General features: G+C 44.0%; 3 protein-coding genes across 3 annotated transcripts; 2 read left to right on the forward strand and 1 right to left on the reverse strand.

Moving 5' to 3' along the window:
* Positions 1 to 1,815: 1,815 nt before the first annotated feature.
* LOC138954371 (D(2) dopamine receptor A-like) lies at positions 1,816 to 4,029 on the reverse strand. Its single transcript, XM_070326237.1, has 2 exons — positions 2,587 to 4,029; positions 1,816 to 2,007 (listed from the first exon to the last, which is right to left on the reverse strand). The coding sequence occupies exons 1-2, from the start codon at positions 4,027 to 4,029 to the stop codon at positions 1,816 to 1,818; spliced, it is 1,635 nt and encodes a 544-aa protein (XP_070182338.1).
* Positions 4,030 to 11,016: 6,987 nt separating this feature from the next.
* Positions 11,017 to 19,263, forward strand: LOC138954379 (uro-adherence factor A-like). Its single transcript, XM_070326244.1, has 4 exons — positions 11,017 to 11,141; positions 11,551 to 11,776; positions 13,279 to 17,413; positions 19,160 to 19,263. Exons 1-4 carry the CDS (start codon positions 11,017 to 11,019, stop codon positions 19,261 to 19,263), a joined length of 4,590 nt encoding a protein of 1,529 aa, XP_070182345.1.
* A 6,553-nt stretch (positions 19,264 to 25,816) lies between these two features.
* LOC138954389 (uncharacterized) lies at positions 25,817 to 58,420 on the forward strand. The gene is made up of 25 exons (XM_070326256.1): positions 25,817 to 25,852; positions 26,187 to 26,241; positions 26,554 to 28,565; positions 29,123 to 29,267; positions 29,798 to 29,881; positions 30,226 to 30,377; positions 30,463 to 30,558; positions 31,234 to 31,431; positions 33,166 to 33,259; positions 34,204 to 34,350; positions 35,046 to 35,163; positions 40,492 to 40,588; positions 41,072 to 41,198; positions 41,398 to 41,557; positions 41,849 to 41,926; positions 43,307 to 43,393; positions 43,775 to 43,823; positions 44,497 to 44,574; positions 45,158 to 45,259; positions 46,366 to 46,449; positions 49,357 to 49,485; positions 49,979 to 50,190; positions 50,380 to 50,508; positions 50,871 to 50,980; positions 55,989 to 58,420. Exons 1-25 carry the CDS (start codon positions 25,817 to 25,819, stop codon positions 56,465 to 56,467), a joined length of 5,058 nt encoding a protein of 1,685 aa, XP_070182357.1. The 3' UTR covers positions 56,468 to 58,420.
* Positions 58,421 to 72,089: the final 13,669 nt, after the last annotated feature.

A 72,089-nucleotide genomic window follows, 5' to 3' on the forward strand; every position in this document is an offset into this window, starting at 1 on the left:
GGGTAGTAGTTGCGCTGAGAAGGATAGCACGCTTTTCTGTACCTCTCTTCGTTTTAACTTTCTGAGCGTGTTTTCAATCCAAACATATCATATCTATATGTTTTTGGAATCAGGAACCGACAAGGAATAAGATGAAAGTGTTTTTAAATTGATTTCGAAAATTTAATTTTGATAATAATTTTTATATATTTAATTTTCAGAGCTTGTTTTTAATCCAAATATAGAATCAGCAAATGATGGAAAATAAGATGAACATAAATTTGGATAGTTTTATAAAAAAAAAATTTTGTTTACAATTTTCAGATTTTTAATGACCAAAGTCATTAATTAAATTTTAAGCCACCAAGCTGAAATGCAATACCGAAGTCCGGGCTTCGTCGAACATTACTTGACCAAAATTTCAACCAATTTGGTTAAAAAATGAGGGCGTGACAGTGCCGCCTCAACTTTCACGAAAAGCCGGATATGACGTCATCAAAGACATTTATCAAAAAAATGAAAAAAACGTATGGGGATATCATACCCAGGAACTCTCATGTCAAATTTCATAAAGATCGGTCCAGTAGTTTGGTCTGAATCGCTCTACACGCACGCACGCACACACACACACACATACACCACGACCCTCGTCTCGATTCCCCCCTCTATGTTAAAACATTTAGTCATAACTTGACTAAATGTAACAAAAAGCAACAGCAACACTGTGCTGTCCTTCTGTTGGTGAGTACAGAATTTTTTTGTTTTTCAACTTTACACGCTGATGATGACAAGTTCTGTATACATACAAGATTGTAATGCAAAATTACAAAGAGTTCTCGTTGTTCAGGGAGATTCTGGAAGTGACATGTACACACCATTACATGTAATAGTTATTACTATAAAAACTACAGACCAGCTGATCCTTTATGTTACTATTGTGACAATAAGTGTAGTGCAAAGCTAGTGTTAAAACACAGAAAGCCTTGGTATGGTGTCGGAACATGTACTTTTGAGGAACTGATGTGAATTTTGTTTGGGAGTGACATTGTTTCTCTGTTGGTAGAGCTTGTAATAGTTCTAAATACATGTAATTAACCTTCACCGGATCACGCTTTGGACTGCACAGTCCGGATGAATTGGCTGTGTATACGACCCATACTCTCCAAAGAAGGATTCAATGTAAAATTAAAAAGTATGGGTCGTACACGACCCACGCCATCTGAATAGGGATAAACATTTTTCCGCCTCTTTGCAGAGTATGGGTCGTACATGACCCACGCCATCCAAATAAGGATAAACAACGTATAATTCCTTACGTAATTCCTTATGGGTCCACCACGACCCACATCATCCGGACTGTATAGTTCAAATTACGTCATCGTTTATTTGTTTGTTTACAAAGATAATCTTTTAAAATTTGAGCAATGGGACTGTCGTGTGATGATTAGAGATTACATGAAGTCTCAATCAAAAAATCCAAATAGTTTCAGAGGTAAAGATGATTTTGTGAGGCTCTGGGTCGTCCACGACCCATGAAGCACGGTGAAGGTTAAGGAGCTGATCTGAATGTTTGGAGCCGCACTGTTTTTTTTGTGGGCAGAGTTTGTAACAGTTCTAAGTACTTAAGGAGCTGATGTGAATGTTTGGAGCGACACTTAATTTCTCTGTCAAGAGAGCTTGTAACAGTTCTAAGTACTTAATAAGCTGATGTGAATGTTTGAAGCAACACTTAATTTCTCTGTCAAGAGAGCTTTAACAGTTCTAAGTACTTAATAAGCTGAATGTGAATGTTTGAAGCAACACTTAATTTCTCTGTCAAGAGAGCTTGTAACAGTTCTAAGTACTTAAGGAGCTGATGTGAATGTTTGGAGTGACACTGTTTCTCCGCCTGTTGCGGCGGCAGGGCGACTTTGCCCAGAGGTGCCTGATGGCCTTCTTGTAGCGGCGGTCAGTGGCCATGTAGATGTAGGGGTTGACCAGGGAGTGCATGTAGTAGAAGGGGGCCAGGTAGTCCTCGAACACCAGGGGCTGGATGCAGGTGCACCCCAGGTTGACCAATTCAAATTACGTCATCGTTTATTTGTTTGTTTACAAAGATAATCTTTTAAAATTTGAGCAATGGGACTGTCGTGTGATGATTAGAGATTACATGAAGTCTCAATCAAAAAATCCAAATAGTTTCAGAGGTAAAGATGATTTTGTGAGGCTCTGGGTCGTCCACGACCCATGAAGCACGGTGAAGGTTAAGGAGCTGATCTGAATGTTTGGAGCCGCACTGTTTTTTTTGTGGGCAGAGTTTGTAACAGTTCTAAGTACTTAAGGAGCTGATGTGAATGTTTGGAGCGACACTTAATTTCTCTGTCAAGAGAGCTTGTAACAGTTCTAAGTACTTAATAAGCTGATGTGAATGTTTGAAGCAACACTTAATTTCTCTGTCAAGAGAGCTTTAACAGTTCTAAGTACTTAATAAGCTGATGTGAATGTTTGAAGCAACACTTAATTTCTCTGTCAAGAGAGCTTGTAACAGTTCTAAGTACTTAAGGAGCTGATGTGAATGTTTGGAGTGACACTGTTTCTCCGCCTGTTGCGGCGGCAGGGCGACTTTGCCCAGAGGTGCCTGATGGCCTTCTTGTAGCGGCGGTCAGTGGCCATGTAGATGTAGGGGTTGACCAGGGAGTGCATGTAGTAGAAGGGGGCCAGGTAGTCCTCGAACACCAGGGGCTGGATGCAGGTGCACCCCAGGTTGACCACAGACGCGATCCAGTATGGGGCGAACATCACGATGAAGGCCAGTACCACCAGAGTCACCGTGCCCAACGCTCGGAACGAGCTGGCGGTCGGCCGCTTGCTGGCCGAAGCTTGGTGTCTCTTGCTGGTTTTGTCACACGCTGGAAGCGAGTTACCCGTAGGGCTCTTGCTGGCTGGAGCTTGTAGTGTGTTGCTGTTAGTGGTTTTACTATTTACAGGTACACCAGCAGAACTGTCACTGTCTTTGTTTGCTGTTGATGTGGGGGATAGCAATTGAAAGACTGTTGCAGTGGTGATGTCTAAATACCTCCTGGCACCAAAAGTTCTTTCGCTGTCTCTCACTGTATTTGTGGTAGAATTTGGAGCAGCTGTGGAATTGTTCTCATAGGCGGCTTCAGTATGGACAGGTGATGGTGTGTTTGGGGCAGGTGTGGTAATACTGCCCACAGATGCAGAAGCGTTACTGTTATGCACAGACACAGAAGTATTGTTGACAGATGTAAAAGTAGTTTGTGCAGGCATGGAAGCGTTCTGGGCAATAGTTCTTGTGAACATGGAAACATCGGGGCTGACAGCGGCTGCCTCAGAAGCGCGATGGTTGGTGTTGATTTTCCTGATGTGGGTTCTGGCCACGAAGAGAATGCGTGAACTGGTGAAGATGAGGATGATGAGGGGGATGAAGAAGACGAGGATGAAGGAGGTGATGGCGAAGGCGTGTCTGAGCACAAAGTTACAGTTGTCCAGAGGGAAGTCATACTTGTACTCCTTGGTGCTGCGCGCCAGTTTTCCGAACACTGACGCCGCGGAGTAGGTAATCCACACCAACCAGGTGAGCAGGATGCTGACCAGCGTGGACCGCGGCCCTACATGGCTGTGGTAGAAGAAGGGCTTGGTGATGTACAGGTACTTGTCTAGCGACAGCAGCACCGTGCTATAGGCTGCCACTGTGCTGAAGCCAAGGTCGCAGAAGATCTCCAGGTCGCAGAGCGTCTGGCTGAAGGGCCAGTAGCCGTAGAACTCCCACACGATGTTGATGGGCACCACGAAGAGCGAGTTCATCAGGTCCAGCACCGCCAGATTCAGCACCAGCCAGTAGTACGTGTGTTGCCGTAGCGACGGGCTCTTGGCGATGATGTAGATGGAAGCTGCGTTGCCTAGCAACATGAAGACGTTGCTGGCGGACAGGATGCATAGCAAGATGATTTTTTGCGGTGTCATCACCGTGTCGGTGGGGTCGTGGAATATGAGGGAGTCGATGTCCCCTGTTGGGGCTGCTGCCTCCACTCTGGCCCCCAGTGCCATGATGTTGATTTTCTCTGCCTGTCTCTTTCAGCACAAAGTGTCCAGTTAGCTGCCACCTCTCACATTATTTGCCTGCAATGAAACAAACAAGTTTGGTAACGTTTGATGGTGAAGAAGAAGATCGGATTTTCATGTCAATCAGGAATATTGATTACTCCAGGTACATGTATTTGCAAATCTCCGCGATTTCGCGGATTGCCACACACAAAAATTATAGGAAGAACTCCCCGCAAAAAAATGATAGTTTAACCCAGGTGAGAGGGACAAAATAGTGTTTTTCTTTTCATGCAAAATTTATCTTTCACCATACCGGCATACGTATTTACAAGGCCAAAATGATCATTCTTCCTTGAATGGATTTTCGGTTACTCTAAATGTCTGCTTTGCTTTGGCCATGTGAATTAAATGTTTACCACAAAACTATTTTGTATCAGTGAAAAGATCTCCTATAGTTGACTGTAATTTGAGTTAATTAAAAATGGCAATCTTCTGATCAAAGTCAAGAAAAAAATACAAAAAACGTATGAATACAGATTGCTACCTGAGTGGAGCAGTTGGTTAAAAGTGAAATGACTTTGGTCTCATCTGTACTCTTTATTTTTATTTTTGTGCAGACTGGAGGACTCCTCTGAATGACAAGATGGAGACAGTGTACATAGTATGTGCTTTCTACTTTTGTTTGGTCCACCAATATTTGTGTTATTTCATGTTCTTCATACAGGTCTGTCTCTGTGATTGTCGACTTTTCATGTCATGTTTTTTTACTTTTCATTTTTCTCATTCAGTGCGTTGTAATTGATCAAAATCTTGCAATTTAAACAAACATACTGGTACCATTGGTTCTTGGTTTCTTCTCGTCCTTCAGGGATAGTTTTTATTTGTTGAAAACCAGATTTAATTTGTGTGCGGAAACAAAATGTCAGTGTATTTTGCAACTTTCTCCTCCTCCGAAAGCGGCGTATGGTTGCCTAAATGGCGAGGTAAAAACGGTCATACACGTAAAAGCCGTGGGAGTTTCAGCCCATGAACGAACAAACAAAGCAACTTTCTCCTAGGATGATTGCCCTCACGCCCAGTAATCTGACCTACCTACCTTATTTGTTTTATTAACCATGACATTTAAATTGTTTTAGCATAAGAATGGGTATTGATTTTGATTGTCATTCCTTGCTGAGGGACAGTGTACACATATTATAGGCTGACTTTATGTTGTACATCAGATGTTGTTGAGTTGCTTGTAACTGAAACTGTAAAGCTGGTGTGTTGATCTCTGAATTCAAAGACCAACAAGCTGTACGTTATACAGTGGAACCCCCCTTTTAAGACCTTTAAATAAAATCTGAAAAATGGAGGTCTTAAAAAGAAGGGAGTCTTAAAAATTAAATTAACAGAGGATATGAACAGAAAATCTAAAAAAATAACAGGGTCTTAAAAGGGTGGGAGTATTACATTGGGGGGTCTTAAAAGGGGGGTTCCACTGTAAGTAGTGTGACTGTGGTGTACAGGTGCTGTACACTCACCAGAAGACGAAGAAAGCCAAGACCTGGCAAGACGGAACGCTCAAAGTGCTCCCCACCGGCACCAAGGTTGGTCTTTCTCTTCTCTCCCACTTTGCTTTAGTTATGAGGAACCTTCTACATTTGTTGTTCTACTTGTGAATTCACACGGCTCTTGGTGTGTTTGTTTAACTGAAGGTTCAATCAGCCCCATGAAAAGAGTTGGCCTCATCGTCTCACAAATTGTTTTAGGCCTAAAAAAAAAATAGGTGTGGTTACGGTAACCCGACCTACCCTATTTTTAGGGGCCGATCCTATAACTTTTTATTACATTTGTCAAAAAAAAAAAAAAAAAAAAAAACCCGAGTGCCAAAAACGCAATGAAAGCGAAAGCGCCCGTGTCGCACACTTATTTCCCTGTCAAGTATGTTTAATTTGTACACATTAGAAAAAAAAGTTAAAAAAAAAAAAAGTGATTGCCTACCTACCTACCCTATTTTTTTTGGCTATGTTACCGTAACCACACCTATTTTTTTTTTTGGCCTTATCCCATGTGAAAGCCTGGCCCGATCTGAGACAGCTAGTGATGCGAACTGTTTTCACATGGCCAAGTGGGCCTTTCATTTTTAAAATTCTAATCATTGTGATTTGTGCAGTTGTTTGGAGAATAAGCATGCCGTAAGACTGTGGTTCAGGGAAGGTTGACTAACAGATATATGGAACTTACACATGATATAACTGCAGAGGTACTGCAAGATTAAGAACACATCAAAACTTTAGCGTAGGGCTCTGAGCTCTTGTTCTTCCTGTTTTCTCAATGCCAAAAACTTGACAACGTGGCCCGAGCAACGTTTAACAGATATGGAACTAAAAAGTGAGCATTACTGCAGAGGTGTAACTTGTGTAAGTAAAAGGTAAAACTTACCGTGGAGCGTTGAGCTCTCGTTTCTTCTTCCTGTTTTCTCAGTGTCAATGTCTTCACTGTAGAACACAACATCCATGGAGGTTGAGACCGACACACCCTCTCTGCAGTCTCTGCTGTTTAATGTGAAGAGCATCACATGAACATGACTAGCACAAGGAAGGTCAGAACCTGGAGTAGCCACTGACGCAACATTCACAGAACAAGCAGAGTAGAGAAGAGCAAAGACTGTAGTTTTAAATGAGCAGACAGGACGCATACCGTATTAAACTCAGTGCATGACAAAAGAAAGGGTCGTGTCAGTAAGGCAGAAGGGGTCTAAGTCGACCAAAAGTGGGTGCATTCTCTTTAGGTGCACTTCCTGTAGGCACTTTTCTTTTTTGAAAACTAAAGAAAAGGATAGCAATATATAAAATGTTACGGATGTAGCTGAGCATCCCTTGACTTTCAGCGAGATCAGCCCAACGTCCCTGTATGTGCTGCAAGAGCACCTACAGGGAATGCACCCACTTTTGGTGGACTTAGACCCTTTGTGCGTCAGTAAGAGGTGTCAGATGGTCCACATGTTGAGGATCTAGGGGCTGAGAGAGGCCAGCTGTAGCGCAGGGAAGGGAAATGAAAAAACAATCTATCACTATCAGGGGCTCCTGTTCTGTTCCATTTTCAGGCTCCGCTCAGTCTTTAACAGTTTTTAAAAACTTGTAAAACACGATTCTCCCTTTTTAAGCCTCACACAAATTTGTAAAAAATTAACCTGGTTTTGTACAAGTTTGCAAAAGTAATGTTGTGTGAATGAAATTCATTATTTTTCCGAACATGTGTCCTTTAAAAATTCGTTAAAAAGTTCTGACATTTTAGAGGCAAAATGCTGTGCAAACCCTACTATATTTGTGATCATAAGCAAACATTTTCAGAGTAATAACTTCATGCATTAACCATATGATGATTCATATTGTCTTTGCTTGTGTGAGTGAACTTGTGTGTTAGCATACAATGACTATTTTTCACCGCCATTTAGGCAGCCATATTCCATGTTGGGGGGAACAGTAAAGTTACAGCTGTTAGTATCCTTTGCGAATACACGTGACAGGGCAGTTATTGGGTTGACAACGGTAGGCCGGCAGGGTGGACGGAACCCAGCAGAGCAAGGAACAGTACTCATGTCTGTCAAGTGTCCCCCTGGACCAAGTTTCCTCATTGTACCCGCTGTGTGCTGGGTATATTTAGATCTTTATTGCTCTCGTCATTCGCTGCATTGTCTCTCAGTCCTACACAGCTCAAATAAAGCAACAGGAAAGTTTTATGGTTTTATGGTGTGTTTCCGTTTGCCTTGCAGTAGTTACAGATTTTGTATCAGGCTGATTACAGCTACAGCTCACAAGAAAAAACAAGTAATCAAACAAAGAGGAGGATGGGGGGTGGAGTCCAGGCCTCAGTGAGTTATGAGCATTACCAATTACATGTACATGGAAAATGAGAGGAAAAAGTCAATAAAGAACAGAGAAAAAGAGAGTCCAGTAATTTACGGACATGATTACAAGGAAAATTGGAATGCAACAGTTCAACAGTATAATTAACAGGAAGACTGTGTACCAAGTCAATAAGACACACACACACACATGTACGCATGCACACATGCATACGCGCGCATGCTTGCACACACACGCACACACACTCACACAAGTTGCGATTTCACTGCACTGGAACTGTGCCACTGAAAAGTTAATTCTAGCCACCAGATACGCATTTTGTGACACTAGCACTAGAGGTACCCCACTCAGCGGGACAGCCAGGGTGACAGTCAACCACACATCGTAAAATCATCTCTCATGCTGGAGAAGAAATCCTTCAAGCAGTCTTCACAACCCGTTCAAGGGGATTGGGGAATATTCAGTTTCTATTGTTCCGCCTGGTGACACCTCTGACATGTCTGACAATTAGGTCAGAGGAAGATGATGAGAATTGAAGAGTTGAGGGGGGTGGAAGATGTTGGGTTTTGTGGTACTGGTAGGGTAGTAAGAATAGATCATGTTTGAAAATAACTGTCGGGTTTGTATGCATTGTGAAACTGAAAGAGTAAATACTTTTGCTTTTAATGAGGCAAGCTTTCCCACGTGACATTGTAGGCCAGTCAGTAGCGAGGGGTGTGTCTGAAACACGTGAACAAGGAGCACATGTGGAAAGCTTGCCTCACTGAAAGCAAGAGTACTCACTCTTTCAAAACCCATACAAACCCGACAGAGTTATTTCCACAGTTTGTCTATGGTAGTGTGGTGTTGATGTGTCTGCTGCAGTTACTGGCCAACACCTGGTAGGCCTTTAAGATGTTTCACTTCAGGTGAATAGTGACTTAAATCTGACAAGTGGCTGAGGATGCACTGATTTGAACCCCTCCAGTTTGTGGGTGTATTCAAACTGATTATTGCTATTCTGTTCATGACTGCTGATATCAAACTGGTCCCTCCACGCCCTATTTGTAAGCTGGTGTCTCCATGCATGTTGTTCAGACCATGAATTATTATCAGTGACATTTCTGTGGCACAGCCGAACCTTTGATCTTGATACTGATGGTTCATTAACTGCTGTTTGCTGTGATATAAATCCCTGCCGAACACTGAGTGGAATCCTGATCATCTCTGTGCCTGGCACTGAGTCTGTTTGTTCTCAAAGATAAACATACACACACATATTTCCCCACCACTATATGATGTGTATTTGTTAAACTTGAAGAAAGTTAAAGTTAACAAACTGTTGGAATATACAGATCTGTGTGTTGCTTTGGTGAACTTATCTGAATTGGTCTCTGGGATTGTTTGCGTTTTTTGTGCAAAAGAATGTGTGTGTGTCTCTTTCTCTTTCTCTCTCACTCTTTTTGACTGTAGTCTTTACAAGTCTGTACAGTGGAACCCCCCTTTTAAGACCTTCCATAATTGGAGAAAATCAGGTCTTAAAAAGGAGGGAGTCTTAAAATCGGGGTAAATTTACAGAGGTTATGAACAGAGCATCTGAGAATACTGGGTCTTTATAGGGAGGGAGTCTTAAATTGGGGGCACGTCTTAAAACGGGGGTTCCACTGTATAGTGTGCACAAAGTACACACAGTTCATCACGCTGTTCTGATGACAAGATAGATGTATTAATGTAACTGTAGTGTAAGTCACATGTTTTTGTATTTTTTACCCAAATATGATATTCATCACAGATGGAGACAGTCACTGTTCTGTGCTTGCTGTCCAATGTGACATTACAGTGAGAGTTGGGATCTGTGCCAAATGTATTATTTTGGTTTAAAAACCCATTCAGATAGCATTTATTTATTGATCCAGATCTCTGATCTTAGTTACACTTCATTCTCTTCTGTTTTTTTGACGAGTCTCAGCCAGCTGCCTGATTAAGAATTTTAGCCAATCCCTGGCGTCACAATTGGCTCAAAGAAGACAAATGCAATGTTCGATGGATGTATGTCATTTTCAGGCGGTTCTGTACGACGACAAGGGGAGCAAGCTGGACGCGGTCCATGTCCGTGCCAGTGATGTGGTCAGCGGGGAGCAGCTTGAATCTGACCGGTCAGTGGTGTTAGAGAGAGCTGTCCTTGGACTCGCCACATTATCCCCACATCTAGTGCATGCACATAGACTCACAGACACACTCTCGCAACTAAACATGCATACATGCACACACATACAGACATTCGCACACACACTCATTTACATACTTTTTGTTATAACTTTTTTTTTAAATCAACAACTTTATCAATAAACTAACATCGTTTTATTAAAAATGCATACCATACATTTATTAACATACATACACACACATACTCAAAATTGCAAGCACACATTGCCTGTTGAGGTTTGTGTGAATAAAGCCTCTCCCTGGCTGTGCCTGTTACAGTGTGGTGAGATTTACACCCTCCCACTACACTGGGCGGTGATTTAGGGCCGGCTGAGCGACTCCAGTGTTTGTGTGAATCAGGCGGTCAGTGACAGTAGCAACAGTAGCAAGTCCATCTCTCCCTGGCTGTGCCTGTTACAGTGTGGTGAGAGATTTACACCCTCCCACAACACTGGGCAGTGATTTAGGGCCGGCTGAGTGACTACCAGTGTTTGTGTGAATAAGGCGGTCAGTGACAGTAGCAACAGAAGCAACTCCATCTCTCCCTGGCTGTGCCTGTTACAGTGTGGTGAGAGATTTACACCCTCCCACGACACTGGGCGGTGATTTAGGGCCGGCTGAGTGACTCCAGTGTTTGTGTAATCACCTCTTGCCCTTTGATGTGGCTCACCTCATAGCTAGGCTGGAGATGTATACTCAGCCAGGAGGGATGCATGATTTATTGTGTTATAAGCCTTTTTTTTCTCTCTTTTTTTGTGTTGACCTCAGTTACATGCAGGCTGCTTCAACCCTACTTTTTTGCGCCACAGCTCACTACATTGGTCACTAAACTGATCACGAAGTCGTGCTAGTGAAGGCGTGCACAGAGCGATACGCAAACGTGACCTCTCGCCACAGATTTCGCTCACTTATAAGCCATTTCATTTCCTTTACTTTGGTTTAAACCATTAAAAATATGACACTAGGATACCAACTCAAGCAAATGCTTATTTTACATGGCCAAATCCCCTTTTACTGTATTATTGGTGGGTCACTGCCTCCCAGTGGAAAGCTAGCAGCAACAAGAGTCACACTACCCAGGTGTGTGTGTGTGTTTAGGAGTAATCAGCCACCTTCACTTATGACAGAATAACTGAGGTCTTTTACGTGCCACTGTGGTGACAGGGGGGGGGGGGGGGGGGTGGGACATGGATAACACTAAAATGTTCAGAATTATCAACGATCCTCAAACATTCACACAGATGTTACCCTCTGCAGCACACACACACACAAGAGATACGTTGTGCAATTCAAAGATCACTAGGTTACAAGTCAACTCTGCAAAGTTTTTTGTTTTGTTTTTGCATACAGTACAATGTCTTTTTCATAATATTGTACAGTACTGTGTACTAATGTTTCTTGGTGGTGTTGTTGTGTTGTTATACATGTACGTAAAGAGAATTAAAAACTTGTTTGAAAAATGTGTGTGTGATGAACTGGTGGTGTGCAGGTATTTTATCCAGGTTGAGGAGCGTCAGAAACAGTCGTCACACCCGGCCACTCAGCCAAACGACGCCACCTCTGCGTCACGCCTGACTGACTCACAGACTGCGTCACGCCTGACTTACTCTCAGACCTTGCAGCGTCCAGGGGCAGGTCACTCAGTCACGTCGGACACACGCCCGTCACTGAGTGTTGGTGGGCAGGGCGGCCCTGGCTTGAAGAGAAAGCGAACTGTGAGAGTCTGGTTGTTTTGTCTTTTTTCTGTGTTCATGGGCTGAAACTCCCACATACACTCGTTTTTTTTCACGAGAAAGTTTTTACGTGCATGACCGTTTTACCATGCCATTTAGGCAGCAATACACCGCTTTGGGTGAACGGCTGTTTTGTGTAGCAATTCGAGCTTTTCTTCTGGATTGAGAGTACATTGCTTAGCAAGATGCCATGAAATGGTGAAGCACATAGATTTTACTTTTACTGTTTGATGTTTTTCCCTGTTGCCAGCTAGACTGCTAATTACACACCACATGTTTGTTGACCAAGTACTCGTTAATTTTCTTTTTGTTTCGGTTCTTATGGGTTGGCGTACTTTACAAGGGCATTGCTTTGTTGCTACGTTTGAGTGTGTGCAGTAAACTTCTTTTGATAAGATGCTTGATTCACAGACGTTGTTTTATGTTTTCTGGCTGGCGGCAGTCTACTGGTTTAAAGAGAAAGAGAGAAGGCCGTGAAAAGGTCAAGTCAAGAGAAGTGTTTGCTGCTTGCACGGAAAGCAGTAAGCTGTGTCTAAGTCTGCAGACTTAAGCTGCTTGTGACTGTGTTTTAGTATTCTTCCAAGGATGTTGAACTTGCTGTTCTTTGATAATATCTATATATTTGTTCTTAAAAGTAGCTTTTTGGTGACAAAGGCCAAGCCATCTTATTTGCACATTAATTTTTTACACTCCAGGTGTGAAGGGAACATACAGTGGAACCTCCTGTTTAAAACATGTCTTCAAAATCTAGGAAATTCATGTCTTAAGGCAATGTGCGGCACTAAAATTAAACTTGGAGAATACATGGAATAACCTAGTTTTCTTGGCAGTTATTGAAGTGACTTATAAAAATGAATTAAAAATTGTGAATACTAATGGACATAAACTGCCGTTACAATGGAAACAGCCGCCATTTCTAACCACATATTCGTTCATCCTAATTACAAAAATTAATTTAGATTTAACTGTAGTCTTTTGTCAAAACAACGTTCTATATGATTGTAGATATAAGTCATGTGTATCCTTGTGCCAAATATGCATTTCTGATAAATGATGTTGCTGTAAAACCGTTTCCTAGAAATCCAATATGGCGCTGGTTATTATGCCAGTTTCCATAGCAACGGCAGTCTATGTCTTTTAGTATTCACACATTTTTCATTTATTTTTTTAAATCACTTCAATAACTACCCAAAAAACTAAGTTATTCCATGTATTCTCCAAGTTTAATTTTGGTAATTTAAGTGCCTCACATTGCCCTAAAAAGGAGGGAGTCTGAAAATGGAAGTAAATTTACAAAGGTTATGAATAGAAAAATCTGAAAAATCAAGGTCTTAAATTAGGGGGTCTTAAAAGTTTTTTTTCACTGTACTGATATTTGTTCTCAAAAGTAGATTGTCAGTAATTGTCATTTACAAGATCCAATTTACGATTTTGCCCACCCGAATGGTGGAGTGAACATTGAGGTTAGTTGTGGTGTGTTCCAGGGCTTCATTCCACCCAGGGTGGTGAGGGCCCGTGCAGAAGAGGAAGAAACACGCTCCACCGACTGTGGGTACGCAGGATATGGTATCCGTGACTCTGCACCTTCCTTTGCCGCGCCAGAGAGGACACAACAGCACCCACACCCTGTGTACACACCATTCGGTCGCCATGGTAACAGTCAACCAGCTACATCACACAGGGCAGAGAATGGTGCAGCAGGTATCAGAAATGTTGCGGAGCATCACCAGACTGTTGAAGCAGGTAACCAGCACAGACCAGGTTTGTTTGGCACAGGGAGGTCAGTCTCAGCTAGTCCCTCCAGTGGACCAGGTGTTGCAGGCATGCTGGGGAGAGACGTCAGGCCTGGCAGTGGGGACGGCATGGAGACTTCTCTTAGCTCCCCGGTGTCTACTGCTCCCAGACTGGCTCCCCTGACAACCAACAGTCCCTGGAGAACGTTTGGCTCTGTGCTGACCAGGACATCCCCCAGCCTGCAGTCTCAGCCCCTGTCGCGCACTGCAGCAACCCAACAAGGAAATCTAAGTGAGAGAGTTCATTCTTCTCCCAGTTTTCCATCTCACGCCATGTCACACACAGTTACAAGGGCCCAAAGCCATGACAGAGGATTGCATTCATCACGTCTGCTTCAGCCCGAGTCAGCCAGACAAGTTGTGCATGGTACAGGGACCGGGCCTACAAGTGATGTCACATCTTGGAACCAGTTGAGCCCCGGAGTTACAACCTTGGATGATGAGTCTTCTTGCCCCATCGCCAGCAGCCCGACCTTTCCCTCTGCAGTCAGTGGCAGGCCTGCCGGGCAGAAAGCGTACGGTGGGAATCAAGAGGCAAGCAAACACTACAATCCTAACTTAGCTCACTCACATTCAAGCAAACCTGCGGCCAAGAGGTCAGCCAGTCAAATCATGGCGCTTCTGGGAAAAGGTCAGCTACACACAGCGCCTGTGAGATCAAGTAAAACCAAGTTACAAGCAAATAGCATTTCTGTTGGCCATTCTGTGAAGATGATATCTACCAACCCATCACCAGTGAACAGTAACTATCAGAACAGCCTGAAGCCAGCAGACAGTGCAACTACACCCATGGCTTCAACAGGGGTACGGAAGGAGACAATTTCTACAATGTCACCTGGTGGTAGTCATTCGCAGGTTGATGGCATGGCGATAGCTTGTCCTGATGAAATACGTGAATCAATTTCAGAACAAGATCCTCTGTGGCATAGTGCAGCTGATGGCAAGAAGTTGGATGAAAACAGTCAGAAATATTTCCATTCAGATGACAAGAAGTGGGGTGGAAACAGTGAGAACTCTTTCTCTTCAGGTGACTCACAGACAGTAAGAAAGGAGCAGTGCGTATCTAGGACTGGTCCACCATCTCACGTGGCTCCACAAGTTGGAACTGTAGCGTCTCCAAGACTGTCAGCCTACACCCCGTCTCTCTCCAAGCATGACTTCGAGGAGCAATATGACGAAGAGTTTGAACGTGAAAGTGTGGCCGCTACAAGTTGCCAACAAAGTCAAGCAAAGCGTGATGCAGACAATTCACAGTGCTTGTCTGACTGGGACTTTCCAGTATCAGACCTGGGCACACAGAACTCTCAGCAACAACTCTCACAGACCTCACTAACCAGTAGAATCAGCAGCAACTGTGACGTAGCTATAGACAGGAGTGGCGACCCTGCTGTTCAGATGCAGAGGGGAGAGAATTGTGATGACGTCGTAGGCGAGCTCTTCCACGGCAGGAAAGCAGAGCCACTAGAGGACAGTAGAGGAGAGGAGAACACAGAAGAGGGCATGCAACCTTGGCTCACAGTCGGCACACCACTGGCTCCTGAGGCAAACCCAAAGTGTGGTGCTGAAGCAGACGAGGTGGAGACGGCTGAGTGTGTAGATGACGACAACTTTGACGCCTGCTTTGACATGAGTCTCTCCCCCCTCTCGGAGAACCCGGGGTCTGACACAGATGATTTGGAGAGCTCTGAACAGTTACATGTGACACGCCCAGCTAAAACCTTGCCCCTAAGCAGCTTGGTGGGATCAGGACAGGTGTCAGAGAGGTGTGGTGCAGATGATGTACAGAACTGTGAACAGTTACCTGTGACACGCCAAGTTGAGACGCAGGGAGAAACCTTGCCCCCAAGCTGCCAGGTGGAATCAGGACAGGTATCAGAGAGGTGTGGTGCAGGAGATGAGAGTGGGACACTGGGGCCAGGCAAGAGCGAAGAAAGTCAGGATGAGACTGACAAACCTGTAGCAGTACAATCCTCTGATGTGAGAAATGCCTGCCACCAGCAGTCACCGCAGCAGCAGACATCAGAAGATGAGATGGGAGCATTAGCAAGCCACAAAAACAGCAATGGCAACGACAAAGGAACCATCAACAGTTCTCTGTCAGTGCTTAGTTGTGTGGCGCAGAAAGGTGTGGGTGATGAAAGACTAAGAGAAAGTCCCGGTGAGCAACAAGTAACACAGACATTGGACGCTGTTACAGACTCGGTGGGAAGTGTGGTGGCTGTCTCTGTTGTTCTCAATCAAGAGGAGCAAGAGAAAACAGATAATGTCATTCCCCAGGAAGCAACACAAAGAGAGCATGACATGGAAACAGGGGGACAGAAGAAGACAACTCTATCAGACAGCCACACGGAAAGACTTCCAGCGTCACAATCTAGCAGTAACACTAACAGACCAGCTGCACAACAGGCAGACCATGATGACACACAGCAAAGTGAACCTGCGGCAGAAAACACAGCAAACAGTACTACTACTAGTCAAGCTTGGGCTTTGGATTCAAAGAGCTTACACCCACAGGACAATCTCCAAGACATGAGAACCTTGAATGACCTTGAAATCAGTCCAGACTCTGTGGCGCTTTACTGTCCATCTCAGCCGTTCACAGTTCCTAAAAATGATGACCTTGACAACAATGTGTCTAAAAGTCAAAGTTCAAGGGATCTGTCACAATCAGCTGATACTCAGCAAGTCTTGACGTCTCAGTTTCAACAGCAAAGTCTTGGTGAGGCGGAACCAATGGTAGGCAATGAAGATCCGAAGGGTTTGTACAACAGAGAATCTGATGAGAGGAATGATGTGAAGATACGAAGTTCTGGGCATTGTGCCTATCCGGACCCATATATCAGCAGCACCAAGCTTTCTCCTTTCTCACCAACATTGTTAGCCTTGGCTAGTCAGAGCCCTGCCTACAGCAATGCCTCTGAGTCAGACAGAACTCATCTCTCTCAGAGTAGTGTTGTCAGCCAGCCCTACCCACAGAACTTCGACACACAGCATTCAGTCCGCCTTCCTGCTGGCTACTGCGATGCCTCTGAGTCAGACAGAACTCATCTCTCACAGAGCAGTGTTGCCAGCCAGCCCTACGCACAGAACTTCAACACTCACTTTTCAGTCCGCCTTCCTGCTGCCTACAGCAATGCCTCTGAGTCAGACAGAACTTATCTCTCACAGAGCAGTGTTGCCAGCCAGTCCTACCCACAGAACTTCAACACTCAGCATTCAGTCTGCCTTCCCGCTGGCTACAAGAGAAACGCAGGTTTGGAGGATCCCTCAGTCAGCAAAACACCCAGACTTGACGATTCTTACAGCATGGGAGGAAGGCCAAGTGCAAGTCCTCATAGTCACAGTGCCCAGGAAAACACTGACCCATACTACCGGCTGACAGGCAACACGCAGCTACAACTGAACGCCTCAGATGACAAGTCTTCTCCCTCTGCGCTGCCTGTTCTGCGAGGATGCCAGACATTGTCAGAAGTGTTGGGGGAGAGGAAAAGAAAAGCGAAGGAGCTGGTACCCAGAAATTGTTATTCTGAAGGACCTGTGAACAGACAGAACTTAGTGTCAGGAATGAGACAGAGAGAGAATTCAAGTCCCGTCGGAAGAAATGGCGGACTGTCGGGAATTGGACAAAGACAGACGTGGAGTCCTGGCAGCAGAAACGGCCCCTCATCAGGAATTGAGCAGAGACAGACCTGGAATGGTGGGGGCAGGGGCAGGGGCAGAGAGGAAGATGAAGAGGATCCCATGTCAGCATTGCAGAAATCCAGGACGGGGAGAGACTGCTGGTCTCCTGACGTGTGTCAACAACAGCAGCTCTGCTTTGACTCAGGTTGGCATAATATCAATGTTACTTTGAACAGTAAAACTGATTTTTTTGTTTTTGTACAAAGCCATGGAATCATGTCTATTTTTGACTCACATGCGAAGCAAAAGTGAGTCTATGTACTCACCCGAGTCGTCCGTCCGTCCGTCCGGACGTCCGGACGTCCGTCCGTCCGTCCGGACGTCCGGAAAACTTTAACGTTGGATATTTCTTGGACACTATTCAGTCTATCAGTACCAAATTTGGCAAGATGGTGTATGATGACAAGGCCCCAAAAAACATACATAGCATCTTGACCTTGCTTCAAGGTCAAGGTCGCAGGGGCCATAAATGTTGCCTAAAAAACAGCTATTTTTCACATTTTTCCCATTTTCTCTGAAGTTTTTGAGATTGAATACCTCACCTACATATGATATATAGGGCAAAGTAAGCCCCATCTTTTGATACCAGTTTGGTTTACCTTGCTTCAAGGTCAAGGTCACAGGAGCTCTTCAAAGTTGGATTGTATACATATTTTGAAGTGACCTTGACCCTGAACTATGGAAGATAACTGTTTCAAACTTAAAAATTATGTGGGGCACATGTTATGCTTTCATCATGAGACACATTTGGTCACATATGATCAAGGTCAAGGTCACTTTGACCCTTATGAAATGTGACCAAAATAAGGTAGTGAACCACTAAAAGTGACCATATCTCATGGTAGAAAGAGCCAATAAGCACCATTGTACTTCCTATGTCTTGAATTAACAGCTTTGTGTTGCATGACCTTGGATGACCTTGACCTTGGGTCAAGGTCACATGTATTTTGGTAGGAAAAATGTGTAAAGCAGTTCTTAGTGTATGATGTCATTGCTAGGTTTAGTTACCCTAAAGGTCGAGGTCAAGCATGTGAGTCGTATGGGCTTTGCCCTTCTTGTTCTTTCTTTATTTTAAATTTGTATAATTATAAAGTTTGTTTTTACACAGCTGTTGCGTCCTGTATACAACAAAGGAGTCAAACAAGGTAAACCTGTAAATATACTCTTAGTGTTAGTGACAACATTATGACGTGGCGGACAGTATTCATCAGTTGACAATATTCAAGCCAGTAACACATTTAAATCAGTGTTCTTAGCATACTGGAGTTTTCCACTTCAGGGTGGATTTATGCATGTTCCAGTGTCCTTAGCGCATTTCAGTTTGGACTTGCACATGCTCAGAATAACCTGGGGAACTATGTAGTTCATCTGCAACGCTGAATCGGAAGCAGATATCCTTCAACTGCTTAATAATTTTTTAAGGCCCCTAAGTGCGGTACTCACAGTTTTTGGCACAGTCTTTAAATCACTATCTAGTCCAGGGACCAAGAATTAAACAGATATTTTGGTTGTCAACTTGACGTAGGTTTTCCTTGTTTTTATAAGGACAATAAAATCTTTGAGTCTTGAGTCTTTACTGCTTCACGTGATTGTGAAGGGAAGTGCAGATCAGCAGATAATTTCCCCACTCACTCCCCCCCCCCCCCCCCCCCCACTAACACAGTGACGCATGTAAACCTAATGGCTTTGTTCTGCTAGCAGGGTCACTGAGTGCTAGCAGCCAGTGGTCAGCTTTGTCCAGCCTGCCCCATAACACAGTGACGCGTGTAAACCTAATGGCTTTGTTCTGCTAGCAGGGTCACTGAGTGCTAGCAGCCAGTGGTCAGCTTTGTCCAGCCTCCCCCATAACACAGTGACGCATGTAAACCTAATGGCTTTGTTCTGCCAGCAGGGTCACTGAGTGCTAGCAGCCAGTGGTCAGCTTTGTCCAGCCTCCCCCATAACACAGTGACGCGTGTAAACCTAATGGCTTTGTTCTGCCAGCAGGGTCACTGAGTGCTAGCAGTCAGCGGTCAGCTTTGTCCAGCCTCCCCAATAACACAGTGACGTGTGTAAACCTAATGGCTTTGTTCTGCCAGCAGGGTCACTGAGTGCTAGCAGTCAGCGGTCAGCTTTGTCCAGCCTGCCCCATCCTGACCAGCTGACCGCCAGACGAGAAGCAGAGCTGACCGCTCACAGGGACCGTCCCGCAGTGGATGCAGACATCACCCAGGCTGTGAGTTTACCTCTGTTGTAAGAAATGTTTTCAGTACAGAGAAACCTCCCTCTTAAGACCGCCAAGAATCGGAGAAAATGAGACGGTTGTGCTGTCAGTGTCATAGTGTGTAGCTTTTCTACCCGTCATAAAAAAAATAGGCAGATTCGTCTGTTAATTGTAAAACCAGTTATTTGAACGAAAAAGCCACCCATTACCCTACTATAAGCAACACAAATATTTGTTTTACTTGAAGCGATGTCTGTACAGCAGAACCTACAAAAGAGACACCGCCCAGAATCAAATTCACAAAAGCAAGGTTCCAGTGTTAAAATTTACTGGCCGATGTGAATGCGTGATATATTGTGTAAAAAATTCCATCTCACACGGCATTAATAGGTAACATGCGCCTTGAGTCGCCTTGTGTGGTGAGATACGTGCGCGATATAAATCCTCGTAAATAAATAAATAATTAATAAAATAAATAAATAAATAAATCGGAACAGCTAAATGGTAGCAGTAGAGATAGGGCAATTTCCCAGTGACAATTAAAGACTTTGAACAGACAGCTTGGGACAATTTTGCTTTTAATCCTGAAGAGAGTGCGTAAAAAAGACATGACGTCAAAGAAAGTGGAAACAACAGTCTGTCCTTGCTTGTAGTCAATGAGAAGTAGTCTTTTCTGGTGTCAGGGAAAGACAAGCGTGCTTTTACGATAGGTGCACCAAGATAATTTTCATTGAACTCTGTTACCTTATCTTTATTGTTACTTTTTGTTAGTCAGGCGTCAATTGAGTCAAGGGTCCTTGCGTGTTCTTCAGCATTCATTGTTTTTCTATTGTTTTATCCATTGTTTGCACTCTTTATGGAGTACTTGTTATTTGTGTCTTTGTGCTTTTAGGTCAAACATGTATTGGTGCAAATGATGCCCTACTGAAGGTCAATACGTGAGTCATTCAGCAGGACGTGTGTTCTGTCAAGACAAAAACAAATAGGGCTTGGAACGCAGAAGTGTCTAAAAAACACCCAAAAAAACACACACAAAAACAAACATTGTCTTTTGATTTGCATCATAACCCTTTCACGTGCATTGAGAAATTTGAAGAACTGCAGCATGCTAGAAGGTTTTACAAAATCGAAACTTTCACACATGATGACAGTGTCTTGTCACCTTGCGCAGACTTAAACTGTTTTACTGGCCACTGTGTGTGTCACGTAATGCATACATACTTCACTTTACCTTTTTTCTCTCCATACCAACAGACTCACCTGATGAAGACTTGTAATGTTTTACCTGTAGGAATTACAGTAACACCTGTGTGTGTCACATAGTCCATGCATACTTCACTTTACCTTTTTCCTCTCCATACCAACAGACCCACCTGATGAAGACTGGTAATGTTTTACCTGTAGGAATTACAGTCACACCTCTGTGTGTGTGTGTGTGTGTGTGTGTGTGTCAAGTAATCCATGCATACTTCACTTTACCTTTTTCCTCTCCATACCAACAGACTCACCTGATGAAGACTGGTAATGTTTTACCTGCAGGAATTACAGTCACACCTCTGTGTGTGTGTGTGTGTCAAGTAATCCATGCATACTTCACTTCAACTTTGTCCTCAACATACCCGGGTAAATGTGGCCACATTCTGCAGGCTAAAAAATCCATTTGGTTTCTCTATGCCGTTAACGATGTGCAGAAAATAGCATTTGAAGGGAGAATCGTGCATTTTGGGGAGGCCAGAGGATGGTCTGCTGTACCTATCTTTGTGCAGCCAGCCAGTCACAGACTGCACAATGTTTAAACCTTGCTCTTATTTCACGGTCAGTTGGGCAGCTGTTTGTGTGCGTGTCCACAGCTGTGGACACATATTAGCATGCTTTACCCCCCTCCCCCCCCCCCCCCCCCCCCCCCCCTGTAAGACACCCACATTTAAGACCTCGATCCCCTTTTAAGACCTTGGTTATTATACTTTTTTTGCGTTTTTAACCAAAATATGACATTTTACACAGATCGAGACAGTCATTGTTCTCCGAGAGGTGAACAATGACTGTCAGGATCTGTGTAAAATGTCATATTTTGGTCAAAAACGCAAATAACATTTATGTATCGATCGAATTCCTTTCAGATACTGACTTTGTTGTTGTTTTGACGATTGAACGAGCACACACACACATGCAATCAAACACATAAGCTTCATATTTAGGCGTTTCAGATTGACCGAAACTTCAAAGGAACTACAAAACACACGTCATGTACTGACTTTGTTGTTGTTTTGACGATTGAACGAGCACACACATATGCAATCAAACACATGACGTGTGTTTTGTAGTTCCTTTGAAGTTTTGGTCAACCTGAAACGCCCAAATATGAAGTTTTGTAGGCCTCTGACGTCACATGGCTCAAAAAAGGGAAATCCAATGTCCAATCGATATGTACATTAAGATTTTCTGTTTATAACCTGTGTAAATGTACTCCTATTTGAAGACATTCTCATTTGTAAGACCTGCATTTCTCAGATTGTTATTGAGGTCTCAAAGGGAAGGTAGCACTGTATTGACATGATTATTGTGACTGACAGATCTCAGTGCGCCTGACTGGTTACCGCATGCAAGGAATGGTGGCTGGCAGCATGGTGGAGCGTCCCACGGTGCGGAGATCTCAGGCATGCCTGTCGCCCACAGCGCTGACACACGCTGACCGGTACAGCACCACCCATCAACACACACAGCCTCCTGACTACTCTCCTAGTGACAGGTATTGGTAGTCTGCCTTCACACACCTGACACACACTGACTGGTACAGCACCACCCATCAACACACACAGCCTCCTGACTACTCTCCTAGTGACAGGTATTGGTAGTCTGCCTTCACACACCTGACACACACTGACTGGTACAGCACCACCCATCAACACACAGCCTCCTGACTACTCTCCTAGTGACAGGTATTGGTAGTCTGCCTTCACACACCTGACACACACTGACTGGTACAGCACCACCCATCAACACACAGCCTCCTGACTACTCTCCTAGTGACAGGTATTGGTAGTCTGCCTTCACACACCTGACACACACTGACTGGTACAGCACCACCCATCAACACACAGCCTCCTGACTACTCTCCTAGTGACAGGTATTGGTAGTCTGCCTTCACACACCTGACACACGCTGACCGGTACAGCACCACCCATCAACACACACAGCCTCCTGACTACTCTCCTAGTGACAGGTATTGGTAGTCTGCCTTCACACACCTGACACACACTGACTGGTACAGCACCACCCATCAACACACAGCCTCCTGACTACTCTCCTAGTGACAGGTATTGGTAGTCTGCCTTCACACACCTGACACACACTGACCGGTACAGCACCACCCATCAACACACACAGCCTCCTGACTACTCTCCTAGTGACAGGTATTGGTAGTCTGCCTTCACACACCTGACACACACTGACTGGTACAGCACCACCCATCAACACACACAGCCTCCTGACTACTCTCCTAGTGACAGGTATTGGTAGTCCGCCTTCACACACCTGACACACACTGACTGGTACAGCACCACCCATCAACACACACAGCCTCCTGACTACTCTCCTAGTGACAGGTATTGGTAGTCTGCCTTCACACACCTGACACACACTGACTGGTACAGCACCACCCATCAACACACAGCCTCCTGACTATTCTCCTAGTGACAGGTATTGGTAGTCTGCCTTCACACACCTGACACACACTGACTGGTACAGCACCACCCATCAACACACACAGCCTCCTGACTACTCTCCTAGTGACAGGTATTGGTAGTCTGCCTTCACACACCTGACACACACTGACTGGTACAGCACCACCCATCAACACACACAGCCTCCTGACTACTCTCCTAGAGACAGGTATTGGTAGTCTGCCTTCACACACCTGACACACACTGACTGGTACAGCACCACCCATCAACACACAGCCTCCTGACTACTCTCCTAGAGACAGGTATTGGTAGTCTGCCTTCACACACCTGACACACACTGACTGGTACAGCACCACCCATCAACACACAGCCTCCTGACTACTCTCCTAGTGACAGGTATTGGTAGTCTGCCTTCACACACCTGACACACACTGACTGGTACAGCACCACCCATCAACACACAGCCTCCTGACTACTCTCCTAGTGACAGGTATTGGTAGTCTGCCTTCACACACCTGACACACACTGACTGGTACAGCACCACCCATCAACACACACAGCCTCCTGACTACTCTCCTAGTGACAGGTATTGGTAGTCTGCCTTCACACACCTGACACACACTGACTGGTACAGCACCACCCATCAACACACACAGCCTCCTGACTACTCTCCTAGTGACAGGTATTGGTAGTCTGCCTTCACACACCTGACACACACTGACTGGTAGAGCACCACCCATCAACACACACAGCCTCCTGACTACTCTCCTAGAGACAGGTATTGGTAGTCTGCCTTCACACACCTGACACACACTGACTGGTACAGCACCACCCATCAACACACAGCCTCCTGACTACTCTCCTAGTGACAGGTATTGGTAGTCTGCCTTCACACACCTGACACACACTGACTGGTACAGCACCACCCATCAACACACACAGCCTCCTGACTATTCTCCTGGTGACAGGTATTGGTAGTCCGCCTTTACATTGCTGCTTTCTGACATTGTGATTAAAATGTGACAGATTCTTTAACATCAAAACTTTATGATTAAAGTCTTGAAAATCAGTTGATCGCAATATCAACTGGCGGCTTTTCAATTTGACAAGGCTGGTTTCCAGAATTATTGATATCCACATCATTACAGACACAGCAAATGTCAGAATGGTGGTGTATCTTTGAGTGATAATAGTGTGGGGGATTTTGTTGAATGTTAGTACTGTACATGTGGTTGTGTTTTCAAGGGCAAGTCCTGTGTGGAGAGGGGAATGGTTGACGCGTGAGGGAGACAGGGGAGGACAACCCCTCACTGGTCACGCTGCATGGACACCTGAAGCCCAGCTGCTGTCCCCCTCAGGTAAGAATTAATACCGGTATACCGTGTGAAATCTGCACACTTTTTTGTGCAGGCTGCTTTTGGATTCATACCTCATTATATGTCTTGTAAAGTACAAAAAGCAGCGTTCGTACACGTCATGGAAAACCTGGAAAGTCATGGAATTTGATTTTTAATTTTCCAGGCCTGGAAAGTCATGGAATTTCAATTCAAGCCATGGAAAGTCATGGAATTTAACAAAAATAAGAAAGAAAAAAAATTAACCTTTAGCACGCTAGCGGCGATTTTCGTCGCCCAGCCATTCCCCCCCCCTTTGCCAGCCAGCGGCGATTTGCGTCGCCAGCACAAGGCTTGTTCGTATGACCAACTTCTCGTTCGTATTTGCATACGAGAATAACAGTATTTTTAACGTCACTTGAGCCAAAGCGAGGCTCACTTCCTTCCGTTATCTCGTCATGTCGTCTGCGCTGCATTTGAGTCGGTTTCGTCGAAGTTTCCTGCTTTTGTTTTTGCATCGATAAAGTACTTTAGCGCTTCGACAAGCAAGATGGAGGATGATGAGTTTGAAACTTTCTTTCGAGTTGTTTCTTGACAACAAAAAGTATGCGGAATTGGAACGAATTACCGAGGAAGATCTTCGCAATGAACTGTGTATCGCGGTGAAAAAAAGGACAGTTTGTCAAGTCACAGTGACGGTTACGAAACGGAATTTACGAAAGTGCAGATGGATACAAACAGTGGCTGGTCCAGTTTAGTGAAATGACAGGACCAGCAAACGTTACCGATAATCTGACTGCGTAGCAAATGCTTGACTTGCTTGTCGAAGAGACACTGCGTAGAAACTGACTCAAATTCAGTGCAAAGCAAGCCAGTGTCAAAACTGGCAGTGACAAGACGTAAAAAGTTTGCGTGTTCGAAAATGGCGACCTGTGGATCTAGTCATGGAAAATGTTATTGAGGCTCATGGAAAGTCATGGAAAAGTCATGGAATTTTGTTTCTAAAAACCAGTGGGGACCCTGAAAAAGACATACTTACAAATCAACCTGACCAACAGAGCAAAACAAAAACCCACAGGTTATTGTTTGATCCAGCAGTTTTTATATAAGCTTGAATCTCTAAATGAGGCATCAAAGTGAAGTGGTATGTGACTGGGTTTAAAGCTGTGGAATGTTGTACATGTATTTCCATTGTGTGTGAAGGTGACGCAGTGGCTAGCAGTGAGTGCAGTTTCTTTGTGGACTGGCATGATGGGAAACCTTGTTTTGTCAACACGCAGCACCATAGACAGGTGTGTGTGTGTGTGTGTGTGTGTGTGTGTATTCATATGTATGTGAGGGTGGATGTAGTAAATTCTAGTTTGGTTAGTGCTACTAGATTGTTTGTTTCTGTAAAGTGTGTGTGTAAATACAATACATACAATGTTATTGTCTGTGAATTACAAACAGTTGTATTTTCCTGTACAATTGAACCCAGCTCCCTTTCTAGACACCCCCTCCCCCCAAAAAAAAAATGTTTTGAAAACTACTCCCTTTTAAGACCTTGCAGTTGCATGTTCAAATGTTCTGTTCATGACCTTGGTAAGTTCACTACCATTTTAAGACTGCTCCTCTTTAAGAGCTGATTGTCTCAGATTTGAGTAGGTCTCCAATGAGAGTTGCACTGTAATAAGTGATGTTTGTCATTTTGTTCAGCAGGAGATGCAGGCAGAGCATTCACCAGGTGTCGCCCAACAGGTGCCACAGTTTGCAGGTAGGGTTTGCCTCCTCTTGCAAGGTTGCTTGTGTACTCTCCCTGTACTTCATGGTCATGATTCAGTAAGGTATGACACAGGCATGCACTTTGTGGAGAATGAATTCACAAACTGTCAGCCATCAACACAAACAGTATGATGTTAGAATCATTATGAGTTGAGTAGGTTTTGCATATATTTGTAGAAGAATTATAGGGATCATTTCATTCAGTAGGATAACTATGTAGGGGTGGTAAACTGGTACATGTGCTGAAAATGTTAAAACAACGTTCTCTTCCATCATTTTCAAATCGTCTAAACTTTTGTTGCAGATGGACTGACGATGTTAACATCATGGCCACCAGCAAGACAGCACAGTGACAGCCGTCTGCTTCAGGTTCACACTCCACCGTCTCTGTCACAAAACTCGCCCGCCACCAACCATTCCTACAACCACAACTTGGAGCCCCAAGATCAGGATTTCTACATGAGTCATCCTGCCAACACTCACCATGAAGAGATGTCTGAGAAAAGAAATGTTGATAGCTACGGGAAAGTCATGAGTCATCCCACACAAATACACAGCCAGAGTGTAGATTTACGTAAAGAAAGAGACGTTAAGGGTTATAGAAAAAACGGTGTGAAGGAAGAGAGCACTGAAGAGGTGGAGCCGGCAGGGAGGGAAGATGTGATTTCTGTCAGCAGTGACTCCCAACCTTCAGTGTCTGCACAGCACGAGGTCTCATTTTCACAGCATGCTCCAAACAGCACCGTGCCCAGTGACTTGCAAGACAATCCGTCTCCTCAGCTGTTTTCACAGGCTCCGTGTTCCTTCAAGCCGGGACAGAGAGATCGACAGCTGAAACCCATGGTGACAGCACCAGAAGACTCCTCACAAGGTGGGTCAGAAGTAAACGCTGCCGAAGACTCGTCACAAGGCGGGGCAGATGTTGAAGCTGAAGAAGATGTACCACAAGGTGTGGGAAACACACAAGTAGCAAGAGAACCTCCCATTGAGACTGACATTAAGCTTAAGACACATGTGGGCTGTGTGTCTGACGCGATGGAGGCTGATCACATTGAGCTCGGTGACTTTGATGACAGCTTCCCCGAGTCGGCCATGCTAGAGGAAAGTCACCTTGAAACTGAACGCACTGCTCCTTCAGACAAAGTTTCCTCCAACTGCATTGCTTGGCAGGCACAGGCTGGGCCTCAGAGTGTCATCACTGGTCAACTGACTGGCTCTTCCACTCAAGTGTTATCCAATTTCTCTCCACGACAAAAGGCTGCACCTAATACCATCATTGAAGACAAACCGGATGTCTCTTTGGATAGTGCTCTGCCAGGACACACAGATGACACAAAGGCTATTGTGGAGAGAGGAAGCCTTCCAGCTAGTGTGGCCAAGGTAGACAGAGACAGACATAGCATGACTGACAGGGATTCTACTGAGTGGTGGGCGGAAGAAGACAGAGACAGACACACCGTGACAAAAAGCAGTTCCTCAGGGAACGCCAGTTGTGCCAGCACGGTGTCTTCACCAGGCGTTGTGGTCAGCAACCAGGCCCTGGACTGTGTGGAGGAGGAGGGTCAAAGGGGGAGGGACAGAGGGGGACAGGGAGAGGCTGACCGCAGGGTGGGTGCTGGACACAAGGGGCAGTGGGATCCCTCCCTCACTGGACCAGCACAGCGGTCACTCCCTGTTGGCAAGTTGCAGGGCAAAGCCAGCAGACTGCTCTCCCAGATCCAGGTTTTACGCCTCCCTGCCAGCTCTCTGGACAAAGAGAGTCACTCCTCACCTCACAGCCAGCAAAGGTTTCCAGCCAGACCATCGCACCCTCACAGACTCTCCGCAACTCTTACCTCTGACCGGCATAATGGATTCCAATCGGGGAAACGTCAACAGAACGTGACAGACACAGTTGACCTCCTGGTTCCCTCGGCTGCAACAGACAGCCCGCCGTTAGACTTCAGTCCTGCCAGCTGTACGGGACAGAGCCCTGTGATGCAGGCAACACTTTGTGAAGATAATCAGGGCACTTCCCAGCACTCTGCTGTGCACAGATTCTTCCCACACACACAGCACTACAGCAGTTCTCCTGCGCCAAGCATAAAACACAATCATGACTTTAGGAGTCCTGCGTTTGAGGGAAACTCGGCGTCCTCCCAATCTGTGACAGAAGAGCAGAAAACTGTGTATGCGGGGTTCTCTCCCCATGATGGGGATGTGGGTTTGAAGAGACCGACTGAGAGCAGAATTCTGATGACAGCGAGGAAAGTGGGACTTGGCAAATTCAAGAAACCAGGTGCTGCTTGCTTCACTGCTAACCTGCCAACCACTCAGGTAACCCGCTGATTTGTTTGTACAAATAAATTAATGTAATGTGTGTGTAAAAGCAATTGTTTGTGTGTGTTGTATAACTCATAACAAAATGTAAGACCCTTGTTTTGAATTTTGGAGGAAGTTTTGTCTCTGTTCTAACCGACAGCACTCATTTCTGGTTTCACTTTCAGAGCAGTTTATTCGAAGAGTCGAGAAAAGTTGCAGTGGTGTGACAGGGAGGTTGCCAAGTTGGATTCAGGGTCAATTTCTCTCTGTTTTTACTTGGCAGGAATGTTATTTCTAACTAACGCTAACGGTTTCAGGGCAGTCTCCATGTAGTGCTTCAGTTTCACAAGTTTTTACCGTGCTTGTTTCACCCGATGCAATGGTTAGACTGACAGTTTCACAGCTGTTCTGTGGCAGAGAGGACGTACATCTAGAGTCACACTACACTGGAGAGACATGTCGTCATTAATGATTAATATTGTCATACCTATTGTAGCTGTGTGACCGACAATTTCAGAGAGACATGTCGTCGCACAATATTGTCATACTTTGTGTAGCTGTGTGACTGACAGTTTCAGACCAGTCTGTGTGGAGAGCTACAATTCTGTGTCAGGGAGGACGTAGAAAGGCATGCGACACCGGAGAGACATGTTGTCATACCGCCGTCCTTTGACTCCGTGGCTTCCTACAGACACGTCCTGACTGCCGCTCTGACTGGTGAGTGTGTGGCTGAAATACTTTTTCTTTTTCACTTTCACTGGTGAGATTTTGAATCTTCTTTAAAGGAAAAAACCGGCGGGGCAAGTGTGAACACAATAGTGGAGGTGGTGAGACCAATATGTGCTAATGCTCTTTCACTTTAGATGCAGAATTGCGTCTCGCGTGAGCACAAACTCTGTACAGCTTTCAAACTTGTACAACTGAAATACTTCTGAGAAACAAAGAGAAGAGAGAATTATATGTTCCTCATTTTCCAAGGCATGCTAACACTTGCGTGCACAGTCATACACAAGAACCAGCTTTTATTCCTGACCTGACATAGTCCTTAGATCAAGATTGATTTTTACAAACACAAACATGGTTGCATTGTTGCCTTGAAAGTTTATGTGAGAATCTGAAACCAATGAGCCAGAGCACTATTTTAAGATCTTTGTTTCTCCGATCTCAAGTGAGATACAGTTGCCATGCTGACTAAATATAGTGTCAGGAATTTTTTGTCCAAGTGAGGTGTGTGATTGTGTTTTCAGAGTTCCTGAACATCCAGCTGTTTGACGTAGCCAAGACGTATCACTCTGCGCTCTCCCAGGTGGATGTGTCTGCATACACTGAAGGTGAGCTTCACACACACACACACTCTCGTCACGCCATACAGCGTCTTAGCGTCATGCAGGCTTGCTTTTTTCACAGGGCAGAGGCGGTAGAATACTTGTCCATCATTTTTCTGATTAACATGCTTGTAATCAATTATGGGTTTATTAGTTGTTGTTTCTGTTTTTTCAGTGAATATTTTATGTTTGCCTGTAGACTTCTGGACAATTTTATAGACTGAAGTCTGCGCATAGCTGTTCGTGTCAAAACATGTAACATGTGTCATTTTGATTCTGTCCTTGTGAACCTTGATTGACAACCATAAATGCTAACTTGTATACCGTATGCTGGTAATTGTGTCAACCAGGAGCCAGTGTGACGGGAAAGCTGGCGTCAGGGAGCAGCAACCCGCCGTGCAAGTGCGGCAACCCCTCCAAGGTGGCCCAAGTGAAGAAGGACGGACCCAACAAGGCACGCTTCTTTTACGCTTGCCCCGGGCCCAGGCACAAACAGTGCAAGGTGAGGCATAGAGATAAGACAGGTGAAGGACGGACCCAACAAGGCACGCTTCTTTTATGCTTGCCCCGGGCCCAGGCACAAACAGTGCAAGGTAGGCATAGAGATAAGACAGGTGAAGGACGGACCCAACAAGGCACGCTTCTTTTATGCTTGCCCCGGGCCCAGGCACAAACAGTGCAAGGTAGGCATAGAGATAAGACAGGCAAAAGCTGGGCCTAGTGTGAACATCATGTAACAAGACAAAAGTTGTGGTGTCTTTGTTTCTTTGTCTGTGTGTGTTGACCAAAACGCTTAGCTGTAATTGTGTGTGATTTTGAGTGTGTGTGCAGTTCAGCTTATTTTGTACTGTTAAATTCATCTCACTTCTTAAGTCTGTCAATCCCACATCTTCACATCACCTTTTCATACCTGTTCATACACATTGAACCATCAGGCTGCAGAATGTGTGATATGTTTTAACTGCTGATGATGATGATGATGATGATGATGATGAGAATGATGAGAATGATGAGAATGATGGTGATGAGGTGGAAAAAACAAGTAGAGCGAGATGTTCCTTTTTCTGTTGCACTGAGGTAAAGCAATGTACATTATTTATATTTTTGACCAAAATATGACATTTTCACAGATTGAGACAGATATTGATTTTGTTTCTGTAACGTTTATGTATGGATCGATTTTAGTTCGGATTTCTTTTATTTTTAACAATCGAAAGCACTCAAAAAAGCACTCTTTTGTAGTCTGTCAGCCCCCCAAATGTTAGTTTTAGTCGGCCTCTGACGTCACATGGCTCAAAGAAGGGAAATCCAATGTTGAATCAATACATTCATGGTGTCTCTCCTTGCCCTGTGTGCAGTTCTTCCAGTGGCTGGACCAGCAGAGCGGCGGCAACAACACCAGCGCTCGAGGCAGGGCGAGTGCGACCCTCGTGAAGCCCAAGCTGACCGACCCAGACAGCATCATGGGATACTATCGCGGCCTCAAGTTACCTCTGTACTGCCAATGTCGCTTTGTGCGTCGCTGTGATGACCAGCGCTTCAAGCAGGGCTTTCCCGTCAGTCTCATTGCCCTTGTCACTGTCTTTGGTGGAGTTGTAGTTCTCATGTACCGTATTTGACGGACTACAAGCCGCGACTTTTTTTCAAAAAAAAATCGCATTGCGGCTTATAAAAAGATGCGGCTAAAACGTTACCTAAACTTGAATAGCATTCACCTTATGGAAGTCACCGCGGATTTTCATTTCGTTCGATTAGCGATTACCGGTACTTTATTAGCTCTCTACTCAAGACTCGGCGCTTTTCTCTTTCTTTCGCGAATCTTCGTTTGTCAACAAGTCGTCGTACAGAGAAACACCGGATGGATCAGGATCGATCTCGCGCCTGCGAGATTTCGTTTTTTTGTGTCTTGCGATAGTTGGAGGAGCGAGAGCCGCCATGTTGTGTTTTCGTCTGCTCGAAATGTGCGCAAAAGTCGTAAATCATCCCAAAAAAGCTTGTTCCGGGCGGGACTACATGTGTGTGTTGGTTACAAATTGTGTGTGTGATATTTTTCTTCAAACTTTTTCACTTTTCTTCTTTAATTCACTTGTTTATTCTCGGAGCCGATTTCGCCAAATACCGTACTTTCGTTTGCCTGGTTGTTTTGATTGATTGAGACGATCTGATTATATTTTTTTCGACGGCGGCTAATATAGTGACGCGGCCTATACGTGGCTCGTCCCAATTTTTTTGTTATAAGTCGGGGGTGCGGCTTATAAAACGGTGCGTCTTGTAATCCGTCAAATACGGTACATTCTGGTTTGACTGTGTACTTTGTTGAATGACGTCGTACAGTCAGACCCCTTCCCCCCCCCCCCCCCCCCTTTAAAGACTCTGTTTTCTCAGATTTTTCTCAGATTTTCTGTTCATAACCTCTGTAAATTTACCCCGATTTTAAGACTCACTTCTTTTTTTTTTTAAACCTATTTTTCTCAGATTTTGAGGTCAAGAGGGGGCTCCACTGTAGTTGGTTGCAAGTTGTGATGTGACCTGTACGTTCTTGTCTGGCTGGACTTTGTTGACTGAAGTGGTATCAGACTGACACTGTGTGTATGGTTTGAGTTGACTTGCTGACTTTATTTTTTCTTTTCTTTGTTATCATTTTTGTCGTGCGCGGTTAAGATTTAATCATGCTGAGTTCTAACTTCATCTACAGGCAGGTTTGTGTGTGTATGTGTGTGTGCATTCGTGTGTGTGTGTATGTGTGTGTGCATTCGTGTGTGTGTGTATGTTTGCGTGTGTGTATGCATGTGTGTGTAGGGGCGGGAATATAGCTCAGTTGGTAGCGCGCTGGATTTGTATTCAGTTGGCCGCTGTCAGCGTGAGTTCGTCCCCACGTTCGGCGGAAATTTATTTCTCAGAGTCAACTTTGTGTGCAGACTCTCTTCGGTGTCCGAACACCCCCCGTGTACACTACATTGGGGTGTGCACGTTAAAGATCCCACGATTGACAAAAGGGTCTTTCCTGGCAAAATTGCTTAGGCACAGTTAATAATTGTCTACCTATACCCGTGTGACTGGGAATAATAGGCCGTGAAAGGTAAATATGCGCCGAAATGGCTGCAATCTACTGGCCGTATAAAATTTCATCTCACACGGCATCATTGCAGAGCGCCTAGAACTGTACCCACGGAATATGCGCGATATAAGCCTCCTATTGATTGATTGATTGATTGGTTATGTGTCAAATGAAATAGGTATCGCATTCACACTGCGGATGATAACACTAAGTTTGACATGTCTATTTGTAGGCGTGGGTCCGGCCACGACAAAACGACGGTGTGCAGAAGAAAAGTATTTTTATCAGGCTGCCTAAGAAGGACTCAGCTACCACGCATGCAAAAGGTAATGGGCGTGTATATATGATATGTCAATTAAAGTCTATGCATACCTACAGTAGAGAATTGGTTGCACTAGTAGACAATAAATATTACTTTCTGTCTGTATTATGTTAGTACAGTCAAACCTGTCAATAACAACCACCTAAAGGACCAACCAACACTGGTTGTTATAGACAAGTGGTTGCTATGAAGAAATCAATTGTATTGAAAACAAGGAAACGTGTTGGGGATGCTTTTGGTTGAAGCAGGTTTGACTGTAGTAGTACATGTAGAAACTTGAGACCAAAAGTTCTGAACAATAATGTGACTCCAGATTGCTAGAATTAACCTCTGTACTCGAAACACAGTACGCATAAAAAAAAGAATCTTCATTATTATTTAGTGTTGAAGGATTTGATCTTAGCTGGGTTCTACTGTGAGAGATAAGACCAGTGACACATCTGTCACACTATAGGCCACAACTGTGAGAGATAAGACCAGTGACACATCTGTCACACTATAGGCCACAACTGTGAGAGATAAGACCAGTGACACATCTGTCACACTATAGGCCACAACTGTGAGAGATAAGACCAGTGACACATCTGTCACAATATAGGCCACAACTGTGAGAGATAAGACCAGTGACACATCTGTCACACTATAGGCCACAACTGTGAGAGATAAGACCAGTGACACATCTGTCACAATATAGGCCACAACTGTGAGAGATAAGACCAGTGACACATCTGTCACACTATAGGCCACAACTGTGAGAGATAAGACCAGTGACACATCTGTCACACTATAGGCCACAACTGTGAGAGATAAGACCAGTGACACATCTGTCACACTATAGGCCACAACTGTGAGAGATAAGACCAGTGACACATCTGTCACACTATAGGCCACAACTGAAATCGTGTGCAATTTGTGAAGTGAAAGAGTTTTGTGCTGACTTTTTTTCAGATGACCTGTGGGTGGTATCCAAAAGCCTGAGTTTTGTGAAGGGGGAGACGTTTGTTGCGCGCAGCACGTTCCACGGTCCCAACACACACGCTGAGGTGGCCGTAGAACCCCTGGCCGGCTACTCTGCGTCACTGTGGGACGATGGAAGTAAGTTTTGGTTGTCATGCTAGAGCCATGTGTAACTTGGTCATACAGCCGGCTACTCTGCGTCGCTGTGGGACGATGGAAGTAAGTTTTTGTTGTCATGCTAGAATCTTGTGTAACTTGGTCATACAGCCGGCTACTCTGCGTCGCTGTGGGACGATGGAAGTAAGTTCTTGTTGTCATGCTAGAGTTACGTGTAACTTGGTCATACAACCGGCTACTCTGCGTCGCTGTGGGACGATGGAAGTAAGTTCTTGGTTTCACACGCAGGTTATGTGTAACTTGGTCATACAGCAACACAGGGTTCAGTTTGGACATTCTGATAAGAAGGTTTCAAGAAAAAATTATGTGAACAATCACATAGTATAACATTTTTGTTTCTCATTACCCATGTCATCTTCAGGTGTATATGTGTCATGACAGGTGTGTGCCATGCCCTTCACTGTGGCAACGCAGCCACAGAACTGACGTGTATGGCCAACCTACAGGTGTATACGTGTCATGACAGGTGTATATGTGTCATGACAGGTGTGTGCCATGCCGTTCAGTGCGGCAACACTGCCACAGAACAGACGTGTATGTCCAACCCACAGGTGTGTATGTGTCATGACAGGTGTGTGCCATGCCGTTCAGTGCGGCAACACTGCCACAGAACAGATGTGTATGTCCAACCTACAGGTGTGTATGTGTCATGACAGGTGTGTGCCATGCCATTCACTGCGGCAATGCGGCCACAGAGCTGACGTGTATGGCAAACCTACAGGACCATGTTGACCCCAGCTCTCTCCCCATCCTGCCGCATCTCCTAGACAACCAGTGAGTGACCGCCCTCAGGGCAGCTTGTCATGGGCTCATCCCTCAGTGTGTGTGTGAAGAACGGTGTGTGTGTGCAGCTTGTGCAGGAAATGTTGTAGGTTTGGCAATGGGTTCCTTGTCCAAAATTATGCACCTTCAACCAGTGATTATGGTATTCTGTTATTTGTTCTCAGAGGCTGTGTGTGTGTGTATTTATGTGTGTGCCTGCACATGATTGCATTTAAAAATGTGTGTCTGGTGTCTTTTTATATTTAGTCAAGTTTTGACTAAATATTTTAAGGGCAGACCGGGTAGGCAAAATGAGTTATTTTTGGTCTCATACACCTTTTTGGGGTTGTTGCATTTTTCACACCTTTGAACATCCTGGAATGCATTCAATAATCTGCTTTTGTCATTTTAGACATGTATTCATGTAAATAAAACCATTTTCAAACCGATGTTTTGTTGTTTTTGTCTGTGTTTTATCAAAAAAATCGAAAAAATGGTCAACTTTGGATACTCCGTGCTGGTAAATGTGCGCACATGACATGACCCTTCGCTGTTCAAACTGTGTGGAAATTTCCGTTCTTCAAGATGACGTCATCACCGTTGGGGAATTTCCGTTGACATAGGCACAAAGAGAGAGAATCCGTTCCAACCGAAACCCCGGAATTAATATATGCAAATATATGTAGGTCAAAGGCATTTGGCGCAAGCGCAGTAGACAACTTATCAGTCCCCCGGTGTCAACAAATCCATGACGTTTTCACCGATTCAGCAGCATTTTTCAAAGTTTTGAGCTGCGGAGAACAACCCTAACATTGGAAATGTTCGGCATAGTGGCAAGAAATATCAGAGAAAGATGAACCAGCAGCAGCGAACAGTAGAAGGAAGTAACAACACTCCGAAATGAACCAACATGATCGTATTTGAGCAGACGACATTCTAAGATTCTTGACTCGACGAGGTGGGTTTTGCTTCTTTCTCTTTTCGATCTTGTTTGTTTGACAACGTGATTTATTGCACATCGTTATGTTGTTGTTGTTGTAAGAATGTGTTAGGGTTTGCAGGTAAATGATAAACAGTTTGTGTCTGAAGTATTTTGCGGGTTTCTTGATCCAATTTACTGACCATGCCGCCGCCGCACACCCCCCCCCCCCCCCCCCCTCCCTCCCTCGATCATCTCTGTGATATCGTCTTCACAACCCCTATTTTATTGTTCTTCGCTGGCCAGTCCTTGAGAGCTTACTATGGTGTAACATGTCATCAGTATTCTTTGTCTGGGGTCAGTCAAACTGAGAAGCAGCATCTGAGCGATGTACGACTGACACAGTTTCTGTTTCTGGTCATTGACCGTAGGAAAATAAGTACCCTACTAGAGAGCGTTCTCTAATTCTAAAGGATTGGTTTACACCAGCATGGCTGACCAACCTATCATTGACAGCAATATTGTTGTCAAATCTTTTCCATTAACTAAGGAATAAAAAAAATAGATCCAATTTACTTCACCAAAGAAAAAAAAAGAGTTAAACTAAAGGACTGGGGATGCAACTCATGAATCAAAAGCATAAAGATCACCTGCAAACAGTGCTAGGTTTAGGAAATCTGAAAATGTATACACACACACAGAACACACACACACACACACACAAAACAGACAACAGACAAGAAACAAGCAAATACATAGCAAGTGTGATGAAATAAATTAATTTTAAAAGAAAAATATGAAAAGAAAGAAAGAAAGAAAGAAAATAATTCAGCTAGTTTCAGTATTAGTTCCTGTGTGTATGTGATTGTGTGGTTACTCAAATCCCATAGTAAACTTGACATGTACATTTTGTGATAGGGGCCAATTAATGAATGTCTTTTGTGTGTGTGTGTGTGTTCGTCAACCGACATATGTGGGTACGAGCCGCTGAGGTGGTTGTAAGAAAACCCGCCTGGTTCAGTGGTTGGGGGCTGATTGGGATTTCTGATTTACCAGCCTCGCCAAAAAGTTGAGGTACACCCCATGTAACATGGTCATTTGCAAAATAAAGTACAAGCACTTGTTGACGTTTATATTGAGTCTTAAAATTTGCAGCTTATTACAAACAAAAACCATGGACAGTTGTATCAAATATTAAATCAGTGTTTGTGTATTTATTAGGTTGGAGCAAGGGGAGAGCCAGTCCTCCTGTGGTGGCAGCGAGGAGAAAGATTGACCTGATGGAAAAGTTTGCTAAACAGGAACTACCCTCTTCCACAGCAGAAACATCAGCTTTGCCATCTTCTGACCAACCATAAGAAGATACAGATCTATACTTTGCCATCTTCTGACCCATCACAAGCAGATATGGATACTGGTACTGTGCAACGTCACTCCGCTGACATGTGTTGGGCTTTTGTCAACATTGATCAGCTCAATCTATTGCTGAAAGGTTTATATCCTGTACTGAATGCTTGTCTGATAGCAGTCTGATTATGAAAGAAGGTGATGCATCAGCCCAAGGATTTGCACAGGCCCTGTATCTGGAGTGCATATGAGTGTCCATTCAAGTCTGCAGTTGTTTACTCTTCTCCCGGTGTTTGCAACGCTTCGGGTGGTAAAGTTGCATTTTAAATAATCCGCGTATGACCAAGTTGGTACATGGAAAGGGACATTCAGCTTTACAGAAATTTGCTGCAGTGTTAGGATTGAGCACAGAAATACTGTAATTAAAATGTTGCAACTTTTGAATGGCTTGATAGTTTTGTTCCATTTGTGTATATATAATTATGTAATGTTGTTGATGTTGAAGCATCATTTCTATGCAATGGAATAAGAAATCAGTGCATCCGTTGGGTTTTTATGAGTCTGACAGTTTGGTTCTGATCAATATTTTCATATCAGCACAAACACAGATAATTGACTTTTTTAATGTTTTCATATAATTTTTTTTTAAATCAAAAAAATCTGATAATTTGATTATCAAATCATTTCCCCTTCATAGTTAAAGTGTTATTCTGGTTAAAAAAAACCCACCCCATTAATTCAAGCTCTACTGTGGTACTAGTTTACCGGGGTACTAGTGAGACTCTTTTACATGCTGTTTTCTCTACATGTAATTTGAGACAAAATGTGGTAATTAAAATGTAACTTTTGAATGGCAAGATGGATTTGTTCCAATTTTGTATATGTTGTTTATGATTTGTGAAGCACCATTTCTGTGCATGGAATAAGAATACAGTGGATTCCTTGTGTTTTTATGAGTCCGACAGTTTCGTTTTGATTCATATCTGCACTAACATAGATGAGTTTTCAAATGATTTTTTTAAAAAAAGTCTGGATAATTTGATCGTCAAATCATTTCCCCATCATAGTAAAGTGGTTATTCTTATAAAAACATATCAATTCAGGCTGCACTGTGCTACTAGTTTGAGGTACTGGTTGGAATCTTTCAAATGCTGTTTTCTCTGAATGTAATTTTCAGACAAACATCTGTAATTAAAATGTTGCAACTTTTGAATGGCTTGATGGATTTGTTTCATTTTTGTTTATGTTGTTTATGATTTGTAAAGCGTCAGTTTTGTGTATGGAATAAGAGTTAAGTGCATTGGTTGGGTTTTTATGAGTCTGACAGTTTGGTTCTGATTCATGTTTTCATATCGGTACAAACAAAGATGGCTGTTTTCATATGATGTATATAAAAAAAATCCTGATAATTTGATTGTCAAATCCTTTTCCCTACATAGTAAAGTGGTCATTCTGATAAAAACATATGAATTCAGGGTGCACTGTGCTACTGGTTTTTTTATGTACTGGTTCAAATCTTTAAAATGCTGTTTTCTCTGAATGTAATTTTCAGACAAAACGCTACAATTAAAATGTTGCAACTTTTGAAAGGCTTGATGGATTTGTTCAGTTTTTGTATATGTTGTTTATGAGTTGTACAGCATCAGTTCTGTGTATGGAATAAGAGTTCAGTGCATTGGTTGGGTTTTTATGAGTCTGACAGTTAGGATTTCATGTATTTTTCTTATCAAAACTGAACCGGTAACTGAAAATGCTAAATTAAAATAATATATTGCTTAGAAATGCTTTTCGATACACAGAATTATTAAACACACACATATTGCTGCAAAGAAGAAAAATTGGATCAAAACATGCACTGGTTCACAAACTGCAACATTTTAAAAAAAGCACATTTTATAACGTTTTTCTCACATTTTGGTGAATAAAACCCCCAAAAATTGCTTTTCACTCAAAATTTAAAATGGTTTCCCTTAATTAGGTTATTCTGCTTGCAAAAATCAAACAAGCAGCAAGCTGTTTCCAAAATAAAAATAAAAAGTGCTTGCCTACCCTGTCCCCCCTTAACATCGAGGGGGGATCGAAACGAGGGTCGTGGTGTATGTGCGTGTGTCTGTGTGTGTGTCTGTGTGTGTGTGTAGAGCGATTCAGACTAAACTACTGGACCGATCTTTATGAAATTTGACATGAGAGTTCCTGGGTATGAAATCCCCGAACGTTTTTTTCATTTTTTTGATAAATGTCTTTGATGACGTCATATCCGGCTTTTCGTGAAAGTTGAGGCGGCACTGTCACGCCCTCATTTTTCAACCAAATTGGTTGAAATTTTGGTCAAGTAATCTTCGACGAAGCCCGGGGTTCGGTATTGCATTTCAGCGTGGTGGCTTAAAAATTAATTAATGACTTTGGTCATTAAAAATCTGAAAATTGTAAAAAAAAATAAAAATTTATAAAACGATCCAAATTTACGTTTATCTTATTCTCCATCATTTGCTGATTCCAAAAACATATAAATATGTTATATTCGGATTAAAAACAAGCTCTGAAAATTAAATATATAAAAATTATTATCAAATTTTTTTTTTCGAAATCAATTTAAAAACACTTTCATCTTATTCCTTGTCGGTTCCTGATTCCAAAAATATATAGATATGATATGTTTGGATTAAAAACACGCTCAGAAAGTTAAAACGAAGAGAGGTACAGAAAAGCGTGCTATCCTTCTCAGCGCAACGAATACCCCGCTCTTCTTGTCAATTCCACGTGCACTGCTTTACCACGGGCGGTGGAGTGACGATGCTACGAGTATACGGTCCTGCTGAAAAATGGCATTGCGTTCAGTTTCATTCTGTGAGTTCGATAGCTACTTGACTAAATATTGTATTTTCGCCTTACGCGACTTGTTTGTTGTTGTTGAGAGGGTTGGAAGTGAGCATTTGCCTACTTTTTTTTCCAGTAACTCTGCCATATTCATGTAACTAAAAGAGACACTGTTTATGTGTGAGCATATGGGTGGAGAGGGGGCTCTTGCTTAGTCTTCTCCAGTAACTGCCATATTCATGCTGTGTGTTTGTCAGACCCAGCAGCAGTACAGCAAGCAGACCTGGCAGAGGCTTCAAGGCTCCCTCCGTCACACACAACTCCAGCAAGCTTCACATCCCTGCTCACTTCGTGGTAAGTGTGGCTCTCCTTTTCTTTTATTCTTTTTGTTGCTGTGTCTATGGTCTTTTCACTCTCATGGTCACCTTGTGGGGGAGAGTATTGCATTCCATACTTACTTGTCTTGGAGGGGTGAACATGAAGAACAAAAAGAAGTAGAGGCGACCAATACCATGACTTGATCCTTTTTGTCTCCTCCTTTGAAACCAATGCTATCTGAAAACTAGCAATTTGTTGCTGCAGAACTGACTTTTGACTCTTACTTTAACTAGCAATTTGTTGCTGCAGAACAGACTTTTGACTCTTACTTGAAGTAGCTATTTCTTGCTGCAGAATTGACTGCTTCTTCTTCTTCTTCGTTTATGGGCTAAAACTCCCACGTTCACTCATGTTTTTGCACGAGTGGATTTGTACGTATATGACCGTTTTTACCCCGCCATTCAGGTAGCCATACTCCACTTTCGGGGGAGCAGAATTGACTTTTGATTCTTGTTTCAGCATGAACTGGCGACAGACTTCATCACTCGGTACGGCCTGAACACCGACCAGGCCTCGGCACTGCGCCAGGCTGCCGACATGATGAACAAGGACGCTGACCCTGCATCCTCCCTGCTGCTGATACACGGTGAGCTGGTCGAATGGATAAACAGGTTAAGAATTTGATTGAAGGAAAAAGACCTATGGAGAAGGATGCTTCCCCACCTGTTAACAACGCACCCTCCCCCGAAATTTATTTTTATTTTTAAAAAAATGCATATATATATTAGGTAAATAAAAATAAAAAAAAGAACAAGGTAACAGGTTTACCTGTGTTGTGTGTACAGGTGTGTTTGGGGCAGGTAAAAGTTTCCTGTTGTCGGTCCTGATCCTGTTCCTGGTGGAGGTGTTCCAGCGTAACGACACCTACTGTCCTGGCGTTCCGTTTCCATGGAAACTACTCTTGTCGTCTACCACCAACGTGGCTGTTGACAGGGTGCTGCTGGGGTGAGACGATATGCTTCTTTTTGCATTTTCATTACTTCATTGCTTTAATAATTTTCTGTACTTTTGCAATGAGCACAGTGACTTGAGCTCCACAGAGAAACTCTTGGTGGAAACAGGCCTTCACAAGCTATACAGACTTCAACCCTCATTCTCAACCCAAAGACTTGCCCGATTTTATGAATTTGCTTTTGCAGATTTTTTGTTTTTAACATCTGTAAAGTTACCTACCTGAATACTGTAGTGTACAGTTTATGTAGCTACTGTCACGATTGCTTGCTGACTGTCCCACAGGTTGCTGGAGCTGGGGTTTGAGGACTTTGTGCGTGTTGGCAGCGTGAAGAAGATTGCCAAGCCTGTACTGCCCTACAGGTAATAGTCAGTCCTGTGTATATCAGGCATGGGAATTGTCCGCCGAATGGCGGATTTCCGCCGAATTTTTTTTTTGTTCCGCCGAAAATGCAAAAGTGTCCGCCGAAAAAATAAAGGGGGGAGGCACACAAAAAAAAAGCACCGGTTACTTTGGCCTTTGCGCAAAAGCCCGCGAAAACTTTCCGTACTTTGTTCACGCACTGCTACCGCCCGCCTCAGTTATTGAACTTTTATGTTTCTTCTTCTTCTTCTTTGTACAGTCGTGTTTTTGCACGAGTGGAAATTTACGTGCATGACCGTTTTTACCCCGCCATTTAGGCAGCCATACGCCGTTTTCGGAGGAAGCATGCTGGATATTTTCGTGTTTCTATAACCCACCGAACTCTGACATGGATTACAGGATCTTTTCCGTGCGCACTTGGTCTTGTGCTTGCGTGTACACACGAAGGGGGATAAGCCACTAGCAGGTCTGCACATAAGTTGACCTGGGAGATCGGAAAAATCTTCACACTTAACCCACCAGGCGGCCGCGGCCGGGATTCGAACCCTCGACCTTCCGATTAAGAGGCCGACGTCTTACCACCCCGCCACAGCGCCCGTCACTTTTATGTTTGAAAGTAAACCAGATTGCACAGATTGTGTTACAAGTTACATTTTCCTGTTTGTCTCAACAGATCAATTTTTTTACAAATTTAAACCATATATAATACATGTATTATTTTTTTTTCTTCAAAAGAGCAAAAATTGGTACATTTTTGTACTAAAAACTCTGATTCTAAAAACTGAATTTAATGGCAAACTTGGAGCTCAGATGACACCAGATTGCACCATCTGGGTTCTTTGGAGAAAATTTTTTTCCGGGGGGGCATGCCCCCGGACCCCCCTAGTAAGGCTAGGCGCTTCGCGCCGTCGACTTGACGCTTCGCGTCTTCAGTTATAAATTTTCCGCCTTTTTTACAATTTTTAATTCCCATGCCTGGTATATGTGTGTGTGGAGTGTGCATGCGTGCCTGTGTGTGTGGTGTGTGTGTGTGTGCGTGCATGCCTGTGTGTGTGTGTGTGTGTGTGTGCAGCGTCAAGATCGCTAAGCCTGTACTGTCCTACAGGTAATAGTCCTGTGTGTGTGGAGCGTGCGTGCATGCGTGTGTGCATGTGTTTTGGCAATTTTCTTCGAATTGCCAAGTCTATACTGCCCTAAAGATAAACTCACATGCACACTTACTTGCTCTTTAGTGTGTGTGTATGCGTGCATGTATATATGTGTTTGTGTGTGTGACAGAGAGAGAGAGACAGACAAGATTGGTGCCTGTGGTCATTTTCATTCAAAGTGAACTCTGTCAGGATTTAGTGTTTTATGCAGCATGTAATGTTGTGTTGCAGTGTCCATGCGGGTGGCAGCGAGAGTCAGGAGCTGAAAGATCTGCAGGAGATGCTGAAAAGTCAGGACATCACTCCCGCCGAGAAACAGTCAGTCTTTCTGCAAAACTCATTTCCATCTTCAAAACATACTCATGTTCACATTCACAAGCACATACACACACACACATGCGCATGCACATACACACACACACACACACACACCACCCACACCACACACACACACACACACACACACACACACACACACAACACAGACACACATGTGCAGACTTACACACTCCCCATCAGTCACAATAAAACAATTTCTTTTCCATTCAAAGACAGCGTGCTTCTGACTGATTTTTTTTTATCTTTCTATATATATGCGTAATTGAGCTTACATACCCCTCACAGTTTGAGTGTGATGAGAATAATGTTTTAAATGGTGGTGCTGGAGACGTGGATAATGACACTGGTGTCATGTTACAGCTGTGTGAGGAAGAGCATTGAGAGACACCGACTGGGGGAGAACAGAAAGGTCAGTATCTGTACAGGGGGAAAGTATGCACTGATTTCAGCCTTTTGTTCTCTCACCACTACCCTTTTTACTTTCAATCTTCCTGCTGTTTTCTACATGGACATTACAAAATTGTTACTGTTACTTTTGATGTCTCAGATGTTGTATTAACAGTTGATCTTTTCTCCTGAAACTGTTCATCCATTAAAACATTGTTTTATATCCTATGACATGTTGATAAAAAAAATAATAATGTCAATATTATCAAACTCCTCTGAACATTGACGTGGCTGACTTAAGCAAGAAACTTGTGAACATCTGTCGTTGTGAATCATTGTCATAGAATTCAGAAACATGATCATGAAAAAGAACGTAAAATGTTGAAGACCAGGGCTGAAGGGCACAAGAAATGTTCTAACCGGATGGGAGCCAGCCCTTGGATCGGATTGGTTGATATGAAGGTTGTGGTTTCAACCAATCTGACATCGCAGCTGGCTACCACCCAGTTGGTAAGTTTCTCGTGCACATCAGCACTGTTGTGTTGAGAACAGCTGCATTTGTGTTTTTGAACAAGACAAGAAAGGCTTGTTGGTCTACGCCAAGCAGTGTCTATAGCCTGTAACGGTGAACTTTGAGGTGATATTGTGTGAATGTGGCCACGAAGTGAGTCAGAGTGGTGTGTGTGTGTGTGCAGCATCTGGGAGCGGTGCGGGTGGTGGGGGTGACCTGTGCAGCTTGCACGTTTCACTGCCTCCACAACATGCAGTTCCCTGTGAGTGCTTGAGTTGTCTCCCCTGTCTAGAACTGTAATAGCTAACAGCTATCTGTTTCGACAACATGCAGTTCCCTGTTGTTTTTGTTATATACATGTATTTGTTTTACAATGAACAGTCAAGTGAGTGTGCACGTGTGTGCATGCACTATCATCAGTGGGCATAAAAGACATCTTTTCTTCTGAGTTTAATGAGTCTGATACATGAGGTCTGGTGTGCCATCTATGGACATACTTGCATGCAGTTAACATTTGTTGAAATAGACTTTTTGCATTCATTTGTAAAACATTTTTTGCAATTTCTCTGAAAATGGAAAATTTGGCAGTGACTGAGATTTAGCAGTAAAGCTTTACAGTAAGATTTTCAACTTTGTGTGTGTGTATGTGCATGCATATGCATGTGTGTGTGTGTGTGTGTGTGTGTGTGTGTGAATAATGCATGTGTGTTTCTGACAGTGCGTTTGTGTGTGTGGTGGTGTGTTTGTGGCACTGTGTGTGTTGGACAGATCTGATAAACAAACGGAAGTAAACGCTCTAAACAGCGCTGTGCCTCATTTGTTTAAGATTGACGTGTGTGTTACAGTTTGTGGTGCTGGACGAGTGCAGTCAGATGACAGAGCCGGCCTCCCTGCTGCCCATCGCTCGCTTTGCCTGTGACAAACTGGTGCTGGTGGGCGACCCCAAGGTGGGTCACACTGACGCTACCTGCTATTTACATCTAAATTTTATTCACACACTGCACAATTTTTATTTCAGTGGAACCCCCCTTTTAAGACCTCCAAAAATCTGGTAAATGAGCAGAGGTTATGAACAAAATAATCTCTGAAAGCAGGGTCTTAAAAAGAAAGTAGTCTTGAATTGGAGGGGGTCTTAAAAGGGGGTTCCACTGTAGTCGGAACAAATTTGTTTAGTATAGGTCTCCGTTCAGACTTGTATAGGATTTCATAATCATCGGCGGAACAAGAGAGTTTAGAAATGGGCTGTACCTTACACAGGATCTGTGCTATGCCTGATGTTGAGAAAACATTTTGGATGTTGAGGTCCATGCAGAAACACCTAAAGCTGACCAGCGGGGATCTTGGGGTGGTTGCTAGATGTAAACATTGTCATATACCTATCATCAGAGGCACAGTTAAAACAGGTGGCCCGGCCATGCTAGCTTCTGTGTGTGATGTGATCTGTTTGTGTGTGTGAGTGTGTGTTGGACATGATGTGATATGACGTGTCGACGTTGCACAGACATGGGAATTGTCCGCCGAACGGCGGATTTCCGCCGATTGTTTTTACATTTAGTCAAGTTATGACTAAATGTTTTATTTTTTGTTCCGCCAAAAAAATAAAGGGGGGAGGCACACAAAAAAAGCGCCGGTTACTTTTGCCTTTGCGCAAAACCCCGCGAAAACTTTCCGCACTTTGTTCACGCACTGCTATTGCCCGCCTCAGTTACTTGAACTTTTATGTTTGAAAGTAAACCAGATTGCACAGATTGTGTTACAAGTTACATTTTCCTGTTTGTCTCAACAGATCAATTTTTTTAACAAATTTAAACCATATAATACATGTAAATATTTTTTTCTTCAATAAAGCTAAAATTGGTACTAAAAACTCCGATTCTAACAACAGAATGCACCATCTGGGTTCTTTGGAGAAAAAAAATTTTCCGGGGGGGGGCTTGCCCCCGGACCCCCCTAGTAAGGCAAGGCGCTTTGCGCCGTCGATTTCACGCTTCGCGTCTTCAGTTATAAATTTTCAGCCTTTTTTACAATGTTCAATTCCCATGCCTGTTTGCAGCAACTGGACCCCACACTTCAGGGTTCCTCGGCAGCTCACAGGGCGGGCCTGGAGCAGACCTTGTTTGACAGACTCATCAACATGGTGAGCTGCAGACACTGTAACGCTTTCACCCTGTATCTTTAGAGTTATAACCTTGTTTGACAGACTCATCAACATGGTGAGCTGCAGACACTGCAAAGCTTTCACCCTGTATCTTTAGAGTTATAACCTTGTTTGACAGACTCATCAACATGGTGAGCTGCAGACACTGCAAAGCTTTCACCCTGTATCTTTAGAGTTATAACCTTGTTTGACAGACTCATCAACATGGTGAGCTGCAGACACAGCAAAGCTTTCACCCTGTATCTTTAGAGTTATAACCTTGTTTGACAGACTCATCAACATGGTGAGCTGCAGACACTGCAAAGCTTTCACCCTGTATCTTTAGAGTTATAACCTTGTGTGACAGACTGCTCCCATGGGGTCGCCTTCACGCGGCGGGAGCGTTTAAACAGAGCTACCCCACCCCTTTACTTCTCTTCTTTTGTCTTATTTCTGCCTTACCAGTCCTTTCACCTATACAGTCGAACCCACTTAAAACGAACACGCTAGTTACGAATTTTGACTTATAACGTATTAGTTTTAAGTTCCCAACTGAATACCTCTTTCTTCATGCTTAAAAAAAATGCTTAAAACGAATTCTTTATAACGAATTTATGCTTATAACGAGCACTTTTTGGATTCCCAAGCATGCATAATGTCTGTAATTTACTCACGCTTATGACGAAATCTTTAAACTCGTCCCGAGATCGACATATCATGGGAATTTGAGAAGTTTGAATACATGTGTCAAAGTCTTCCCTTGCGTCGACTGCTTGAACCATTGCTCAACCGATCACTGAATAAAGTTAAACTGATTACACTGTACTCACAAAACAATTTAGAATCAAAGTGATTGATAGCTCAGACACTGAACATGAATGACTGACTGACGTTTATTTCCTTCGCGAATACCAAAAACGAAACATCAATGTTTAGAAGAAGAAGAAGAAGCCATTGCCAAAAAATATAGATGCCAGAGTGGTTTCCCTTGGACAAGGGAAACCACACTCTCAACGTTTGCGTTCGCCGGTTCGCGATAGTTTATCAGTCAGTCAGTGCTTTCGATTTGGATTTGAACATCATGTTGCAACAAAAACAAAAAAAACTAAATTGGCCAAGGTTTGCTACCTGTCGCCAAGGTAAGTGATTCCGGACAAATGATAGGAACACCGCGAATGTGGACAGTGTCAGTGTGTGCGTGTGTGTGACCAAAAACGTAACAACTGGATGAAACATCTCGTTACATCTGTGTGCTCACTCTCACTCAAACTCAACAATCATCACTCAACATGAGACACACATGAACATGTAACTGAATATGTCACTTTATTGTCTAAACGTGAAGCAGCATGAAAGTTGCGAAAGAAACAAATTGAAACACCATAAAATGTACAAGACTTTAAAAAAAAAATAAAAAAAAAAAAAAAAAAAATCAATCAATTTTCTTAATACGAATTTTGGTTAAGACGAACTTTTTTTCCGATCCCCAGTGATTCGTCTTAAGCGAGTTCGACTGTATTTCCTTCCAAGAAAACAATCCCTACTATTCCCTGCAGTTTTCCAATTCTTTTCTTGTCTTATTTCTACCTGACTGGATCCATCACCTTTATTTCACTTACCAAAAGTCTTCTTTTCCACATCCTTATTTCTCTGCACCCCGCATGTCGTAAGAGGCGACTAACGGATTCTGTTTCTCCTTTTACCCTTGTTAAATGGTTCTCGCATAGAATATAGTCAATGTTTGTAAAGATTTTAGTCAAGCAGTATGTAAGAAATGTTTAGTCCTTTGTACTGGAAACTTGCATTCTCCCAGTAAGGTCATATATTGTACTACGTTGCAAGCCCCTGGAGCAATTTTTTTATTAGTGCTTTTGTGAACAAGAAACACTTAACAAGTGGCTCTATCCCATCTCCCCCCTTTCCCCTATCCCATCTCCCCCCTTTCCCTCGTCGCGATATAACCTTCGTGGTTGAAAACGACGTTAAACACCAAATAAAGAAAGAAAGTGTGACAGACTCATCAACATGGTGAGCTGCAGACACTGTAACGCTTTCACCCTGTATCTTTAGAGTTATAACCTTGTTTGACAGACTCATCAACATGGTGAGCTGCAGACACTGCAAAGCTTTCACCCTGTATCTTTAGAGTTATAACCTTGTTTGACAGACTCATCAACATGGTGAGCTGCAGACACTGCAAAGCTTTCACCCTGTATCTTTAGAGTTATAACCTTGGCCCTTATTCAGCATTTACCTTAAAATGATCACAAGTTGACAAAAACAAGATGACTATTTATGCAAGGATTGCGGTAATCATTATTGTCACAGATCTGACTAGTCATTGTTCTACGAGGCTGTGATCTGTGTCAAATGTCATCTTTTGGTCATTCTTCTTCTTCTTCTGCGTTCGTGGGCTGAAACTCCCACGTACACTCGTGTTTTTTGCACAAGTGGAATTTTACATGTATGACCGTTTTTTACCCCGCCATTTAGGCAGCCATACGCCGTTTTCGGAGGAAGCATGCTGGGTATTTTTGTGTTTCTATAACCCACCGAACTCTGACATGGATTACGGGATCTTTTTCGTGCATACTTGGTCTTGTGCTTGCGTGTACACACGGGGGTGTTCGGACACCGAGGAGAGTCTGCACACAAAGTTGACTCTGAGAAATAAATCTCTCGCCGAACGTGGGGACGAACTCACGCTGACAGCAGCCAACTGGATAGAAATCCAGCGCGCTACCGACTGAGCTACATCCCCGCCCATCTTTTGGTCAAAAATACAATGTAGTCTTGGCCAGACACCTAGATAAGTTTTAGTCTGCCTCTGACGGGGCATGGCTCAATCCAAACATTGACCTTTATGTGTGTGAGAGGTATACTAAGTGACAGGTATTGTTGTTGAAGGGCCACGACCCGGTGATGCTGAGGACGCAGTACCGGTGCCACCCGGTGATCAGCGCTGTGTCTAACTCTCTCTTCTACCACAGCCAGCTGAGGGACGGAGTGACCGCTCTTGACAGGGCACCCATTCTGGTGGGTTGCTTCCCCTTCCTGAGATATAATCACTTTGGGATATTTATAGATCCTGTAAATATAGCACACCCACGACAACCCCCACCCACCCCCGTTCTGGTTGGCTGCTTCCCCTTCCTGAAATACAATCACTTTGGGACATTTACAGAAGGTCTTGTAAATATAGTGGTACCTACCATGTGAGGCCACTTAGATGAGAGACTACCTCAGTTGAGATAACGCTATATGTTGCCATGCGGACTGTTACCTTAGCCAAAGAATCCCTCAGAAAGGACAACTGCTTTGAAGGGACACTATTGGCTGGTCTAAGGGTGGTACTGTTCGGACAGATATCTGGACAATTCTGTTGATGTGGAGTAATTAGCTCACAGTTTGTTGGGGACAGTGTAGATTCATGAATTAAAAATGTAATGTACAAATTGCCCTTTTACAACTTGACGAATACAGTCTTCAAACCGATGTTTCAAATTACCTTTTCACTAAATGATTGCAGGATGTGTTCCCCACGATGTGTTTCTACGACGTGTCCACCGGCCAAGAGCAGACGGACTGGAGCGGGAGTTATGTGAATGAGGCGGAGGCGCAGTTTGTGTCGTTGCTGCTGGCGGTGGTGATGGCACGGGGACTGCAGGCCCACAGTGTGGGCGTCATCACGCTGTACAAGGCACAGGCACGCCGCATCATAGACATACTCAGGAACTATGGGTACATAACACACACACACACACATACACACTACAAGGCTCAGGCATGCCGCATCATAGATATTCTCAGGAACTACGGGTAAATACTGAAAAGATTATTTGGTATATACACTCACACACATAAGCATGTACATTTCCAAGTTGGCGGGGAGCTTGACGTTATGATTCTGTTGTGTGTGTTGTCATTCAGGTGTGACACACAGCGTGAACTGAGCGGTGTCCAGGTGTCGACAGTGGACGCCTTTCAGGGCGGGGAGAGAGACGTGATGATTCTGTCTACTGTGCGTACCGGCAGTCTGGGATTCATCGACAGCGACAAGTCAGTGAATAGTTGTCTTTTCTCTCTTCTCAGTGGATGTTTTGCTTCTCTCTCTTCTGCTTTAAACATAACTCTACAGTTGATGACCATTCAGTCTTTTTTTTGCTTACAAAAAAAATCACAGTTGAAAGCTATTCAAACTTCTTTTTCAAGTCAGACTCTTTCTCATTTCTTCTTGTGGACCGTCAAAGGGAGCCACAGATCTTTGATATTTCATTTTGAAATTTATTTTAGAGTTAGTTTTACCTTGAACTATGCTTATTTTGATTTAATTATAATACATTCTGCAGTTTATTTTAATTTTTTAATGAATTCTTTATTATATGGAATTTTATTCTGCATTTTGAATGTGTGATGTGCAGACGTATGAATGTGGCCTTGACACGAGGTCGGCACCACCTGCTGATTGTGGGTCACCAGCGTAATCTCCAAGGCAACAAGCGATGGGCACAGGTCATCAGTCATTGTCAAGGTGACCTTTACCTTTCTTTCACCTGCAGTACTCTTTTACTTTTCTCACCATCAAAACTTCAAATCAGGAAGAAGAGGAAGTCCCGAGATAGAGGGAGGTTACAGTGTAGATATTGAAACAAGAAGGGCAAAGCCCATACGACTCACATGCTTTACACATTTTTCCTACCAAAATACATGTGACCTTGACCCAAGGTCAAGGTCATCCAAGGTCATGCAACACAAAGCTGTTAATTCAAGACATAGGAAGTACAATGGTGCTTATTGGCTCTTTCTACCATGAGATATGGTCACTTTTAGTGGTTCACTACCTTATTTTGGTCACATTTCATAAGGGTCAAAGTGACCTTGACCTTGATCATATGTGACCAATCATGATGAAAGCATAACATGTGCCCCACATAATTTTTAAGTTTGAAACAGTTATCTTCCATAGTTCAGGGTCAAGGTCACTTCAAAATATGTATACAATCCAACTTTGAAGAGCTCCTGTGACCTTGACCTTGAAGCAAGGTAAACCAAACTGGTATCAAAAGATGGGGCTTACTTTGCCCTATATATCATATATAGGTGAGGTATTGAATCTCAAAAACTTCAGAGAAAATGGGAAAAAAATTGAAAAATAGCTGTTTTTTAGGCAACATTTATGGCCCCTGCGACCTTGACCTTGAAGCAAGGTCAAGATGCTATGTATGTTTTTTGGGGCCTTGTCATCATACACCATCTTGCCAAATTTGGTACTGATAGACTGAATAGTGTCCAAGAAATATCCAACGTTAAAGTTTTCCGGACGGACGGACGGACGGACGTCCGGACGGACGGACGGACGGACGGACGGACGACTCGGGTGAGTACATAGACTCACTTTTGCTTCGCATGTGAGTCAAAAAAGGCCTCAAAAGAGAGGACATTTTTATTCTCAGATTAGTTTCATTGGAATTTTTATTTCCTGCAAAAGGAACAAAGGTTCTGTTTGTATCAGAGCTTTTAATACATTTGTCTAAATGTCATTTTTTCAAGTACGAAAGGGATACTTTTGAAGTATGCTTCAGCACCTGTTAACACATACATATATTTGGGTCAAGGTTAGGCCGCCGACAGGCACGGTCCGCCTCAGCTCTGCTATATTTTCGTCTGTTTTCTTGCTTCTTGTGGCGTTTGTGACCCTATTTGACTGTCACGTTGTGTATGAAGTGTTTGTCAACATGTTCAGTCTACCTATCCAAGTGACTTTCCACCTCAAGGTACTGTTTCTCATTTTCTTCTGGTCACGGCTGCAATGGCTCAGCAATTTTGGTCAGCCGCCATGTCAACAAGCCTCGTCGGGCCCATGCACCGCACGTGCCGCCGCCGCCGCGCTCACCGCCAATGCTCGGTGCATTTACACCCGTGTTGAGTTGCTTCGCCTGGGTTCATCGGTGCGTGCGGACTTGGAGCTTTCGGTGATCTCTCGCTTGAAACAACTGAGCATTGGTCGTAGTCTGCCACGTCGCCGCTCGTGCCGTGGTGGTGCCAGAAGGCGTATCAAGGTCATTGCCTCCAGTCCACTGCCATTGTCTACCGTCGACTCTGTTCCACCCTTCTGCGACTTTGCTATCTCACCCCCATCACCACCCTCCGGCGTTAACACTGGCAATCTCATCCACGTCACCACCACGCATAACAGAGACAATCTTCGCTCCCCCCACCTCTCGCTCGCTGTCTTCAACGCTCAAGCTCTTGGTACCAGGAGTGATAAGCGCTCGGCCATCAACTTTTTCATCGATGACCACCACGTTGACGTCTTTGCCGTGTGTGAGACCTGGTTTCAGCCCGTCGGCGACGAAGCTAAGTGCCGGGACGTGGCTCCCCCCGGTTACCGCACCCTCTCCTTCCCCCGCTCGACACGTGGGGGTGGGCTCGCCTTTATCGTGTCAGAGCACCTCATGCAGTTTGCCACCACCAGGACTGACTTCCCCTTTCAGCATCAGTCCTTCGAACTTGCTCAACTCACACTCACCCTCCCCCATCACACCTTCCACCTCCTGTGTCTGTACCGCCCACCTCCCAGCCCTAAGAATCGCCTCAAAGACTCTATGTTCTTCGACGAATTTGGTGAACTTGCAGCCTACTGTAACAATCTCAATGGCGTCTACGTCATCACCGGCGACTACAACTTTTACTACGACCAACCCACTCATCCTTCTACTGCCAAGATCGTCGATGTGCTTGACACTTTTGGTTTGATCCAGGCTGTCCGCGGTCCTACACACACACGTGGACACACGCTCGATTGGTTTGTCCATCGCGCTGATCAGCAAGTGCTAGACACTATCACGATCGATCAAACTCTTCCTTCCGATCATTACTGTGTCTTAGCTCAGCTCCACCTCACTCGTCCTCCTCCTCGCCAAGTCTTCGTCCAAGCTAGGAACTTAAATGCCGTAGACTTGAGTGTGTTTGAGTCTGACCTTAAGTCACGACTAGCCGTGTCTCCTCCTTCGTCCGCTGACGAACTTGATAAACTGTTGTTAGCTCTTCTTGATCAGCATGCTCCTGCTTCCAGCCGCCGCGTCTCTCACCGTCCTCCGTCGCCTTGGTACTCGTCCGCTGCGCCTCAGTTGCAAGATGCCAAGCGTGAGAGACGTAGAGCAGAGAGACAATGGTTGAAATCAGGCCTGACTGTTCATAAGCAGATTTTTCAAGTTGCCAACAAAGCAGTCACTAGCATCGTTCACGCAGCCAAGACTGCATTTTACAATGTCAAAATACTCGCATGCTCTTCTTCAAAACAGTTGTACGACATCACTAACACTCTTCTTGGTAAATCTGACTCGTCTCCACTTCCCTCTGAGATTCCTTCTTCTCGTCTTCCTCAGGCTTTCTCCGACTTCTTTGACAGCAAGATTTCCACACTCCGCCAGTCTCTTGACGCTCTCCCCCCCACCCAGTCCCCCATCCCTGACCCCTCCTATTCTGGCCCTGCCTTCTCCTCATTTCAGCCTGTTACCGAAAGCACAGTCAGAAAAACTATCATGCACGCCGGCATCAAAACATGCGAACTTGACCCCCTTCCCGCCTCTATCCTCACTCACTGTCTAGATACTCTCCTCCCGCATTTCACCTCCGTCATCAACGCCTCTCTCTCATCTGGGTCCTTTCCTGCCATTTTCAAATCCGCTATCCTCCGACCTCTTCTCAAGAAACCTTCCTTGGATCCTGAAAATCTGAAGAACTACAGACCAGTGTCTAATCTCTCATTTCTCTCCAAAATAACAGAAAAAATCGTACTCTCCCAGCTTTTGGACCATCTTGAAGCCAACCACCTTCTCTACTGCAATCAATCTGCCTATCGCTCTGGACACTCGACGGAAACCGCTCTACTGAAAATTAGCAACGACATACTGACTGCACTCGACAACAACGACGTCTGCCTTCTCTCTCTGCTGGACCTGAGCGCGGCATTTGACACTATTGATCATGCCGTGCTCTTGTCCCGCCTTCAAAACTCTTTTGGCATTTCTCAGTCTGTCCTTTCTTGGTTTCAGTCCTATCTCACCGATCGCTACCAGTCTGTCTCTGTGAACGGCCTATCTTCCTCTGCTTCTCCTCTACAGTACGGTGTGCCCCAGGGCTCCGTCCTGGGGCCTATTTTGTTCGTCCTTTACACCCAACCCATCCCTTCAATTGCCGCTCACCACTTTCTCTCTCACCACAGCTTCTCCGACGACAACCAACTCTATCTCTCTGGACCTATCTCTGACCTCCCTCGCCTCATTGCCTCCACCCAGTCTTGTATCACCGACCTCAAGGCGTGGATGGACCTGAATAAGCTGAAGCTTAATGAGGAGAAAACCGAAATGATTCTTGTCTCTCCTAAAAAACATCTCAATCATCCTTCTCTTCCCTCGTCTGTCGATCTCAATGGTTCTTCTATTGCTCTTTCTCCTGCTGTCCGCAACCTAGGTGTCACTCTTGACCAGTCCCTGTCCTTCCATCAGCATGTTGCCAATGTCTGTCGCACTTGCTTCTTTGAAATCCGCCGCATCTCCTCCATCCGTCATCTCCTCACTGAGGATGCCACTAAAACTCTGCTCTGCGCCTTTGTCCTATCCCGACTCGATTATTGCAATTCCATTCTATCTGGCTCTCCCAACTACATCATCGAAAAGCTTCAGCGTGTTCAGAATCATGCCGCCCGCCTCATCTTTCGTTCTTCCAAGCATGACCACATCACCCCTCTTCTTCAAACCCTACACTGGCTGCCTGTTCAACAGAGGATTCAGTTCAAGATCTCCACACTCTGCTTCAGAAACTTTGATCTATCGTCCCCTAGCTATCTTTCTGACCTTCTTGATGTCTACTCCCCCTCTCGCTCCCTAAGATCCTCCGCAGACACCCGCCTTTTTAGGATACCATCAGCACGCACCAAAACATATGGCCAGCGCACCTTCTCCTACCAGGCCCCATCCATCTGGAACCAACTCCCGCATTCACTCAGGCACTCCACATAGATCTATGCAATCATTCAAAACCTCACTCAAAACACACCTCTTCCCTCACTAGTCCGTTAATGACCACACATCACCCTCTCCTGCTGGTCCTTGATCTGTCTCTTTCTTTCTCCTTCTTCTTCCCTTTCCAGCTCTATTCTTCTTCTCTCAACAAACTTTATGTATCCAATACTTTATTTATTTATTTACGACTGTTTTTCCGTCTAGAATGCATGTGCCTGTAGTTGGTATGAGTGAGTGCGTCGCGTTCTCGCTGTGCGCCTGTCTGTGAGTGTATGAGTCCTTGTCGATTTGTGTTTCGTATAATGTTCACTATGTATTTTATATTTTGTAAGCGCCTAGGGCTATATTTAGATTAGGCGCACAAATGTTCATAATAATAATAATAATAATAATATACTCTCCCTGCCTTGTTCTCTGTCTCTCTCTCTCACTCACTCACATGCTCACGCTCACACGCACACTGTCTCACTCTGTGTCTCATTCTCATCATGTGTACCATTTTGTGTGTGTCAGCGGTGGAAGGCGGGATCACGTCGTCAGTAGCTGCCAGCAGGAAACTTCAAGCTGTGTTGGACAGTGTCGCTGACCATGATGTCACTGAAGCCACCGATGGGGTCACCGGTGATCACGTCATCGAGACGACTGAAGACAAGATTGGCTGTGTGACACTCACAGATAGTGGTGACGATGCTACTGACGTCGGCAGTGGACGTAGAGTTGACCTTCATTCAGGGGACAGAATCTTGCACTGTCAGAGACCGGAGCACGTGCAACATGCCTCTGATACACTGTGCACTCACTCCCCACCACTGAGTCACCAGGGATCCAGAGAGGAAGGCAGTGGCCGCTATGAGGCAGACATGAGTCAGGAAGGGGGAGGTGGTGGAGGGTGGAAGTCTCGCCCCTCCCGAGTGAAGCCCTTGGTGGTTGACGAGGACAATGAGGGTGAGGACGGGGGTTCTTCAGACGACTGCTTGCCTGATGGCTTGTGATATCTTTATTTGAATTTGTACAAATCCAAAAACAGACGACTGCTAGCGCTCTAAAATTCACACTCAAAAAACAAGAATGGTGAATTATTGGAACGTTAGTTTTGAGACAGTAACGTTTTTTGTCACAAATTATATATTCTAAGAACTTACCATTTTTGTTTTTGATTTTGAAATTGTAGAGATTGACATGTTGGCCTGACAACACTTCTTTCTTAATGGGGCTAATTGGCCAAGTATTGTGAATTAAGTAGTGTGTGTGCTCGCTTGTCAATGACCTGAATGCTACCAGGTTAGGGGAGGGACCGGTGTCCCAAGTGTCATGACGTGTGTCACAAATACACGTCACACAAAGTCTTTACTTCTGTCAACATGAATGAAACTGATGGTCCATATTGAGTTTTGAAAAGAATTATAAATACCAAACAACTTTCAATAAAGGTAACGGCTTTTGAACTGCAAGGGCTGCGTGTTGCTGTTTCTGGACTGAAATGTGTCTTTTCTTTGTGCTTAATATTATTTTGTTTGGACCTAGCTATTGATGTGTACATTGTTGTTAAACAGTTGTTTGTTGTATGTTTACCAGGGTTTGCTAGTGTGTGATAGGGTTCGTGTCCGTCTGCAGATGTTAGTTTCTTTGTTAGTCCTGTGTTGACAACTCTTCGACAAGCGCTTAGAACTGTACCCACGGAATACGCGCTATATAAGCTTCATATTGATTGATTGATTGATTATTGTGCATTGAACAGTATTTTTAAAAGTTGTGATAAAAATAGGTTTAGTCTCGTTTTGTTCTTCAAATGTAAAGTTCCCAGTTTGTGAAATTAATTTTGCATTGTTATTTTTTTCAAAACGTCCCTTTTCCATGTGGGAAATTGGCACAGGTCCACGCTGACCTAAATTCATGAGCATCCTTGAACAAATTCAATAGCCTGGCTGCTTATTTTGCTGAGTGGGATGTTTTTGTTTTGCTGAATTATTTTTGAAACCGACATCTATATCTACCTGCAAAATAAATGGATAAAAACTATTCCTGATATGCACAGATTTTGGTTGCATGACCAAGAGTACGGCTGTATTCAGCCCACATTAAAGCCTGCACAGATGTGTGATTTGATTTGATTGTTGTTGCTTTTTGGGTCCAGCGGACCATATAGGCCAAATCAGGACCCCGTTTGTGTGATTGTGAACAGGATCATTTACTGTACAGATGAAACGTATCTTTACATTTGAAGACACGTGTATGTGAAGATTGTCTTATGTTGTCAAAGCTGTCATGTGTAAACGTTAGTTGTTTTGTACCAGTGACATGTACATAACCAGGTGCTGTGGAGATCTGTGTGTGAGCGTGAAAACTTTGAACCAAGTTTTTCAATACAATCAAAGCATGAATCTGTGACATGTGTGAATGGGAAATGCACGAGTTAATTGTAAAAGAGTATCAGTTTATGACTCAGAAACTTGTGTGTTTCCAGATATCTATTCTGAATCGGTCTCGACAAAGGCCCTTGATGTAATGCTGTCGAGTCGTGGATGTGTGTGTGAGTGGGTGTGTGTCATTGCGTTCGTGAGTGTATGCTGGTATGTGTGCATTCTGAAAACTCCTCATTCTGTTTCACTGCCAACATAAACACAAGCTCTCTCTGAATCGCCCACATTCATGCATGTTGTGATAAGACAAACATATGAAAATACCTTTATTGTCAAATTCAGCAACATCAAATATACACACACAAAACTTTCAACAAAAGAACCACTGACCATGTGAACACAATACTGGTACATGTACACTCCACATTCCAATCAAATCCGCCCAAAGCAAGAATCAAACTTTCTACTTCGTTGAATGTCATTAAAGAACATGTACAAGTAAAAAATTACTAGTGCAGAAACGGATCAAGTAGAAAGTTCTAAACAAGTCCTCGGACGGCCATACTATTCCATACTTAATCTATAATCATCATCACTTTTTTCCAACTAAACTCAAAAAGGGACCAATACACACACTCTGTCATGAGCAGGAGAGAGCTGTTTTTGTCAAGCTCACAGTTCAGGGAGGATACTACTCTGTCTACCTTGAGGGCTTCCCCGTTCGTTGAAGGCTCTATCTGGCCAACTGGCTCTTTCTTTATTTGGTGTTGAAGGTCGTTTTCAACCACGAAGGTTATATCACGACAGGGAAAGGGGGGAGATGGGATTTCTTTCTTTCTTTGGTGTTTAATAATAATAATAATAATGTAAACTTATAGAGCGCTTACCTAGAAGCTCCAAGCGCTTAACAATGACATTACTATACACATGTACAAAACCACAATACAAGCATTAAGACACAAAAAGAACAGGAGTACAAAAGCAAATTCATCGTTTAAATCCATGCAGTCACAAACAAACACACGCATGCGCATGCACATACGCGTGCGCATACACACACATGCTATCACCACACACATGCACAGATACACATTCACACAGATCAGGCATGGGAATTGTCCGCCGAATGGCAGATTTCCGCCGAATTTTTTTTTTGTTCCGCCGAAAATGCAAAAGTGTCCGCCGAAAAAATAAAGGGGGGAGGCACACAAAAAAAGCACCGGTTACTTTGGCCTTTGCGCAAAAGCCCGCGAAAACTTTCCGTACTTTGTTTACGCACTGCTACCGCCCGCCTCAGTTATTGAACTATTATGTTTGAAAGTAAACCAGATTGCACAGATTGTGTTACAAGTTACATTTTCCTGTTTGTCTCAACAGATAAATTTTTTTACAAATTTAAACCATATATAATACATGTAAGCAAAATTTGGTACATTTTTGTACTAAAAACTCTGATTCTAAAAACAGAATTTAATGGCAAACTTGGAGCTCAGATGACACCAGATTGCACCATCTGGGTTCTTTGGAGAAAACAAATTTCCGGGGGGGCATGCCCCCGGACCCCCCTAGTAAGGCTAGGCGCTTCGCGCCGTCGACTTGACGCTTTGCGTCTTCAGTTATAAATTTTCCGCCTTTTTTACAATTTTCAATTCCCATGCCTGACAGATACACATTCACACACACGCACACACACCCCCACACGCATACAGACAGGCACACACACATACACGCAAACACACACACATACACCGTTTTCAACCGTTCAAGGTTAGGGAGATGGGATAGAGCCACTTGTCAATTGTTTCTTGTTCACAAAAGCACTAATCAAAAATTTGCTCCAGGGGCTTGCAACGTAGTACAATGTATTCTTTCTTTCTTTATTTGGTGTTTAATGTCGTTTTCAACCACGAAGGTTATATCGCGACGGGGAATGGGGAGGAGATGGGATAGAGCCACTTGTCAATTGTTTGTTCACAAAAACACTAATAAAAAAATTGCTCCAGGGGCTTGCAACGTAGTACAATATATTACCTTACTGGGAGAATGCAAGTTTCCAGTACAAAGGACTTAACATTTCAGTACATAAATGTTGTTTGCTTGACGCCCAGCCGACCACGAAGGGCCATATCAGGGCGGTGCTGCTTTGACATATAACGTGCGCCACACACAAGACAGAAGTCGCAGCACAGGCTTCATGTCTCACCCAGTCACATTATTCTGACACCGGACCAACCAGTCCTAGCACTAACCCCATAATGCCAGACGCCAGGCGGAGCAGCCACCAGATTGCCAATTTTAAAGTCTTAGGTATGACCCAGCCGGGGTTCGAACCCACGACCTCCCGATCACGGGGCGGACGCCTTACCACAAGGCCAACCGTGCCAGGACTGCTGTATTACCTTACTGGGAGAATGCACGTTTCCAGTACAAAGGACTTAACATTTCATACAGCATGACTTCCCTTCTTTGTCTCTGTTAATCTAGGGAGAAAATATCCAGCGATATTTCTCCGTAGGCCTAAAGTTTGGCCATGACCTAGGCAAAATAACTTGCGCAGCCGCAAAAACAAGAAAAAGACAACCTTTTATGAAATGATAACGTTTGACCCTGTTTTGAAAGGGAGCAGACGAAGTTGACCCCCATGACACGGAACTACTTGCGACCTTGAACCCTCTGTGTTTACATACAGTATGTCGAAGATCGAAACGATTCATGTTGAGATTGACGATTTTTGACAGTATTTGTGCCCAAAGCGTTAACTTATGAATGAAAACACTTCTTTTTCAGCCTTTTCCTTCTTTCGAATGCATTTTCTATAGACAAAACTGATCAATAACGAGTAAATGCCTGTCCAAATAGAGTGGCAAAGACTCAGCAAGTTTTAACGACACAGATAAACAGAAAGACAGACAAATAAAAAGGCCAACATCCATTTATATGGAATAGAGTATATGTCTATAAGTATAACATTATTTCTTGTTCATGTTTCAGGGCACGCAACTTTGTTTGGGATAAAGACAAACAAAGTAGTCAACTACGCCACAAGAATCAAGAGCTGCCGAAAGTGTGACGTTGCAAGGCGAAGAAAGAAAGACCCTGTGCAACACTCCTGCCGCAAAAACTGGAATGGTTCTTCCAAGGCCATGGAAGCGGATATGGTTGTGTCAATGGTGAAAGAAGTGGATGCCAGCCAGACTGCAGCACAGATCACAGCTGTGGTGGGAGACGAAGACGCATAGAAATAAACATAAACATTACAAGCAACATTTAGTATAACAGAAATATTTCTCACGTAAAAATAAAAAAATAAGACCAAAAAAAGCACAACGAAGGCACAACCAATCGTACGTTGTTCTTCCGTGAACATTTCAACGGCAGAATGACAGGCCTGTCGCCAATTAAAGTGAATGACATTGTTAAAATAAATGGATCAGAGGAAGGAGTTGTCATCCATATAACCAAGCCACTGGGGTTCACAGTGTTGAAAGTACAAACCGTCAGTGGGATTACGAAGACAGTAAACAGGATTGATGTGCAGAAACTAATTAGTCTGCCTGGCACCACCGGATCCCCTCAGCAGACCACTGGCACATTACTCTTGTCCCCAGAGGTTTTAAAGGATCTCTCAAACTTTGATTTCGAAGAAGAACCTTGTGCATCACCACCACCACCACCATCCAAGAAGCCAAGGTTTGGCAACGATGAGGTACCACTGCCAGACATCCAGGCCTATATTAACTCTCAAGTTAACAAAAACACAGCACAGAAAACAAAATCTGACATCAGATTGCTCCTAACTTTTATAAAAGAAAAGCACCAGAATATCACCACTGAAATCTGCCAGTTGCCACCAAAACAATTAAATGTAATCCTATGTGAATTCTTCATTCTCCTCAAGAAAGCAGACGGCCATGACTACGAGACAACATCGATAAGGAGCTTCTGGGCCAGCATCCACCGCCATCTCAAGGAAAAGGTTTACCCACGGGACATCTTTACAGACGTTGAATTTCAACAGGCCCGTGCAACTCTTTCCGCCAAACTAAAAGACCTAAAAAAGCAAGGTCATGGAAACTTGATCAACAAATGTGACCATTACCTCATGAAGTGGGGAGATGTCTCCTTGCAGCACGACTCCAATGGGAAAGAATTTCTCAGGTACTGATCTGCCGCCTCCACCCCCCCCCCCCCCAGACACACTTCTTGTCCATAACTATGCAAACAAAACCAATTTTCTAACATAAAAACAAAGCTTAATTAATGTAAACTTTAGGAAAATCATTAAAAACTATTTTTACACACAAATTCAAAATCACACACATGACCTTTCAGTCTTTGCAAAACAAAACACTTTTGTTAAACTGCCAACTATGAGAAAAGGAGCTATATTTTGAAAAAAGAAGAAGATATCTGCGGGATATTAATGTGCAAAATTATAAAAAGTAAATTTTAAAATATGTACTTAAATCACTGCGTACAGTGTAAGCATTTCTTTCAGCTACAACGAGCGAACAACTAAAACCAGGACTGGAACAGACCCTACTGGAGTCCGTCCTTTCAGTCGGACAGCATGGGCAACACCGGAGACACCTGAGACGTGCCCGGTCAAGGTGTACAAGTTGTACGCTGAGCTGCGGCCAGTCAGCTACAGAGAAGATTCTGACCCGTTTTATGTTTCTTCAACCACAATCCCCAACCCACCCCCAGGCACCACTTGGTTCAAAAAACAAAGAGTTGGAAAAAACAAGTTGGCAAAAATAATGAAAACCATGGCATCCAAAGCAGGTCTGACAGATTCAAAAAAATAGAGAAGAGACAAGAAAAAGATCCTAATTAGGTTCACGGCATCGAGAGTGATGCGACCTTCTCTCAGAAGTTAGTAGAGAAGGCTCCCCCATCCACCACCCGGGGGACGCGCCTGTAGACCAATTAGGGGGTGAGCTGATGACAGTTCGTACTGAAAACATAGCGGTCGTGTCTGAATCAAAACAGGGAAATGTTCTAGATAGCTTTCAAGATGTTTTTGAGGGAGAACTGGACACACTTGAAGGGGAACTACACATTTACACAGATGACAGCATCCCATCAGAAAATGGCCAAGTGCCATCAGAGAAAAAGTGAAAGCAGAGCTTGACAGACTACAGGCACTAAGGGTCATCACACCAGTCGACACACCCACAGACTGGATTAGCAGTGTTGAGGTTAATAACCATGAAGCCAAATGGGCAAGTCAGGTAATGATTTGACCCTAAACCCTTAAACACAGCACTCAAAAGAAATTATCCAATGAAAACAATCGACCCTGGAAGGAGCTCGGTGTTTCAGCAGCGAAAACCAGCGCTGTCTGAACACCAAACTTCCTTTCTCTGACAGCAAATGTGCTATAACTTGGAACTCCATTTCTTCGACAGTAAATGTGCTATAACTTGTAATTCCATTTTCTGTGACAGCAAATGTGCTATAACTTGTTACTCCATTTCTCTGACAGCAAATGTGCTATAACTTGGAACTCCATTTCTGTGACAGCAAATGTGCTATAACTTGTAACTCCATTTCTCTGACAGCAAATGTGCTATAACTTGGAACTCCATTTCTTCGACAGTAAATGTGCTATAACTTGTAATTCCATTTCTGTGACAGCAAATGTGCCATAACTTGTAACTCCATTTCTCTGACAGCAAATGTGCTATAACTTGGAACTCCATTTCTGTGACAGCAAATGTGCTATAACTTGTAACTCCATTTCTCTGACAGCAAATGTGCTATAACTAGGAACTCCATTTCTTCGACAGCAAATGTGCTATAACTTTTTTTTTTTTTTCACCATTCCCGCAACATTTTATTAACTATGATATGCATACTTTCAAAAGAAGAGAGCTAATACATATTTAGCAAACACTGCATGAAATACATATTTATATATGGGACCAAATCACCTGTAATTGCTAGTATTCAGTGGTTGGGGTGTGTCTTTGTTTGCCTCACTGTTAATATTCAGGGGCCGCAATTAATTGGTCCACACCACAGAAAAATCCTGTTATTTCTTAAAAACATCTGTATGTGATTGTAATCAGTGGTTACTTTTTACAAGTTCACAAGTTCCAGCCACTGCCACCTCGCATAGGGTTCCCAGTGCCAGACTCCTAAGGAAACATTGAAGACTACCTGACAAGTCTACATTTGGCACCGTCCTCAAGTGACCTGCTGGGAGTCAGTGCAGATGCTACAGCCTATAGACGTATGAATCACAATGATGATTCGACTTGACTTCTTCCATTGGATCTGTGCAGCAGTCAGAGACTCGGACTCAAAACAGATCATCACATCAAATATCTGCTGTTTGAAAGTGCATTTACTTCTGCTCTCTATGCAGACAACATGGCACTACTGTTTATTGCGGCCTTCACACTGTGGCTTAAAACCATCAGCTGCAACTGCCTGCCTAATAAATTTCTTGTGAAGACTTTTTGCTGAGAGTGATGTTTGAACATTGGCAGTTCAAATGTAATCTATCACCCATGTGACAAGTTGCTTGTTTGAGTGAATCAGTGATTGCCTTGCGTGCAATGGATTGTAACAATTGTACATGAGTTAGTGTCTATACAATGGAACCTGCAACACAGACACCCTGAATATCAAGTTCCGCCTTATATGGCGTGTTTTGGTTACAAATTTCATTGTTCTGCTAATGACATATAATCAATCAATCAATCAATACGAGGCTTATATCGCGCGTATTCCGTGGGTACAGTTCTAAGCGTAGGGATTTATTTTTTTAATTTTTTTTATTTTTTTATTTTTATTCTGTTTTTGTGAAGGTTTTTTTTTTCACATGTATATACTGTACATTACAGGACATCACCTAAACAAAGGGACAGAACCATACAACAGAAGAACACTTGAACAATTACAACATACATGGGGTGGGAGGATGGGTGGGGGAGGGGGGGATGTTCAGGGCTTGGTGGTCGCAGTATCAAAAGGATTTAAGAAAGAAAAAACGTAGGGGTTACATCAAAACATGCATATACAGGCGCCAATCCTTGTAAAAATTATCTACTGTATTATTCACAACTGCGTTATATTTTTCACAAATAAATCTTTGCTTAAAATTTCTACTAAATGTCTGAAAATGAGGGGTCTTTTTGTTCATTTTGGAAATATATACGTGGTGTTTGGCACAGATTACTAACACATCAAAAGCTTTATCGGTGACTACATTGTTCGCAACTCCAAGAAGAACCAGTTCTTTAGACAGTTTTAAGTTGTCACAATGGGTGCAGTTCACCTTTAGCCAATTTACAAATTCTATCCAAAAAGTCTGCACTTTATCACACTCCCAAAACATATGTAAAAGGGTTTCTTCATTTCTACCGCAAAATGTACACAATGACGTATCCACAATTTTTCGTAAAAATAGAAACCGTTCTGTGGGCAAAATTCTGTACAATAATCGGTACTGGAACCATCTCAAACAAGTGTCTTTTGTTGTTTTAAAAATGTATTGAAAAACAGCCTTCTTATCTAACAGTCTAAAGATTCAGACCATTTTTTGATACATTTTCATTTTGGGACTGTAACATGTTCAATCAGTTTTTTGTAAATAAGTTGTGTCTTACCTTTACAAATACATTTCCACACAATGGGCTCTGTCATAATAAAATGTTTATCAAATTCTAAGCCGATTTTTCTCTGATATTTTTTAACAGCCTGGATTACACCTTGATACAATACAAAATCTCCTCGCACAGCAAATGTGCTACAACTTGTAACTCCGTATCTTCGACAGCAAATGTGCTATAACTTGTAACTCCATTTCTCTGACAGCAAATGTGCTATAACTTGGAACTCCATTTCTTCGACAGCAAATGTGCTATGTCTTGTAATCGAAAATTTTAATTATAAATTTTAATTTAATTAATATACTAACCCGAATTACATATAAGCGTTGACACAGTCTAAAATGCTGCAGGTCTGAAATACGCTCTCCCGTCAACAAATTTAAGGTAAGCAACCCAACCAAAAAAGTGCTGTCTTCAGTGCGTTGGGCAGTGAGTCAGTCCATGGGGGTTATCTCCCCTATGGCCGGTGACGTCACTACCGCTCCACAGCACGTGGCCTAGTCATAAGACTTTTTCAGTGAGAGTTCATGGTCGTACACATTTTTCACTCTGCTGTGGCCGCTCATGCCTTTGCTTGTGCACAGTTCCCACCGGTCACCACCCGTCAACTACTAACTACTTGCCTTCTACCAGCTAGTTGGTGAGATCTTTCTATTTTGGCTTGTAATTTTGTCCTAGCTACTGTTATTTTACGTCAGTTTGGATAACTGTATTTTTCAGTAGCATTGTTTTGGCCGCCATCTTTGGCTTGTCAGTATGGCTGACAGTGACAAAGCTAAACGTGGTGCGAAAGCGGAGGTCAAGGGTAAGGGCACTCCCAAGCCCAAGTCTTCTTCCAAGAAATTAACGGAGGCTGTTGTCGTTACAGACGTAGCTTATAACACGTCTTTTTGAGTCCCAATCTCTTCGCCAAGCGAACTTAGCGTCACCACCAGGACTTCGTCCTATTTTGCCCTCTGCTTCCCCACCCGAGTCCAGCGCTCTTGTGGCGAATTTGCTTAGTTCTCTCATTCCAGAGATTCGCAGCCTTGTCCATGCCGAGATGCAGAGGACAACGCCGTCTACCAGCTCCACTCTCCCCCCTGCTGTTGGGGATAGGAGTTCTTTAGCGTCTCTGAGGATGCCGGCGGCCACTATCACCAGGGATCCTTCCACCGGTGCTCCGTCTTCCGCTTCCGCCAGTGCTGCTCGCACTTCCGGTTTTCGTGAAACGCCAAAACACTCTTTTGAGAGAAAGGTCACTTCCTGGCCGGCCTCTGCCATCTCCCATCTCCCGGGCGGAGTTTGGATATTTACATTAGCATTAACTTCAGTTTAAGTGCTAAGACGCTGAACTACGCTTCACCCCGGAAGGGGTTAAGGGTGAAGTAACCCTAAAAAAGAAACGGCCATGACCCATAAGTAGAGCTGAGGGGGTCTAATTCGACCAATGTTGGAAGTATTCCGTGTAGGTTGAGATCCGGTAGGACAAAACCCTGCAGGCAGGAGAGACTCGAAGCACAATTCCGGTATATAGCTATGCGGCTTTTGCCCAAGCCAACATGCTTCGGCAGGGGAGACGTTTGCTCAGACCAGATTTGGTGGAAGAGAAAGTTCTCTCCACCAGATCAATCTACTTGAAGCCCGCCAATTGCCTCGCAAAAAATGTATGTTGGCGAGGAGTGACTACGTTTGCGACGGGAGGGGGAATTGCCAAACCCGTTGTGGAGGAACAGGGCAATGCGATGGCAAGTTCTGTATGATTTTTGTAGCTGCTAAATTTTTTAAATAGTCAAACAGTAAAACTGTGATTAAAATTACATATCTTATCCCGACTGACATATAGCATTAACGTCAGTTTAAGTGCCAAGACGCTGAACTACGCTTCACTCCGAAAGGGAAAGCAACCCTAAAAAAAAAACGGCCTTGACCCATAAGCAAGTTGAGTTAGGTGTCAAGGTCATACCGTCACGTGACTGATCATGCGTGACGCCACCGCCGCCATGTTGGATGTTCACTCTCACTTCAGCGCTGCTAGCGCGAGGACGTGTTCTTTACTACGCTACAGGCTTTTCAGCCAACTGCCTGCTAGGCAGTGTTTCTTTACCTCGGTTACCTTCTCAGGTCCCCGCTTCTCATGCTGTTTGGGTGCGCTCGTTCTAATTTTGTCTGCAAATTTAGTCTCGCTCTGACTCTCAGTCTGTCTGTTGTTTTCATTCATTCAGACGGTATTTTCAGCCATGGCTGATAAAGACAAAACGAAGCCGAACGACGAGGCAAGTAGCTGCTGATGCTTCCCCTGCTAGGGTTCAGACTAAAGACAAAGCTAAAGTTACAACCGTTTCGGTTCTGGAGCCAATCTCGCAAACAACAATATCTGTTGATATCTCTGACCCTCTTGGTCCCATCATGCCTGTACTCAAGGAAATAAAGGGTAAAGCGAGAAAGAGAAGCATAGTGATAAGGAGGACATAACTTCACTCTTTGCGTCGGTTTCGGCGCAGATGAATAAAATGTTTGTTCAACAGCAGAAGCTTGCGGCAGATTTACAAGCCACTCTAATGAGATGCGCGCCCTCCCACCGGGAGTGGGTGACGTAGCCTCTTTGTCTTGCATCAGGGTTCCGCCTTCCTGCACGGTTACGTCAGCCGACGTTCACACAGAGGCGGCAGCTTCCGCCAGCTACGGAGCATCTGTCCCTCGGGACTTGGAAACTTCTTTACTGAAGTCACGCTCTACAGGTATGTTATGTTCGCTGGTAGCCAGGTTCTCTGGCGAAAGCGTTCAGATCAGGCCGGAATGAGTAGCTCCCCCACCAGGGGGTAAAAGTTTGACACTTCCGGAGTCTATTGCTCGCCGCAAGCATAACTCACGGGATGTCAACACCGGACGACAATCGATTTTACATCGATACGGAGACGGAAGTACACACGGGCAGACTGTCACGTCCCCGGTGCATGTACTCAAGCCCCCACTTCCGCCCTCTGGGCAGGAAGCTGCCAATGGGCAGGCATCGCACGGAAATCCCATTTCCGCTTTGCAGATAGCCTCTCCCACGGCAGAACAAGTCAGTGACTCGGCGTGACTCGGCGAGCCACGCGGACTTACAGTTTCCGACCGAGGCAGACTCAGAGTTCGACGATTCTCTCTCAGTAGCCGAGGAGGATGCCGAGTTCCGGTTGCCATCCAAGCTCAAACCAGCGTTGACTACTGCAGCACAAGTAGCTGCAAAGTTGATTTGATTTGATTGTTGTTGCTTTTTGGGTCCAGCGGACCATATAGGCCAAATCAGGACCCCACAAGTTTAACATTACACATATTAAATATCGTTAACTATTGCTTTATATGTGAATTGGATAAGTATATTAATCAAATGAAAGTTTATTATTGAAATTTTCGATTATAGAGCAGTGTTTGTGTGTCCAGGGCTGTTGGAGACTCGCTGACCACTCTATACTGCATTCAGTCGTGAGTGGTCTTTCCTCTGAAACTTTTCAAGACGCTATCATTTCTAAAGTTAGCGAAGCTCTGGCTAAAGTCTTCTGGTGATGACTCGAACGATCCAATTGTGAAGATGGTACCCATGATGTGGTTAGTGAGGTGGTGAGGGGTGTGATGACAGGGATCGAAGAACGTTTGGAATCGATTGTCTCCCCTAGACCAGAACCGAGATCTGAAAGGTTGCTGTCTGCTGTGCGTGTACTAACCTACGAAAATGACAGACTTCAGCAGTATACTAGGCGAGAGAGTGTCAGAGTGTTTGGTATTCCGCAGAGTGTTGGTGAGACAGCGGAAGAGGTGGAGGAGAAAGCCATCAAAGTCTTTCAGGATGCAGGTGTGGACGTGAGTGAGGCTGACATTTCTGTGTCACACAGAGCAGTGAAAGGGTCTCGCCCCATACTTGTTAGATTTGTTTCTCGCCGCAAGCGAAGTGATGTGATGAAAAACAAGAAAACCCTCAAAGACAAACCGGAGTACAAGAATGTCTTCATCAATGATGACATTACCCCGCTGAGGGCCAGGTTGTTGGGCTTTGTCAAGAAACTCGGCCCGTATAATGCTTGGACCATCGACGGCAAGATCTTCTGTGCGAAGAAGTCACCTCCTAGCCTTCATCCATCAGACCGTCCCAAACCGGTCGTCATTGACACGCCTGATGATCTATTCAAGCTGGGCGTCACCGAAGTCGACTACCATGCCCTGGGTCTGTCGCACCTTGCTGAGGAACCTGCAGATGGGGGTTTGGGGTCTGCCATGGCCGAGGGTTAGCGGTGCCCTGGGGGCATTGATTCAGCGTCCCCCTCTCATGTGAGTCAGGTGTGTGGTGCTGCGAACTATGAGAAGAAAGGAGGTGGTGGTTTAGGGAAAGACTTTGGTGGTGAAGAGAGAGGTGAAGACAGAGTGGTGAAGGACTGTGATGGTGATGGTGGTGATGAGAGGGGTGAAGACAGAGTGGTGAAGGACTGTGATGATGGTGAAGAGGGAGGTGAAGACAGAGTGGTGAACGACTGTGATGGTGATGATAAGAGAGGTGAAGACAGAGTGGTGAAGGACTGTGATGGTGATGATAAGAGAGGTGAAGACAGAGTGGTGAAGGACTGTGATGGTGATGATGGTGATAAGAGAGGTGAAGACAGGTGGTGTTGAGAGAGGTGAAGATAGAGGGAATGAATGTGGTGATGATAGTGGTGATTGTTATATTATTGCCACTCGATCGGGGCACAGGAGTAAGCCAAGGGAGGCCACTCCTTTTTTTGTTGTTGTTACTTCCTGTTTTCCTGAGATAAACCAAACGGTCACTAGGGACTTTTGTTTGTTATTCTTTCACACAATAGAGAAGTTATTTTACATGGTGGCAGCGGTGACCAAGTACCTAACAAACTTTTGCTTCCAAGAGACTGTAAGTTACCCCCTCTGTTCTCACGTATGCTGCTCAAAGATCGTTTTTCTGCTTCTCCGCTTGAAGGAGCGGTTCCCAGTCTACAGTCCTGCTCATATTTGATCTGTGTCTTTCACATGATTTAGCGTGTACGGAACATTTCTATTTCTAGTCCATGATGCAAAACCAACAAGCACAACAACCACTGACCAATGGACCAAAGGTTGAACCCCCACCCCCCCCTAAATGTGAAGAAAGGTGCAGCAGAATGGAAGTTGTTCAAGCAGATGTGGGAAAACTACTGCATTGTGGCTGGAATCAAACAGGAAGGCCCGGGAGCTGATAGTGCTTACACCAAAGCTCTGTTTTTGCACACATTAGGAATCGATGGTCTCGAGGTCTACAATGGACTGGAGCTACAGGCTGAGCACACAGTAAAAGACGTACTAGCTGCTTTTGACAAGCACTTCATTGGTGAAACTAATGAAACCTACGAAAGATTCACGTTCAACAAGAGAGATCAAAAGCAAGATGAGACCATCGAAGACTATATCGCAGCATTGAGAACACTTGCGAAGACCTGCAACTTCTGTGAATGTCTTTTTGACAGTCTGTTACAAGACCGCCTGGTGCTCGGCATTCGAGATAATAAAACACGTGAACGCCTGTTACAGAAAGCAAAGCTTAATCTTAGGACATGCGTAGAGATGTGTAGGGCAGCAGAAGCAACACACCAACAGCTGAAGAATCTGGGCTCTGTGTCTGCTGGTACTGATGAGGCCTGTGCTGTCTCCGAAACCAGCGGCAAGGGCAAAAGCCTGAAAGGGGCGAGGAAGAACAACCATCCAGGGATCAACTGCAAATTTTGTGGCAGAAGTCATCCTTTGAGGAAAGAAGAATGTCCCGCATGGGGAAAAATCTGCAAGAACTGTAGCAGAAGAAATCATTTTGCTGTAAAATGTGACAAGAAGAAGAATCTACACTCTGTGGAGGAGGATAGTGAAACTGACGATGAAGTCCTACTTGCCGTTGACTGCAAAAAGAAGAAGGTGATCAAATGTGAAATGGTGATCGAGGGAGAGAAAGTCATCTGTCAAGTTGACTCTGGTGCCAGTGTTAACGTGATTCCCGCAAAACATGTGAGAAACGCACCAATCACAACAACCAAAAAAACGCTCCATACCTACAAGAAGACTTCAATCACTGCGACAGGGAAGACAGTTCTCACGGTCAGGAACCTGAAGACTAAGAAAAAGTACAGAGTTCAGTTCGTCGTCGTCAAAGAAGATTTGATTCCTTTGCTGGGAAAGAACACTTCTGAAGCCATGCAGCTCATTACTGTAAACTACAGTAACTTTGACAGTGTAGCCAAGGTGACAACAACTTCTGATGGCCCACTGACCTCACCCTCCAACCACGACTTCCTCGAAATATATGCTGACGTCTTCGATGGTGGACAGGGAAACTTGCCCGGTACCGATCACCTGGAAGTCGACCCAACCGTCACCCCTGTCACCTCCCCTAGTGGACGTGTACCCCTGGCCATGAAGGCCAAAGTCAAAGAAGAATTGAAGCGACTGACAGAGCGAGACGTCATTACACCTGTGGAAGAACCAACAGACTGGACAAGCAGAATGCTGATTGCAACAAAGAGATCCGGAGAACTCCGCGTATGCATTGACCCCCGTCCCCTAAATAAAGCATTGAAACGAGAACGATATCCTCTACCCGTCATGGAGGACATTCTACCAGAGCTAGCAAAAGCCAAACCCTT

The sequence above is a fragment of the Littorina saxatilis genome, linkage group LG2 (assembly GCF_037325665.1).
Source record: "Littorina saxatilis isolate snail1 linkage group LG2, US_GU_Lsax_2.0, whole genome shotgun sequence".
Taxonomy (NCBI): domain Eukaryota; kingdom Metazoa; phylum Mollusca; class Gastropoda; order Littorinimorpha; family Littorinidae; genus Littorina; species Littorina saxatilis.

Excerpts from the sequence above, each read along its gene's own strand:
- LOC138954371 (XM_070326237.1), bottom strand. The coding sequence starts at position 4,029 with ATGGCACTGGGGGCCAGAGTGGAGGCAGCAGCCCCAACAGGGGACATC. Across the intron at positions 2,008-2,586 it reads AGGCCATCAGGCACCTCTGG|CCCCTGGTGTTCGAGGACTA; the intron begins GCAAAGTCGCCC and ends ACCTGCATCCAG.
- LOC138954379 (XM_070326244.1), top strand. The coding sequence starts at position 11,017 with ATGACACTAGGATACCAACTCAAGCAAATGCTTATTTTACATGGCCAA. Across the intron at positions 11,142-11,550 it reads ACAAGAGTCACACTACCCAG|GTATTTTATCCAGGTTGAGG; the intron begins GTGTGTGTGTGT and ends GGTGGTGTGCAG. Across the intron at positions 17,414-19,159 it reads GCAGCTCTGCTTTGACTCAG|GGTCACTGAGTGCTAGCAGC; the intron begins GTTGGCATAATA and ends TTCTGCCAGCAG.
- LOC138954389 (XM_070326256.1), top strand. The coding sequence starts at position 25,817 with ATGTATGTGAGGGTGGATGTAGTAAATTCTAGTTTG. Across the intron at positions 41,927-43,306 it reads AAGCCTGTACTGCCCTACAG|TGTCCATGCGGGTGGCAGCG; the intron begins GTAATAGTCAGT and ends GTTGTGTTGCAG. Across the intron at positions 45,260-46,365 it reads TGCTGGTGGGCGACCCCAAG|CAACTGGACCCCACACTTCA; the intron begins GTGGGTCACACT and ends GCCTGTTTGCAG.